General features: G+C 41.3%; 3 protein-coding genes and 2 pseudogenes across 5 annotated transcripts in view; 2 read left to right on the top strand and 3 right to left on the bottom strand.

Annotated features, from left to right (window-relative positions):
- The first annotated feature begins 13,706 nt into the window (after positions 1 to 13,706).
- On the top strand, positions 13,707 to 22,095 carry LOC149005058 (ubiquitin-conjugating enzyme E2 20-like; annotated as a pseudogene).
- A 205-nt stretch (positions 22,096 to 22,300) lies between these two features.
- On the bottom strand, positions 22,301 to 23,519 carry LOC149005057 (putative F-box protein At5g04010). The gene is made up of 3 exons (XM_089135786.1): positions 22,835 to 23,519; positions 22,646 to 22,710; positions 22,301 to 22,408 (listed from the first exon to the last, which is right to left on the bottom strand). Exons 1-3 carry the CDS (start codon positions 23,517 to 23,519, stop codon positions 22,301 to 22,303), a joined length of 858 nt encoding a protein of 285 aa, XP_088991912.1.
- A 14,920-nt stretch (positions 23,520 to 38,439) lies between these two features.
- On the bottom strand, positions 38,440 to 41,810 carry LOC149005056 (kinesin-like protein KIN-14F; annotated as a pseudogene).
- A 20,972-nt stretch (positions 41,811 to 62,782) lies between these two features.
- LOC149005055 (SNW/SKI-interacting protein A-like) lies at positions 62,783 to 66,727 on the top strand. Of its 3 annotated transcripts, XR_016175658.1 has the most exons (3): positions 62,783 to 62,888; positions 63,273 to 65,340; positions 65,750 to 66,727. XR_016175658.1 is itself a non-coding variant. In XM_089169283.1 (2 exons), the coding sequence occupies exon 2, from the start codon at positions 63,326 to 63,328 to the stop codon at positions 65,126 to 65,128; it is 1,803 nt and encodes a 600-aa protein (XP_089025409.1). In that variant the 5' UTR covers positions 62,783 to 62,888; positions 63,324 to 63,325; the 3' UTR covers positions 65,129 to 65,739. The 3 variants fall into 3 exon arrangements, 2 of the variants coding, with proteins under 2 accessions (XP_089025409.1, XP_089025408.1); XM_089169283.1 differs by lacking the exon at positions 65,750 to 66,727 and having other exon boundaries at positions 63,324 to 65,739; XM_089169282.1 differs by lacking the exon at positions 65,750 to 66,727 and having other exon boundaries at positions 63,273 to 65,739.
- Positions 66,728 to 67,837: 1,110 nt separating this feature from the next.
- LOC149005054 (mitotic phosphoprotein N' end (MPPN) family protein) overlaps positions 67,838 to 72,089 on the bottom strand; it is a 14,732-nt gene continuing 10,480 nt past the window's right edge. Inside the window, exon 4 of the mRNA XM_089168374.1 lies at positions 67,838 to 68,863. Coding sequence (XP_089024500.1) covers positions 68,558 to 68,863 — 306 coding nt within the window. The 3' untranslated portion in view covers positions 67,838 to 68,557. The remainder of the gene's footprint in view (positions 68,864 to 72,089) is intronic.

Raw genomic sequence — 72,089 nt, 5'->3', positions numbered from 1 at the left:
AAATTTATAGATTATGGATCATGGAAGGAAAACACAGTAATTAACTACTAATATGATCAATATAGAAGATCCAAAGAGATCAGAATTCAAATCAGAAGTTTAACAAAGATTAGATCATGGTTTGATCATGATTCCCTCAAAAGCTTGCAATGATCATAGTTAAGATCATTGTTCTAGCCTCAAATCCTTAGGATGATCATGAGAACATGTTCAGAGATGTTTGCAACAAAGAATGCAGCATCTCTTCTACTGTCTCAACTCAAAAAGGAAAGAAAAACAAAGATGGAGGAGAAGAAAAGAGAGTAGACATACCTTTTGATGCAAAAAGAAGAGTTTCGATGAAGATCCGTCAAGAAAACACCAAGGATGCAAGGGAGATGACTTGCAGAGGTCTTTGGTTCGTTCCAGAGAGTTTGGAGGCAGCAAATACGAAGTGGACTCGAGATTGGACTTAAATAGAGCAAGAACAACCTAATTGCCAAAGACAGCACTCATTGGTCGAGTGGATTGGTCGACTGGCCCAGTCGACCAATCAGTCGACCAATGCTGACAGCAAGTCCAAAACAGGGAATTGAAGGCCCAGATCAAATCCAATCCTAAAGGGGTTTTGCACACAAGTCAAGTGACTTACCTAATAGGTAGAAATGCCTTCAAACCAAGATAGAGAGCACTCCAAGTCCATCAACTAATCAGATCTTCATCAGGATTCAGTTTCCATAAATAGAACTTCATCATCAACTTTCATGGATTCAAAGCCAGACACCAAGTCCTCCACTGGGATGGCCCAAAGCTGACTTCTTACTTTACTTCGGGTCATCGGACCTACAAATAACAAGGTTTCCGGGTCAAGGTTAGGGCTGGGTTTTACATTCTCCCCCCTTAAAGAAATTTCGTCCCCGAAATTGAAAGCGTACCTGTGCTTCCAAAGAGGTAAGGAAACTTCTCCTTCATATCTTCTTCCTTCTCCCAAGAAGCTTCTTCAGGGGTATGGTTCTTCCACCGAATCTTCACCAAAGGAATGGTGCGATTCCGCAGCTGCTTGTCCTTCCTATCCAAGATTTCGGCCGGTTCTTCATCATAGGTCAAATCAGCACTAAGTCCTTCGGGTGCTTGCTGCAAAATGTGTTCCGGATTCTCTATGTATTTTCGGAGCATCGAAATATGAAACACATTGTGAACACCAGCAAGAGGCGGAGGTAATGCTAATCGATACGCAACAGGTCCAACCTTTTCCAAAATCTCGAAAGGTCCAATGTAACGAGGGCTAAGCTTTCCCTTAACATTGAATCTCATCACACCCTTCATTGGTGAAACCTTCGTAAAGACTTTCTCTCCAACTTGAAATTCCAAATCGGTCCTTCTCTTATCAAGCATAAGATTTCTGTCTTGATCGGCAGACTTAATCCTTTCTCTTATCATATCTACCATAGCACTCGTAGCTTCAATCATCTCGAGACCTAAGACTTTTCTTTCAACTGTCTCGATCCAAGACAAAGGTGTCCTACAAGTACTGCCATACAAAGCCTTGAATGGAGCCATGCCTATTGTTGCTTGATAACCGTTGTTATAGGCAAACTCAACCAAAGCTAGGTGTTCATCCCAATTACCACCCATATCCACCACACAAGATCCGAGCATGTCTTCCAATGTCTGAATTGTCCGCTCGGATTGTCCATCGGACTATGGATGATGAGCTGTACTCAAGTTCAATTGGGTTCCCAAGGCCTTCGCAAACTATTCCAAAACCTTGAGGTGAACCCAGGATCACGATCCGAAACAATACTCAATGGCACACCATGCAGATCGAACCACATTATCCACATAAAGCCTTGCTAGCTTATCCAGAGTATGAGTGATCTTCATAGGAATGAAATGGGCTGATTTGGTCAACCTATCAACAATCACCCACACAAAGTGTCATTGCCTTTACTTGTCCGAGGCAAGCTAGTCACAAAGTCCATGGAGATATCCTCCCACTTCCAACTAGGAATAGGAAGAGGCTGAAGTAATCCAGATGGAGGTTGTCGAACGGCTTTCACACGTTGGCAAGTCTCACACTTGGCAACAAAATCATCAACATCCGCCTTCAGACCAATCCACCAAAAATGTTCCTTCAAGTCCTTGTACATCTTGGTGCTTCCCGGGTGTATAGTAAAGACCGACCGGTGTGCTTCCTTCAATATTTCTTTCCTAACTTCTTCATTTCCAGGCACACACACGCCTTCCTCTAAACAACAAAGCACCATCCATGGATATACCAAAGTCGGGGTCCGACTCAGATTCGAAGAAATCTTCTCAACTTTGATCAAAAGCTCTTGATCGTAACTCGCAGAGCAACAATCTTATCTCTAAGACCAGATCTTGCCGTCATGGCGTAAAGAATAAAATCAGAATTCTCGGTGGACGATTTCCAAATCAAAACTCTCAATAGAAGACCACAATGGTAAACTCAAAGCATTCAAATCCAAAGTCTTCTTCTGGTTCTTCCTACTAAGAGCATCAAGCAACAACATTTGCTTTCCCAGGATGATACCGAATATCACAATCATAATCGGAGACTAGTTCCAACCATCTCCTTTGCCTCATGTTCAACTCCTTTTGGGTAAAGAAGTATTTCAAACTCTTATGATCCGTGAAAATGGCAATCTTCTCACCGTAAAGATAATGTCTCCAAATCTTCAAAGCAAAGACAACGGCGGCAAGTTCTAGATCGTGAGTGGGGTAATTCCGCTCATAATCCTTCAATTGCCGAGAAGCATAGGCTACGACCTTGCCATGTTGCATCAGTACACAACCCAAACCAATCTTTGACGCATCGGTATAAACCGTCATACCACCGGAACTATCGGGTATAGTCGAACCGGGGCACTTGTCAATCTATCTTTCAACTCTTGGAAATTCTTCTCACAAGCGTCGACCAAACAAACTTCTCTTCTTTCCTGGTCAACTTAGTCATAGGAGCAGCCAACCGAGAAAAATTCTCAATAAACCTTCGGTAGTAACCCGCCAATCCAAGAAAACTTCTTATTTCCGTTACTGACTTCGGTCTTTCCCAATCAGCCACAGCTTGGACCTTTTCGAGATCGACACGAATACCTTCGGCTGAAACTACATGACCAAGGAATACCACTCTCTTAAGCCGGAAATCACACTTGCTAAACTTAGCGAACAACTTCTTTTCTCGCAACCTTTGCAAAGTGAAACTTAGATGACTCGCATGCTCTTCTTCGCTCTTCGAATAGATCAAGATGTCATCAATGAAAACAATCACAAACTTATCAAGCACATCATGAAATACTCGGTTCATGAGGTCCATGAACACCGCAGAGCATTGGTCAATCCGAAGGGCATGACTCTAAACTCGTAGTGACCATACCGCGTTCGGAAAGCTGTCTTGAAGATATCACTAGACTTCACTTTCAATTGGTGATATCCGGACCTTAAGTCAATCTTTGAGAACACAATCGCACCCTTCAACCGATCGAAGAGATCATCAATTCGGGCAGCGGATATCTATTCTTGATAGTCAACTTATTCAACTCACGGTAGTCGATGCACAAGCGCATACTACCGTCTTTCTTCTTGACGAACAAGACCGGAGCTCCCCAAGGTGACACACTAGGCTGTACGAAACCTCTATCAATGAGCTCATTCAACTGATTTTGCAACTCTTTCAACTCAGTAGGAGCCATCCTGTACGGAGCTTTAGATACCGGAGCGGCACCAGGGACGAGATCAATAGAAAATTCGACATCCCTGTCCGGGAGGCACTCCCGATAGATCATCGGGGAAGACATCAACAAAGTCGCAGACAACTCGACTTCATCGACTCTTTTCTCCACTATACCCTTGCCTTCGGATGAAGCATCATCCACTAGGGCATAGACTTGCATCAAGCAGCAGACAAGACCTTCCTACAAACCCTTCTCTTTTCACCCTGAAATTCTAAGACCGGACTTCCACAAATATGGAACTGAATCTTCTTTGAGGAACAAAGGAACACAGCTTTGTGGGCTGTCAACCAATCAATTCCCAAAATAACATCGAAGTCCTTCATGTCAAGAATCACAAAATTGGCTTCCAAGTTCTTCTCACCAATCAACACAGGACATTTAGATAACCCCTTATCTAGTTTCACAACAGGACCAGTAGGTGTACTAATCAATAAACAACTAGACAACTTCTCCGGGATTAGGTTAGTCTTCTTGATGAATGCAGATGACATGAACGAATGAGATGCACCCGTATCAAATAAGACAAATGCAGAAATAGAAGCGACTAACAATGTACCCGTAATCACTTCATGGCTTGGATCCCGCTCAAGACCGGAAATACCGAAAACTCTACCAGAGGGAGGAGCAGGAGCACTCTTCACCACCGGGGCAGGCAAAGCCGGCAGTGCCGCTTCGGACAGCACGAGCAAAATGACCAGCTTGCTTGCAAGAGAAACAAACAGGATTGCTGGATCCAACAGTGGGTGGCTGCAACAGAGGGCTTCGAACAAAAGGCCTTGCACTTGCACTTGCACTTGCACTTGCTGGTGGTCGGTTTCCGCCATACCGTCTAAACCGGCCGGGCTGCTGAAAACCCTGTGTTCGACCTACACTCTTAGCCCGAAAGGTAGGAGTGGGGTAGGGTGTAGGTCTCACAAAACGACGGTCATTACGATCCACCAAACCAGAATTCCTTGATCGCCAAGGCTTTTGCACACGAGCACTTTCCTTCTCTCGTTTCTTCCAACTTCTTCGAGTTCTCGCACCACTTGAGCATAGCTCACTATAGGCCGGACCGTGAGGTAAGCTTTAATGGCAGGCGCAGTCCTTTGAAGAACTTCTTTGCTTTCGCGAGGTCATCCTTCGGAGAATCGGAGCAAAGAAATGAAGCTCCTCGAACTTTCGTTGGTACTCCAACACGGACAGAGTTCCTTGAGTCGAATCATGAACTCAGCTTCCTTCGCATCTTTCACCGCCTTGGGAAAGTAGTTCATACAAAAAGCCTCTTTGAATAACTCCCAAGTTACAACTCCCGCATGCAAACCTTCCAAAACAGCCGAGTGGAGATCCACCATGCATCGCCTTCTTGTTGCAACTTCTGTTCAGAAGAAACAAAATCTCTCGAGCTTCCGAGCATTGCAGATGTCGGAAAGCCTTCTCCAACTCACGAAGCCACTTGTTAGGAAACAAGGGGTCCTTGGTAACTCCAAAGGAAAGTGGGTACTTGCATCTTCGGAAAACTCTCCATCAAAGTAGTATGAGGAGTTCCAGCTAAACCTCCCGCATTCAGGATCATGCGGCAGGAGGATTCACATTAGCACCAGCCCGGGTCTCATTATGCAGAGTCATGAAACCCACCAACATCTCGGTTGAATTGAGCTGCTTGTCGCCGCATCATATTGCCCATAATATTGGCAATATCTCGAAAACTTCCAACATTCGGGGCACCAGGGATCTCATGAGTACCCTGATCAACATTTGGTATCTCACCACCTCCATGAGGTACTTCACCACCTCCCCGAGGTATTTCACCACCTCCATGACCACTGGATTCACCACGCCCACTTCTCGTAGTAACCATTCTCGCAAAACCGAGAACATCAAAATACCGAATTTCGAAGATTCAACATAAACCACAAGTCCAAATGATTTGAAAACTTAAATCATGCTCAAATATATCCATATAGTCATCAAACAATATTCCATAAGGCAAAAATCACACTTTCCAAAAATTCAACAGCAATTGAGGTCTCGTGACCATTGGTCGAGTGATTGGTCGATCGACCCAAGTCGACCAATGAGTCGACCAATGCGTGCATGTAATGCGAAAATTCGCATTATAAACCTCACTTTCACATTCCAACCTCATTCTAACTTCTTCCAAAGGTGAGAGAGCTCTAGGGAAAGTCTCCAAGAGTTCCCACAAGTGTTCTTGAGGTGATTTAGTGCTTCAACAACAACACCACAACACACCATCTTCACAAACAAGGTAAATCTCTCATTCTTTCTTCCATTTTCATCTTCTCATGCTTGCATTTCAATAAAACCATGCTTTACTTGTATCCAATGCTAGAAATCATGCTTAGGAATGCTTAGAAACATATTCCCTAAGTTTTAAATACAATGCCATGCATAGACAACAAGTTTTAACATAATGGTGCTCATCTCGCAAAGTTTTATACCGAAATCGATATCTTTAGAAAAATTCCGTTTTCTCTCAAACCGCTTGAAATTTTCGCACGAGATCAAATGCTACATGCTCAAGATGACATTGTAGATAGGTCCATACAATTTGATTTAACCAATTTCAACTTTTCAAAAATCCAATTTTGACCTAAATTGCAAAATCCCCAAATTTCCTTCTTGCTGAATTTTTCGCTTTAATCCAAGTTTTCGATCGATTTTCATCAAACAAACTTCATAGACATGAAATTCCAAGTATTGCGCACATGCTAGTATGTTCAAATCAAATTTCCCCCAAATTTGAAATTTTCCGAAAATTACGAAAATACCCTTTTGGCTCAAATCTTAAGATAGCACTAACTGGAATTGTCTCTTGTCTCTTTCACAGATACACTATGCAAAGGGGAGGGCGAGGACGAGGTAGAGGTCGTGGTCGCATTGTAGGTGCTCTTAGGGGCAGAGGTCAGGTTCCTTCAGAGCCTAGACAGGAGGTTAGGAGACCGGACATGTTTGACACACCTCGGGCCGAGTTCCCGTACGAGGCCTACTTCAGCTCATCGCAATATCGAGATGGGACGTCTACTTCACTTACGCCAGCTCGTAGCCTTTAGGATTCGGCAGAGGTTCGACACATTGCAGTGGACTCATCTCTTCACCGAGGATCTGCCGGTATACCCGGAACTAGTGAGGTTGTTCTTTAGCAACCTTACTTACACAGAGGAGGCTCGAGGCCAAGGACATCCACTTAGACTTGTCCTTAGGAGCAGGGTCTTCCGGACTCAGATTCGCTTCTCTACCCGGACACTGGCTGAGATCTTGCAGGTTCCTTACTATCCACAAGCAGTGTGTGTGGATACCGCAGGAGCAGATCCGGACAGCCATCCGATGTCGTACGAGCTACGCGAGATATGCTCTACGCTATGGGATAGCCGTCGATGCTTCACACCGTGGACCAGCGGACGGATGACGGATTCTCGCACGGATTATCGGTCGCATAGTCGGCCGAAACATTATGCCGAAAGCCGGACATCACCATTGGGTCACACGTGATGGAGGCCTTAGTCATCTACCGCATCTACATGGGCTTCGAGATCGATCTCTCCTACATCGTTCAGCAGGTCATGCCGGACTTAGTTCTCGCGGCCTAGCATGCGGAACCTTTGCTATGGGAGGCTACCGACTTTGATCTTCGGGCATTTCGGGGTGAGTTTCGAGGATACACCGGTGGACACCGGTTCACGTGGATACTCTATTGGGACTCGGACCATTAGTCGGATGAGACTACAGCAATCGAGAGATCTCCCGGTCCAGAGGGTGAGGATGATGATGAATCGGAGGATGAGGATCAGGGATCAGAGGATGGAGGAGAGGATATCGGTCCTGATAGTGATGATCAGGCCAGAGATGATGCAGATATGCACGAGGCTGAGCCTGTGCATCACGAGTTTCCTTCATCACACTTCGAGGCAGGTGGCCCTTCACATGCAGTTCCGGAGACTTCAGATCTTGGAGCACAGATGAGATCGATGACTTCCATGCTAGAGAGAATGGAGGTCAGACAGGAGCAGATGTACGAGAGGATGGAGTCACGACAGGATAGGATAGAGCATCAGGTGACTCAGCTAGCGGAGGAGTTCAGAGCATACAGAGATCAGAGAAGATCACCTAGATAGACTGTACCTTAGGATTTCCATTTATGCATTTCAGATGTAATCGTTGTAAAAAGAAACCTTTGAAATTAATGAAGTTCATTTTGTTTCACTTAATTATTGTATGTTATGCACTTTTCTTTTCCTTGCATTAGTGACATTTGTTCAAGTATAATTATGGTATGTTATTCGGAAATGTTCTGTTATGCCTCAAAGGTCAAGTTTCTAATTCAGTGTTCTATTATTCACTTCTAAGAGTAGAAGAGTCATTTCAGATCAATGACTCGAGAATGTTCAGTTGTTGTCTTTTGTGGTTAGGATCTCCTCGAACCTTGGGCTCGATACCAATCATCACGCCCTCCCGGCCCGGTACCCTATCTGGCATACCCGAGAGTGTGATCCACAGCCCGAAGATCAGGTATCGAGTGATCAACCTCCCACATAAACAATAACATAATCATGAACAATCATAACAAAAGTGCGGAAGATAAACCATAGATCCAATAAAGAAAGAATGAATCATAAATGAATCAGAATAATAGATATAATCGTAGTATCAAACAGATAAGTAAAGTGAGGCAAAAATCCCACTTTACAACCAGCGGAAAAGTAGCTCTAAAGAGAATAAACTAAATAAAATCTAATCCCAGTAGCTAGTACATTGGGTAACTAAATTGTTCTCCACTTTATAGACAACATCCTTATAAGTGTAAATCTCATAAATGGCACAAGGACGCTTCCACTCGATGGTCGGACTAAGCATCGTACGGAGCATAACCACTCGCGGGATCTTCAGAGTAATTGTGGTAACCGCAATCACCTTCCTGGAGATATGCCTCTTCGCCTTGCGCTTCTTCATAGGGACCGTCATAGTACTCGGTACTGCAGGATAATCTAACAAACATTGTACAATAAAGGAATGAGTTTCAAAGAAACTCGGTAAGGCGATTAAAATCCATAATAACATAAATGGCAGGATTCCGAACAAACATAAATGCAATATGATATGAGACAAGCAATGAATGAATGAATCTAACTCTATGTATGCTGGTCTCTATTGGCGAGACATGCTTTAAGTCATAGCACCGTACTTCTTTAGGAAAGTCCACTCACATCCTCAACCATTTAAGATATCTTGGATTCTCTCACGGATCATTTCACCGGTCTTGAGCAGCCGATTGGTAATGGGTCCTTCATCCCTCGAGACAAACCATGGCAGGGGGTTAAGTCAACACACTCTCTCACAACCATTTGGTATAAGTCTTGGCGCATGTCGGGGTAAAACCTAGCCAAATGCAAGTCTTCTACTTAGTTACATCAAGTCAGATCCGAGATACTTCCATTCCTCGTCCCCGACGATCCTTTCCGGTATCCTTCACACTAGAGTCCTCATAGTCCCTGACTACGGACTCATCAACCCTATTGATCATCCACATATGGTAAACGGGAAGCTCTCACGTCCTCTCACGGGTTGGTTACCGGTCTTAAGCGCCCGTGAGCCCAAGTCTAACCATATGCAACCCTACCAATAAATGGCCCCCACAATGTGATTCCTGTCCTCTCACGGGTTGGTTACCGGTCTTGAGCGCCCATGAATCCCCATTGCTACCACGGGTCGTTCGGTCTCAATACCCCTCCGATTAGGGTCTGACATAACAGGACATCCTATCCAAACACTACTAGACAATCCTAGATATGTCATCCAATAGTTTAGGAAGGTGTCCAGAGGGCATCTCCGGAAACATCCCATAATATTCCCGTAGTAGTCCAAGGACAGAAGTGTCAAAAGGACACCTCTCCTTTCCAAACCATACTTAAGCATACACATGCATCAATTCATATCATCACATATATGGTAACCTTATATATGGAAAGAAATCAATAATTGCAATCACCTTGTATATAATTGGTAAGTAAATCATACATGAGTCAATTCAATATGAATAAGTAATGCTACTGTAATCAAAGTTATGCAACAGTAGTATATCATTGTAAGAATCTAATTTAGGTATCATATCTATGATAATTAAATATAGAAACTAGATTCATGCTATCTATGTAATTAAGGAAATAACCATCCTTACCTTTTATAACTCGCAAAGGAATCCTAAGAAATCAAGTAAGATCTTGGCAAACTTGAGAAGAAGGTCCTAAACAAGTATATACAACATATTAGGAAAGATCCCTAACAGAAAAGATACCAAAACATCCAACACGGACCAATCGGAGTTGCTTTGTACTCATTGGTCGAGTGGATTGGTCGAGTGGTCCATCGACCAATCAATCGACCAATGCAGACAGTAGCCCAAAAAAAACAGAGTTTTAAGATATGAAATCCGAATTTGGTGGTTCAAAAGGGTACTAATCAAGGGGTAAACTACATCAGTAGTATTCTAACATATAGGGGACCTCAAAACACCAATCAAATCAAGATATCAAGATCCAAATTAGGAAACAAAAAGTTACCATAATTAGATCAACCATGGATCTTGATGAATTTGAAATAGAAAACAAAGACAAGAACAATAGGAGGATGGATCATTGCTTCAGGTAAAGGTATCATGAAAACATACTTAGATCTTCAAGGAACAAGGCTTAGAAGCATAAATCTAAATAAGGAAATAAAACCTACCATATATGTAACTACCATGCATCATGAAGAACACATAGTATGGTAGAAGAGAACAACTAGAAATTTATAGATTATGGATCATGGAAGGAAAACACAAGTAATTAACTACTAATATGATCAATATAGAAGATCCAAAGAGATCGGAATTCAAATCAGAAGTTTAACAAAGATTAGATCATGGTTTGATCATGATTCCCTCAAAAGCTTGCAATGATCATAGTTAAGATCATTGTTCTAGCCTCAAATCCTTAGGATGATCATGAGAACATGTTCGAGAGATGTTTGCAACAAAGAATGCAGCATCTCTTCTACTGTCTCAACTCAAAAAGGAAAGAAAAACAAAGATGGAGGAGAAGAAAAGAGAGTAGACATACCTTTTGATGCAAAAAGAAGAGTTTCGACGAAGATCCGTCAAGAAAACACCAAGGATGCAAGGGAGATGACTTGCGAGAGGTCTTTGGTTCGTTCCGAGAGAGTTTGGAGGCAGCAAATACGAAGTGGACTCGAGATTGGACTTAAATAGAGCAAGAACAACCTAATTGCCAAAGACAGCACTCATTGGTCGAGTGGATTGGTCGACTGGCCCGATCGACCAATCAGTCGACCAATCTGCGACAAAGAAGTCCAAAACAGGGAATTGAAGGCCCAGATCAAATCCAATCCTAAAGGGGTTTTGCACACAAGTCAAGTGACTTACCTAATAGGTAGAAATGCCTTCAAACCAAGATAGAGAGCACTCCAAGTCCATCAACTAATCAGATCTTCATCAGGATTCAGTTTCCATAAATAGAACTTCATCATCAACTTTCATGGATTCAAAGCCAGACACCAAGTCCTCCACTGGGATGGCCCAAAGCTGACTTCTTACTTTACTTCGGGTCATCGGACCTACAAATAACAAGGTTTCCGGGTCAAGGTTAGGGCTGGGTTTTACAAGGATGTCCCGTTATGTCAGACCCTAATCGGAGGGGTATTGAGACCGAACGACCCGTGGTAGCAATGGGGATTCATGGGCGCTCCAGACCGGTAACCAACCCGTGAGAGGACAGGAATCACATTGTGGGGGCCATTTATTGGTAGGGTTGCATATGGATAGACATGGGCTCACGGGCGCTCAAGACCGGTAACCAACCCGTGAGGGGACGTGAGAGCTTCCCGTTTACCATATGTGGATAACCAATAGTGTTGATGAGTCCGTAGTCAGGGACTATGAGGACTCTAGTGTGAAGGATACCGGAAAGGATCGTCAGGGACGAGGAATCGACGTATCTGGATCTGACTTGATGTAACTAAGTAGAAGACTTGCATTTGGCTAGGCTTAACCCTGACATGCGCCGGTACTTAGACCAATGGTGATGTGAGAGAGTGGTGACCTATACCCCCAGCCATGGAATGTCCCGAGGGATGCCGGACCCATTACCAACTGATGATGAGTGATTGAGACTTTCCTAAAGAAGTACAGTGCTATGACTTAAAGCATGTCTCCCAATAGAGACCAGCATATATAGAGTTAGATTCATACATTCATTGTTTGTCTCATACCATATTGCATCTATGTTTGTTTTGTAATCCTGCCATTTATGTTATTATGGATTTAACTGCCTTACTGAGTTTCTTTGAAACTCATTCCTTTATTGTACAATGTTTGTTAGACTATTCTACGTGTTCGAATATCATGACGGCTCGTATGAAGAAGCGCAAGGAGAAGAGGCATATCTCTAGGAAGGTGATTGCGGTTACGACAATTACACTGAAGATCCCGCGAGTGGTTATGCTCCGTACGATGCTTAGTCCGACCATAGAGTGGAAGCGCCCTTGTGCCATTTATGAGATCTATACTTATAGGGATATTGTCTATAAGATTGAGAACAATTTAGTTACCTTTTGTACCTGCTATTGGGATTAGATTCTATCCTGTTTATTCTCTTTTAGAACTACTTTTCCGCTGGTTGTAGAGTGGGATTTCGCCTCACTTTACTTATCTGATTTAGATACTCTGATTATATTTAGTACTCTGATTTATATATATGATTCATTCTTTCCTTATTTGGATCTATGGTTTATCTTTCGCACATCGATTATTATTGTTCATGATTATGTTATTGTTTACGTGGGAGGTTGATTACTCGATACTTGATCTTCGGGCTGTGGATCACACTCTCGGGTATGCCAGTTAGGGTACCGGCTGGGAGGATGTGACAGCTACCTCGGTTGTTATCCTCGTCGTTTGGAAAATCTTCCTTTGGAATCGCTTCGTGCAATGTTTGGGGCTTTTCTCCCACCTTCTCTTTTAGCTTTTGTTGATTTCCTTGAGATGGTCGGGAATGATTAGAAGGTCATGCTTGCTTCCCTCTGGTACTTTCTGATTTTCTTAAGAACCTGCTCCCGGGGCGATTATTTGACGCATGGTCATCCTAACCAATTCGTTCAAGGACGAGATTTCCTTTCGGAGATCAGTTTGTTCCTTTTGAAGCTCATCAACTTGATTCATTGTTGCAAATTGGTTAGATTGCTCCTGTTGTTCGGGGTTCTCCTCCCTTTGGTCGGGATTTCCCTTCTGATGAGGGATCTCACAGTTTTTGGTTGAAGATTTTGCTTATCGACTTCGTCCCCGACCTCCTTATCGCTCACGATCTTTGATCTTGCTCGCACCATGACTTTTTGATGCGTTTCCCATAGACGGCACCAATTTTTGATATGAAATCCTGCTCGTCCTTCCCTGTCACGTTCCTGCAAAACACGTGCTCGACCTTGGGGGGTCGAGGTACGTCTCCGACGAGCAAGTCAGTACCAATGATATGATCTCAACTACTCAATAGAGAATTTAAGTAATTGGTCACACAGAATATGAATATCTCCTCTCTTATGTTTACCTGAGGTGTTTATATAGTATAAGATGGTAGAGTTAGATTCGGAATACAACTCTAAGATGAGTTGTTCTGGGAAAGTAACTCTATGAAGAGTTCTTTGCCTAACTTATCTTTCCATGAAGTTGATAGATGATAGGAGTTTACCTTTGTCAGGTTCCCTAAATATGTTGATCGGATACTCTTGACGTTGTGGTCGATCCTACCATGAACCGTATGGTCGAACCATATTAAGTAACAAGCCTGGTCGGATCGTGCAATCCTGAACTTAAATCGGAATGTATAGAATGACCAATTTTATCATTAACAGCTCCCTTCCCTGCTCTCATCGCATTTGCTCATTCAATTCTCTCTCATCCCCAATTCCAAGAAGAAGAAGTAAGTACAATCTGGGCTTCTTCTTCTTCTCTTCCTGATCTCTGATTTCCATCAAGACAGGCTTCCTCTTCTCTATCTCTTTCTCTAAAGTTCCAAAATGGCAACCGTGAACAGGCGCTCGGAGACTCAGGCAACACCCTGTACCCTCTCCGACCATGCCGACCTCAAAGCAACCTGCCCCTGTAGCTAAGACCGTCGACACTCAGTCTGTTCTGAAAAGGTACGAGTTGCCTACATTGTGTTTGGTTTCTTTGATTTCTTACAAATCTCTTATCCTGCCCGTGGAGGGCTGGATCACAGTTAAATCTTGCCCCATTTTAATTTGATTTCTTGCAAATTTCTTATTCTGTTTTTGGTTGCATTTATTTTTCAATTATATCTGATGTGATATCTATTTCTTTTCCTATTTCATATCCAATCCGAGCAGACTACAGTCAGAATTGATGGCCCTAATGGTAAAAATCCATCTGATTGCCTTCTTCTTTTTCTGCATTCAAGAAGTTAACATTACTTCACCTTCAAATGTATCTAAGGGTTCTTGCCATTTTCTTTTATGAATTTTCAGATGAATGGAGATCCACTTATATCTGCTTTTCCTGAGGAAGACAACATGTTCTGCTGGAAGGGTACAATCTATGGAAGCAAATCTATGGAAGCAAAGATACTGTCTTTGACGGGACAGAGTACAAACTCTCTCTCTCTTTTCCAACTGATTACCCCTTCAAGTCTCCAAAGGTCAAATTTGAAACCGGCTACTTCCATCCAAATGTTGATGTTTATGGAAATATTTGCCTAGACATCCTTCGGTACATATGCCCAGTACATCTTGATAACTGTCTTATTTTTTTCCAATTTTAGATTGAAGATTTTGAGTTAATCAAAATTTAATGTTCCGAAATAACAGGATTGTTGGAATTTATTAATTTGATTAATAAATTAAATGCCCAAGGGCAATATTGGAAACTCACTATTAGGGCGGTTACAAAATAGGGTTATATATTTTGGTAACCACCGCATTAGTGAGCAAGTAACTGAGTGATTCATTCGCACGAGTGAATCTCTGAAAAACGGCGGCTCCATCTCTCTCTCCCTCTCTCATAGAATCGCAGGCTTAGAAATTTTTCTTTCCTAGTTTTTGATCTTCATTCCATTAATCCACGGCATTTGGGTTGTGGATATTATTCCCTTTCCCAGTGATTGTGGAATCTCGCTGGTAAATCTTTGGTGGTGGAACGAGAACGTGGATCTAGACTTCCGCTGCGAATACTTCAAGTAAGGGAAAGTGAATCCAGGTAAGGAATCTTTCCCCCATCAATTAATTGAATTGAATTACTTTTGAAGTATTACCAACATTGGCATCAGAGCCATTGGTTCCCACGTTTATTGTTCCTCCCCATTGTTTAATTTTATTGTATGGATCCAATGGGAGGATCAAGGGTTTAATACGAAACCCATGGGAGAATTGATAGGGTTTTTGGAAACCCTTAATTTTGATTCGGATCTGAGTGGGAGATCCTTGTGAATTTCCCTAATGAAGATTTGCATGAATTGATAATCCATAATGATAATTTTTGTTTAAAATTTATTGTTGGATTTTTTTCATGTTTTTTGGATGATTTTTTAAGTGAAAAAACGTGTTTTACCGTTTTTTTTGAAAAAATTCTGTTCAAGAAAAATTGAAAAATCGCCGTTTTTTGGTCACTGTGGACCAGACGGTCGTCCGTCTATTATCAGAGTAGTCACAGTCAGACGGAATTTCCGTCTGGGAGACGGTCATCCGTCTGGTCACAGAATGCTAGACGGAATTTCCGTCTGGGCAGACGGTCATCCGTCTGGGCATAAAGAGACGGAATTCTGCAGGCGACGGAATTCAGTGCTGGGCGGGCGGCAATCCGCCTGGGAGATGGATTTTTTTGGATATTGGTCTGTCCAGTTCAGAATATGTTTCTAACTTACTGGACACCAATGGCCCGACAATCTGTGTGATGTTTGGGCATTGAGGGCCTATTGGGGCCTAGTGGGAGCTTATGAGGTAGAAGTGTTCTGTGTGAACCACCTCATAGCTTGAACATGATTGCATGTTTTATTTTAATAAAACTATTTTTTATTTATGGGTCTATCAATCATGTTTCTTGCACAGAATGAAGCTAGTGTATAAGTCTATGTGGGTTTGCATGAGAATTTGATTGAATGTTTTTTTAGTATCTCTTTTGGTTTAAGTGCTTATCCCATAGGTTGACTATGCTAGTGTGATTTTTTGTTGCATGAGTTGTGTTTTATGCTAGATTTATTGAACTCATTCTTGTATGTAATATCTCTAGAAAAAATGGCTGCTACCAAGAGCATTGTTGCTGACCTCACTAAAGGAGATAAGTTGAATGAGAGGAATTATGACCTCTGGCACCGAAAGGTGCAATATCTCCTGGAAGAGCAGGATATGCTGGAGACCATAAACCAGACCATGAACCCACCTGAGGAAGGTACCACTACACAGCATCGCAGGGACCTTGATATATACAATGCTTGGAAGAGGAAAGACCGGGTAGCCAGGATTACAATCCTGAGCTCCATGAGGGATGACCTGATGCTTCGTTATGAGAAGCATAGGACTGCAAAGTCTTTGTGGGAGGGTGTGAAGTTCCAGTATGGAGGGACTTCCACCACAAGAGGCCACCAGCTCGGACTCACTTTTGACGGTTATAAGATGCGCCAGGGTCACACCATGAGGCAGCATATAACCATCATGTCTAACATGATTAGTGAGTTGAGCGCATGTGGGCGCCAGAAGACTGATGAGGAGTAGGTCTCCGCAGTCATCAGGTCATTGCCAAAGACTTGGGAGCATATGAAGATCTTCTTGACTCATGCTGATGAGGTCAAGACTTTCAATCAAGCTGCCAAGCACCTTGAGCTTGATGAGGATCGGATGTTGGCCGATACCCCTCAAACCGATGTGTTTTTCTGCTGAAGCTAGCACTAGTAAGAGTGCAGGCTTCAAGCGCAAGAGAGAGAAAGCTCAACCTCAGCGGTCCAAGCAAAGTAACCAGGGTGGGAACAAAAACAAGAGTGGGCCCAAGCGTTCAAGGGGGACTAGTGCTAGCAAGAAGAAATCAGCTTTGATTTGCTTTAGTGCCGAAAGCCTGGTCATTTTGGTCGTGATTGCACCGAGCAAGAGGTATGTACTTGTGTGTTATACCTCATCTTGTTATGTAACAAGTTCTACTATGCTTGCTGAACTAAATCCTTTGTGGATTGTTGCAGGCGCGACAGAACACATAACAAGGGAACGCTCGAGCTTCGTGGAATACCGTCGTATTCCAAGAGGTAGCAAAAGAATAACGATGGGGAACAGCTCAAGCGTGGAGGTTCATGGCATAGGCACATGCAAATTAGTTTTGCGAGGTGGCCGGATGCTGTTACTCCATGATGTGCTTGTATGCTCCAGGACATTCGGCAAAATCTTGTTTCGTTATTTATCTTTTAAGACATGGTTTTAGAGTTGTATTTGAAAACAATTCTTTGGTTTTGTATCTGGGTGATACAGTTTATGGTTATGGTTTTCTTGATAATGGTTTCATTGTATTGGATACAATTGATTATTCATTTAATTCTAGTAATGCTTTTGTTTGCCAAAATACTGTGTGTATTGATTCTAATTTGTGGCATGCTAGACTAGGACATATTGGCTTAGATAGGATGAACAGGTTGGCAAGAGAAGGTCTCTTAGGCCAAGGTTCACTATCCGATTTGCCAACTTTGTGAGTCATGTCTAGCAGGAAAAGCAACTAGAAAACCATTTAAAAAGGCTTTGAGAGCCTCTCTTCCTTTAGAACTTATCCATTCGGATGTGTGTGGACCCATGAATGTGCATACTAGAAAAGGACAGTCATATTTCATCACATTCATAGATGACTATACAAGGTATGGTCACATTTATCTAATTTCTCATAAGTCAGAAGCTCTGGAATGTTTTAAGAAATTCATGAGCTTGGTTGAGAATCAGTTAGATAAAAGGATTAAAACTCTTAGAACGGATAGAGGTAGAGAGTATCTCTCCGATATGTTCAAAGGGTTATGTGATGAAAAGGGGATATCTAGACAACTTACTATTCCAGGGACTCCACAGCAAAATGGGGTTGCTGAGAGGAGGAATAGAACCTTGCTAGACATGGTGAGATCCATGATGGCGCAGGGCAAATCTACCCATCTCTTATTGGGGAGATGCTTTGTGGCCTATATCCTCAACAGAGTTCCAAACAAATCGGTTCCTTCCACACCATATGAGTTGTGGACCGGAAGGAAGCAGATTTGAGTTACTTGCGCGCATGGGGATGTGCAGCATATGTTCACTCTACTTCTCACCAATATGGAAAGCTTGGACCCAGAGGAAGAAAGTGTATCTTTGTGAGATATTCTGAACCCTCAAAGGGCCATGTCTTCATTGGACTAGATGAGAGTGAGAGGAGAACGGAACTTGAGTCTAGGGATGCAACATTCTTGGAGAATGATTTTCCATCTCTTTCAGGAGTTAACAAAGAATCATCGGAATTCTTTGAGATACAAGATAGTGGTCTTGTCACTCCAGGGATTCAGATTCTGGATAATGAACTTGGGGTTCATCCAGAAGATCCTAGTGGGAGTGGGAGTGCAGATGTGATAGCTACCTTAGACGGTGAGCAATCTGACATGCACTTGCGCCATAGTGGGCGCGGGCTAGTTCCTCGTCGACGTTTCGACATAGAGGATGAAGCCTACATGGTAACTCCTGAAGAGATCGATTGTGAGATGATTTCAGTCGATGAGCATGAACCAAAGAGCGTGCAGGAAGCTCTTGCGGGGTCAAGCTCAAAGGAATGGTTAAAAGCAATAAAGGAAGAGTTGGAGTCGATGAAAGTTAATCATGTCTGGGACTTGGTTGACTTGCCGCCAGGCCGAAAGGCGATTGGGAACAAGTGGGTTCTCAAGATCAAAAGAAAGGCGGATGGATCTATTGAGAGATTCAAGGCTCGTTTAGTGGCTAAGGGCTACACCCAACGAGAGGGCGTTGATTATGAGGAAACTTTTTCCCCTGTGGTTAGGTTTGCCTCAATTCGCCTCATACTAGCCATTGTTGCTCAGTTGGACTTGGAGCTTTATCAGATGGATGTAAAAACTGCTTTTCTCAATGGAGAACTTGAGGAAGAGATCTATATGGATCAACCTCAAGGCTTTGAAGCACATGGACTTGAGCGCAAAGTGTGCAAGCTTAAGAAGTCCATATATGGCTTAAAGCAAGCATCTAGACAGTGGAATGTGCGCTTCCACCAAGCTATGATGGAAAATGGTTTTTCCATGCTTGAGGAAGACCACTGTGTTTACACCAAGAGATCTGATAATAATTATGTCATTCTGACACTGTACGTAGATGACATACTTATGGCTAGCAATAGCAAGGAGCTATTGGAAACCATTAAGAAATGGTTGTCCTCCGTATTTGATATGAAGGACATGGGTGAAGCAAGCTATGTGATTGGTGTCAAGATTGTCAGAAATAGGCAAAAGAGATTACTGGGTTTATCTCAAGAGACCTATATTGACAATGTCTTGACGAGATACCAGATGCACAACTGCAAACCAATTGATACTCCAGTGGAGAAGGGTTTGCATTTGAGCCTTGATATGGGTCCTAAGACTCCAAAGGAGAAAACCAAGATGGAAAGAGTTCCATATTCCAGTGCAGTGGGTAGCCTTATGTACGCTATGATGTGTACTAGGCCGGATATTTGTTATGCAGTGGGTTTGGTTAGTCGATACCAATCAAACCCAGGCATAGAGCACTGGAAAGCAGTCAAGAGGATATTGAGATATCTCAGAGGAACGAGTAACTACATGTTGTGTTACCAAGGATCGGATTTGCGGTTAGTTGGCTATAGTGATGCCGATGGGCTGGAGACATCGATGAGCGCAAATCAACCTCTGGATATGCTTTCTTGCTGAATGGCGGGGCCATTTCGTGGTGTAGCAAGAAGCAAGCTTGTATATCCTCTCGACCATGGAAGCAGAGTATGTGGCATGCTCAGCTGCGGTTCAAGAGGCTGTTTGGTTGAGGAGATTCCTTCGACATACTGGGATTGTGATGACATCCAAAGAGGCTGCCCTTGTCTACTGTGATAGTACGGCAGCTCTTAGCTATGTCAAGGACCCCAAGTATCATGGGAAGACCAAACATATACAGTTGAGATATCACTTTGTTAGAGACATTACATCAAGAAAGAAAGTTGTACTTAAGCACATATCTACTAGTTTGATGGTAGCTGACCCTCTTACCAAACCTATAGCCAAGGATGTTTTTATTTCTCATGTAAAATCCTTGAGCTTACGTAGATTGTGACTTATTTTTGTACTGAGACTTTCTTATTAATGAATAATATGAGTTCATTCCAGCATTTTTTTTATTCACTTTCTGTGTGATTGTGTTTCTTCTAGCATAAAACAACATATGTCAATAGGCAAGAGAATGGCTCACTCACACGAGCATTCGCCTCTGGCGCCTTGGAGGCGAGCAGAGATGAGACGGATTGTGAATGACTTTGTGTAGGTCAAGTCATAATCATGATGTCGCCTTGATTTGGAATCAAGATGAGTTTCTCTATTGTGAAGAGAATCGACATGAATGTTCCCACTATTCATGTTGCCTATAGGAGCCAGGTGCGAGTACTTTATGTGGCGCTAGGGTGGCGACAATAAAGAAACTCGGGTTAGGCGCAAGGGGTTGCGACTGGACTAAGACCTGTATGGTGTTGAGATGGACATACGTTCTATTGTATATAGAATGCTCCACCATAGCACATATATCATACTATGTGTGCTTAGCGATCATTGGAAATAAAAGGATGGATCCCTGCTCCTCTCATTGTGTGAGTCCTGGACCTTATGGTCCATTAGTGTTCTTAGTGACTTTCGACGACATCATGAAACGAAGGGTTGATGTGGCTACTTTGGGGTGTTACCTATGGTCATGATTGATTCGACCTAAAGGGGCACTACCGGGAAAGGAGTCAATCCTAAGTGTAGTGATGGTCTGGGGTGAAAGGAAAGGTTTGATTCAGCTGCACCCTAAAAAGTGTTTGTTGGCGCCAACTGTATGTGTTACAGTAGTGAACATTTTAAGGACAAGAAGGTGATCTCTCAGAGGGATCGAGATACCTTTAGTCTGGTGAGTTTAAATAAACCTAGGACACTGTGTTATACTAATGCTTATTTGATTTGTTTCTATGAGTGATGTGTCATTCTGGCCTTCTGGGAAGGTTTCTAGTTTGGGGCTCACGCGTGCAGGTATATCACCGGTCGCACAACCCATTTTGCCAGTATGACTTGTGGATATTAGTGTCTGGGACATAGGTGGTCTATGTATCTGGGATACATAGTGAAGAGATCAATATATATGTATATCGGGATATGCATGTGTGTCTCGGGACACAAGAGGTCTATGTATCTAGGATACATGGCAGAGAGATTGAATGTGTATATCTGGGATATACAAGTGTGTCTGGGACACATTGAAAGATTAACACTTGCCCTTGTGCAAGTGGGAGCTGTTGGAATTTATTAATTTGATTAATAAATTAAATGCCCAAGGGCAATATTGGAAACTCACTATTAGGGCGGTTACAAAATAGGTTTATATATTTTGGTAACCACCGCATTAGTGAGCAAGTAACTGAGTGATTCATTCGCACGAGCGAATCTCTGAAAAACGGCGGCTCCATCTCTCTCTCCCTCTCTCATAGAATCGCAGGCATAGAAATTTTTCTTTCCTAGTTTTTGATCTTCATTCCATTAATCCACGGCATTTGGGTTGTGGATATTATTCCCTTTCCCAGTGATTGTGGAATCTCGCCGGTAAATCTTTGGTGGTGGAACGAGAACGTGGATCTAGACTTCCGCTGCGAATACTTCAAGTAAGGGAAAGCGAATCCAGGTAAGGAATCTTTCCCCCATCAATTAATTGAATTGAATTACTTTTGAAGTATTACCAACATAAATGGTCATCAGCATATGATGTGAGAACCATATTACTGTCCATCCAGAGTCTTCTTGGAGGTAACTCATGCGTTTTTTATTTCTTTCCTTATTTACATTTTGAACTTTAGAAGAGGACTAAAAGTAAAACTTGAATTGATGTTGGGTTTGTTTTGTGGGTTCAGAACCCAACATAAGCTCACCTCTCAATGCTCAACCAGCAGCACTCTGGAGCAATCAAGAAGGTTTGCATCAACACAGAACATTGACAATGTTTAAGAAGGGGGCATAGGGGTTTTGGCTTTAATTTTTCTCACATGTTCTCTTAATATCTGGTCTGTTTTGCAGAGTACAGGAAAATGGTGCAGAAGTCATACACGGCTGCTACTTAGTCTCAATAGTAAGCAAGTTGGAGGCATTCCATTCTTAAAATGGGGAAGATGAAAGATGAATCTCTGTTAATAATAAGTCATTGTAGTCTTTCTGGAATTGGAATTAAATTGATTTTTCCAGCTCTGGATTCCCTCTCTCCCTCTCTGTGTTTCTCACTCTCTCTGTCTGTGCATATGCATACTATAGGGAGGATAACAGAACCATTTAGAGTAAACTAGAAAGTTCATGTTGGGAACATTTACATTTAGATACAGCCTGTGGGTGTTTCGCTACCTCTGAGAAATAAATTTGATCTGATAAGAAACATGATACCTACAACAGCACAGATATCAACAGCGCGTGTTACAGCTAAATTGGAATTCAGTACAAAACCCAGCCAACCCAGGAGAGTGTCTCTAGAAAGGAATTCTGACTTTTAACTTTCTTGACTTTCTTCGAATTCAATGTACAAAAGGAAAATTTCAGCTCCTTAGGAACACCGGGAGAGAGAGAGAGAGAGAGAGAGAGAGAGAGAGCGAAGATCAGCTAATTTAAAAGTGAGAGTAGAACCTGCTGCTCAGTGCTCAGGCAGCTTAAGAAAAAAACAGATGCAATGGGGAGGAAAACGTTGATTTCTACAAAATACAAAGACAAGTGAATTTTCTTAAATTATTACATACTAGGGTAAAAGAAAGTGCTGCAAGTATCTAAGACCATCTTCAATACTCAAAAATCTACAACTCCCCACATTTAAAATACCCATTCTCAGCTTCTCCACCCTCATATTCGTATCACTACTGAATTGTAGACCTAATTCTGCAACCAACCCACCTGCTCCGGCGTTCAGGCAGCACCTCGGCGGCGGAAGATCCTCCATGAACCACCACTGCTCGCCGTCGCTGCTGGAAACAAGTTTACCTTTACCTTTACAATCCATCATGGAGAACATTCCTCTCCATCCCTTCAGCACAACAACCGATTTCACCTTCATCTCTTTTGACAGTTCAAAAGGCACTATCTCAGTACCTTTAACATCAAGTTCAAATCGAAACACGCCGTGCTGGTAGTTACCAAGGTCTTTGCCAGAGTTTGCCAGAGATAAACTGCAAGAACTGCCATTAAAGATGTCGATGGTGAAGAAGAGGTCGTCCAGGGATATTCGAGGTGGGCAAGGATGAGGTCGCTTGGTTGATTGATGGGCTAGAGAGTATAGATGGGAATAAGAGATATTTGGATCAGCTAGAGTAAGAGAAGAGAGAGATGGAAAGAGAGTGAGGCAGATGGGTTTCCAGAGATGTTCTGAAGACATGGAAACAGACCATGATTTGCAGACACAAGAGGCAATGGCTAGTGTTTTGGGGTCTAGGTAGTGAGAGACGAGGTTAAGGACTTCCCATGGAGGAAGATGGTTACCAGAAATGGGAAATTTGCAATATTCGGACATTCTTTCTCTCTCTAATTCTTTGTTTACTCCCTGCGCTTGCTTGAGTGAGGAAGAGTACTTAAAGATCCCATTTGCCTTCTTTATGCATTAAGTTTTGGGTTTTTTATCTGATCACTGATCAACAAAATGACCGCTTGGCTATAGGTTGACAGGTATTCCCTATAGATGGAAAAATCTACTGGTGACACGATATCATAAGGTTTTATCAGAAGAAAACATTATGATCCAATCGGGGCAGCAAAGCAGAGGGATAAGACTTAAGAGAGCTGGGAGAATAGAGAGACTGTTAAGAGGGATGAAATGATTAAAACTTCGACATATTCTAACCATTGCTGAAGATAACAAGTTTTCATCAGCTGAGGGTGTAATCAACTTGCGAAATTGCTTCATGTAATGCACTAGAGTCTCATGTGAGAATTTCAGATTGTCGATTCAAAATTTCGGTTGAGATTTCGATTCGGCGGCCTTACTGTTTTGCATGACAGTCCTACACATTTAATGAGCAGTAAATGCACAAGACTGAAGTAAAGTCCCTGAACTTGAGCGATTTTGCTTCAGTCCAGCACATTTAATGCGCTGGACGTTTAAGCGGGCCGTCCAATCGCGCTAAATGAATCCTAGCCGTTGATTGTGGTAGCAAGGGTTGAGTGAGCAAACCGTTTGGGTTGCCCTCAACAAACCGAACCAAGCTTCTTGACCAGACGAACCGAGTTATACTAATTTCAAAATTGTTTGAAAAACACAAAACCAAATGGGGGCGTGCGTATCTGATTTCTCATCATCTTGTAACCTGATTTCAGAAGAACGCTTGGGAAGAAGAAGCTCTAAAGAAGGTCTACTACCTAATCTTCCAACTCAGTTTCTTGAATATAGTTGAAGGGAACCTTGATTTCGTCATCGTTGTCTTCTTCCATTTGATGGAGATGAAACAAAGAACGCCAACCTGGTGAAATCCCTGCTCGTGAAGAACCAGTGGAAGATGAATAATTCTCCTATCTGATTTCGTCTTCTACTCTTGTTTCAGAAAAAGAAACTCTGAATAAGGTATGTGTCGATTTGTCTTCTACCTTGATTTCCCAACTCGTTTTTGAACGTTTGTCCCCTCTCTCTTGTTCCATCGTCCTCATCTATTTCTGTTAGGGTTTTGATCATTTTTTTTATATTAGAGTCCTATCTAAGAAGAACGGTGACGAACGCTGGGCGTAGATTCAACCCACTCCTGAAGAAGAAGCTATTGGAATATCAGTGCAAGAAATCCTAGTTTCTTCTTCTTCCATTTTAGCTTCACAACCTGATGCATCCAAAATCTGCTCAGCCCTTAGATCTCCTCGTGATGACCTGCAAAACGAAAGCGTCAGATGTGGCCCGACCGCTGGGGTCGGGAGTCCACCTCCAAAGGCTAAGTCAGTTGATGAACTTAATCACAAACGGCTCTGCTAGAAGCACAGAGCTAAGGAATAAAGAACTGGGAAAGGTGATCTAGATCGTAAGCCTCTAATAGTTTACGTCTACCAGTATTTATCTGAATCTCCGTCCGAGTCTGAGTCTCAGTCTCCGTCCCTCACCTCGTATGGCAGTGAGGTTTATATAGAGTGTACCTTCGAATCTCCTTCGTTGGATGCACTTGAGCCTTCTTCGGGTAGTCGTTGGATCTTAACAATTAGATCCATTGAGCGATAGACTTCTACTAGTTTGGACTAGTAGAGGACTCCTGAGATAACCTTTAGGTTATGCGATGATTATCCCTTCGATAATGATTAGCCGCATCCGTCAATTTGAGTCTGCCATCATTAGGGTAATTAACCTAGTTCATAAGTTCAATTAGGGCGTGCTTGTAGCTGAATAAGTTTTCTTCCTCGGCAAGCCATCTTCTGGATCCGGTTCGCTCGGGAGCGAGTCGATTCCCTCTGTCTCGACCGGGGTCGAGGGTCGAACCTGGTATGAACCCGGTTCGATCATATTTTCTCCATATCACGAGCCCCCCAGACCAAGCGTTCGGTCGATCCCGAGGGCTTGGTTTTTAACTGGGTTCTTCGTCAGGCAATAGTCTCTGCGTGTTCCATTAAATGTCATATCACATTTAATGCGGTGGTCACTTTTCCTCGAGCGTTGTGAGGGTAAGGCCACGTGTCTCCTTGCAGTCGATCTGTCGTGGCTCACGTAATCCAAGTGACGGTTTCCAAACGCCTGTTTCGGATTCGTGAATTCAAACTTTCAAAACGTCTTCTAATCTCGATCGTTGATTTTGAATCAATCTCGATCGTTCAGATTCCCGAACACTCGTGCGGGTGCTTTTAAAAGCGGTTCGTTGTCTTCGTAGGTTTCATTCTTCCTGTTCGGAATTTGAACCTTTGTCGTCTGCTTCGCGCCTTCCTGCTCTCAAGCTTCTACTTCACTGAATCAGTAAGTTTACTGATCTTCTTCTTTTTGTAACTTACTGAAACAAGTAATGGCGGATAATAGGGTTTCTCTGGTATCCAGTTTTAGTAATAGTAGTGGTAATGCAGCTTTTGCTTCTCCTCCTTCCGAATAGTCGGATAGTGATAACAAAACCCTAACTGTCCTCTGGCACGAGTTTGCTGAAGTTTCTCAAAAAGGTTTAGAGAGAAAAACCGAAACTCCTTCTGTCCTTCCTGAGTCTGGATCTTCCAAGACTTCTAGGATAACTGCCGAGTCTTCTAGGCAGTCTCAAACTTCCAGGTCCGATGGCGGACCTGGCTCCCCTCCATTTACAAGGAGGAAACCCTTCTTTCAGCCATCCAAGATTTTGATTTTCCTTCCTCTTATCAGGTTAGGGCTCCCCATCCTGATGAGAGGGTTGATTCAACCCTTTCGGGTGAATTTTCTCTGTACATAGATGCACTGGAAAGCGGGGTTCGCTTTCCCTTTTTTAGTCCTTTGTTCTTAGCCGTTTTGAATCATTGGGACATTTGTCCCGGAATGCTCCTTCCCAATAGCTGGCGTCTCATCGTCGGCTTCTTGGGTTTGTGTTTTGAACTTGGCATTACGCCATCCCTTTCTCTCTTTGTGCATTTTCATGTTCTTTCTATCTCCCATCCTCCCGAATGGGTTTTTCTGTCCAAACGCAATAAGGCTGAACTTGATTGGAGGGGCAGCATCCTTGCCAAAGGAACTTGCCCTTCTAACCACAAAAGATGGCGCGAACGATACTTTTTCTGTCAAGCGCCTCCCTCAGATCTTAACTTCTCGACCATCTGGAGGCGGTGTACTTCTTCTTCTGAGAATAACCGAAGCCTACCCTTATCCAAAGAAGACGAGGCGGCCATCAGGAAGATCAAATCCATTCCATGGTATCAAGAGATACATGGACTTGAGGTGGAGTATAACTCCATTCTTCAGTACTGGGGCTTGGCTCATTGTGAGCTTCTAACCATCATCTTTTAATTTTACTGAAGTGATACGTCTTCAATTCTGACTTTTGCTCTTCTTTGCAGTGCCTCCAAGAATGAACCCCGAGAACCTGCGAGTGAAGGCTGCTAGGGCCGTTGGGACAACCGAGCAACGATCGCCTAGAGCCTTAACCATTGATAAAGAGGCTTCTGTTCCCTCTCCCAACCCCTCTTATAGGGGTATCAGGAATATCAAGCCCATGGCTGATGCTTTGGGTAAAGGGAAGAAGCCAATGGTGGAGAGGTCTAATGTCTCCTCCTCCGCCCGAACAAAAAGGAGGCATGATACAGTTGATGCTTCCTCCCATAAAAAATCCAAAAATTCTGCGGATTGTGAGGAGGTCTTCACCCCCCAGTGGACCCTGAAGTTGACTGACAGGGTGACTCAGGACCCTGAGAAAGCTGCAGAGTGGAGCTCCCTCAGTCTTGTTCCTTCTGATCGCCAGGAATTTGAAACCCTGGACGACTTTGCCCTTGTTAGTCAATCCACAAGGTACCGGTCTTCTTGCTTACTTATTTTTTCACAATTTCTTGTGACTTCTTCTGATAAACAGCCTTCTCAGGAATGTTGTGTTGAGCTTCTATCAACACATGGAAGCATTGAGCCGGGTTGGCCGCAATGGCTCCTTGCTGCAGACCTGTGAAGAGAATTTGGCCAAAGCCAATTCTGAGATAGACCGGCTGACTGCAGCTGCCGAGGAGCTGCAAAGAAAGCATGAGGAAGAAGTGGTCTCCCTCAAGGAGGCCCTTGATGCTTCGAAGGCTCGTGTTGTTGTTGCCGAGCGCGAGGCCAAGAAGCAAAAAGAAGGTGCCACGTTGTTCGGTGACAGGCTTGAATTTCAATGTGCGGAGAACGAGAGATATCTGAAGTGGGCGGTCCCTAGCAAGCCCGAGCACATCAAGCCAGAGCTTCGGAAAGATTGTGTTCGGAAGTATTTGAACAGCGTACCTTTCTCCGAACTGCTAGGTGCCTAAAACATCCAAGCTTATTGCTTGGGGCAGAATGATGTTTGGGAGCGAATTCTCGCATCAATCCCTTCCTTCAATATTGCTCCCTTTCATGAGGTGTGCCATAAAGAGGTCTTCGGGAAATTAGGCATGGATCTCCCAGACTGGGCTCGGGAAGAAGATGATCCTTTTCCAGCTGACCCACAATATGAGGCATATCTGGCTGACGAGCCGGCACTTTCAGAGGAAAAGTCACAAGCCGAGTCACAAGCTGCTGCTAAAGAGGACTCTGACAACGTTAATCTTGAGGAAGGCTCTTCTCAAGATCCTGAGAAAAGTCCTCCTGACCAAGGCTCCTCGGGCAACAATGAAGAAGAGGCTTAGGGAGTTATCTTTTTTTTTTTTTTTTTGTAAAGATTGACCTCCTTGCTAATGAATAGACACTTCTTTTTCATGTTGGCCTTACTATTTCCTCGTCTCCTGCTGAAATCTTGTCTTGAATAAAATATAAATGATAAAACTTATCACTTAACTTCACATTCCTCGACGAATAATAATCTTGTAGAGATATTATGAAGATACGTTTTGGAAAGATGCATTAATCTTCCCCACTCCTTCATTTACTGCAAAGTCCGCATGTTTCCCTTCTGAAGTCTAAACATTTCTTTGCTTTAGTATACCATTCACTGTTTCCAATGAATCGGTAATACATCCATTATCACAATGGCAGTGCAATGATTGGAGGTATCCCTGCATCGGGTGCTCGCCTCCACATGTTTCCATGTGGCCTCCCTACGACCGTTGATCTTGCTTGTTACGGATTTCGAAGCGTCATTTCAATCTGGGTCATTGGTTGTCTTTAGCTCTCAACCGTCGTCTTAATACCTGAGGCTATTTAAAGCCTTCGTGGGTACTCTCCATCTATCCTGCTATCTGCAAGTTAGATTTGCTAAAGCGACATTCCGTCCTCCTGCTTGCTTCCGTATTCCTTGTACTCCAACAATAACTCTATCAACTTCTGAACAAGTGAGTTTTTTGATTACTCATCTCTTTCCCCCTTTCCCCCTGAGTAAACTGCACAGTAGTAATACTTGGGGTTTAGTTAATCGGGTTTGGGTATTTGACAGAGAACTAGGGTTTTCCCTTGTTGCTGTTGTTGTTGGATATCTATACTGATACGGTTTTTCTGTTTATATAGTGGCTCCCAGGATCAACCCGAACTTTATCAGAGCGAAATCTTGTAAGAAAATCGTTCCGTCGGCGGTGGTTGGGGCCAGTGAGGTGGTTTCAGCTAGTGAATCCTCCAAGCGTAAGGTGACTGCTGTTGGTGAATCTTCAAGTCAGATTCCCACAGTTTCTATTGATGTCGTCCCTACACCTTTTCTGCCCGAAGTGATCGGTTGTCTTTCAGGAAGATCTTGATCACTCTATTATTGATGGCGCTGCTGACGCCCCTGCTGCAGAGACCGTTGGTGCACCCCCGAAGGAGACTCTTCGGGCATCTGAGGCAACTATGTTGGTGTCTGATGAAGGTGTGGTCCCAGCAGGTGCTGCTCCTATTTCCAATTCTAGTGCTTGTTTGGCATCCTCCTCCTCTCCTTTGGAGTTGGAGGATTTTGCCACCAGGAAGCGCCGTCGGGTGATAAGTGATGCAGCTCATCCTTCTCTTGGTGTAGCTCATCCTTCTCATCCTTCACCCGAATTAGTGTCAAACAAGTTTGACAGAGCATTGGAATGGTGTACTGCTGCTCGAATGACTTCTGAGAGCGTAGTTCTTTCCAAACTTCCAGATGAAGTCTTTATGAAGTCACTGGTGATGTAAGTCTTTCTTCATTATCTTTTGATTCTGAATATTACTCTTCTGCTCCTTTTTAACTCGGAAGTTGCTTGCAAGAGTCTTACTGGTAACTTCCACAACCAAGTGGAAGCAGCCTCTAGGCTCAATAGGTTGAGCAATGAAGTTTTCAGGCTTCGGGAAATCTCTGAAGCTAAAGATGCTGAGATTGCTTGCCTTAGGAAACTAGCTTGGGAGTTTGCAGGAGAAAAGAATTCGATGATCGATCGTCTTCGGTCAGACTTGGATGATGCCAGGGAGAAGATTCGGCACTTGGAGCGATCAGTTGGAAAGTCAGGAGCCAAAGGATCTGAAACGTTACCCCAAAGGCAAGTTGTCGTTCCTTTGCCCGAATCCCTTCCAACTGATGTTCGCAGAGCCTACGTCTTCAAGTATTTACACAGTAAGCCCTTTGTTGATATGCTGAATGCTTATAACTTGCAGGCGTACCGGGATGGTGAGAACGAAGTATGGGAATCAATATTAAGGAAGGATCCTCATTTTGATACAACTCCCTACAGTGCTGTTTGCCATCCTAAAGTATTTACCAAACTGGGCCTTCCTCCTCCTGATTGGACCAAAAATAAGATTGATCCTCCGCCTTCTGATCCATATATTATGCATTATCTGGAAGATTCTCCTATTTATTCTCCCTTGGAAGGATTCAATTATGATGAGCTTGCCTTGAATGCAAGTTTGGTCGAAGACCATACTTCTCCTGGACAAGCTGAACAAAGAGTATGAAATTGCGGAGGATTTTATACATACTGAAATGTTTTTTGTAATCCTCATTTCTCCTCTTCTTCTCCTTGAATCCATACCAATGATTGACTCATGTGTTTGTCTTAGCAAAGTTGTGCCGATCTTGTATGACTTCTTAATGATCATCGATGATGACTTTCTTTTGGACCGAAGATTGTATCCAGCTCTTGTAATCTTATGTTTGATGTTGAGTCCGGCCTCTTCTGGTCTCTTGAAGAAATAAGAAATTAACTTCATCTTGAACTTTGCTAGCCACTTGAATCGCTGTTGTACTAGGTCTTAGTTGTTTAGAACAATGCCTTTACTTAAAGATTTCCGGAGAAATACAATAAGCCTGAGAAGGAACTCACTCGGGTTTTAAACCGATGCCTTTACTTAAGGATTTCCGGAGAAATACAATAAGCCTGAGAAGGAACTCACTCGGGTTTTAAACCGATGCCTTTACTTAAGGATTTCCGGAGAAATACAATAAGTCTGAAAAGGAACTCACTTGGGTTTTAAACCGATGCCTTTACTTAAGGATTTCCGGAGAAATACAATAAGTCTGAGAAGGAACTCACTCGAGTTTTAAACCGATGCCTTTACTTAAGGATTTCCGGAGAAATACAATAAACCTGAGAAGGAACTCACTCGGGTTTTAAACCGATGCCTTTACTTAAGGATTTCTGGAGAAATACAATAAGCTTGAGAAGGAACTCACTCGGGTTTTAAACCGATGCCTTTACATAAGGATTTCCGGAGAAATACAATAAGTCTGAGAAGGAACTCACTCGGGTTTTAAACCGATGCCTTTACTTAAGGATTTCTGGAGAAATACAATAAGTCTGAGAAGGAACTCACTCGGGTTTTAAACCGATGCCTTTACTTAAGGATAATTCGAAAATTCAATAAGTCTTGAACAAACTTACTCGGGTTTCAAACCGACGCCTTGCAGAAGGAACTCACTCGGATTTTCATCCGATGCCTCGACTTAAGAGATTCTGAAAAAATTCCATTAGTGTTGAAGGACCCACACGGATTTTCATCCGATGCCTTATAGTTGGATCTTGTTCTTGAATGTGGTGTATGATGCTCCCCAATCAAAAGTTAATTTGTTGAAAGCCAAAAATTGCATTGATTGAGTTGAAAATGTTTACATCACGAACAAAATTGAAATCACCATCAAGGATAAAAAAAATTTGAGATGCCTGGCATTCCACGAACAATCCAACTCTTTCTGGGTGTTGATGTTCTTGAGCTTGTAAGCTCCTGAACCAACTGGTTTTACAACCATATAAGGTCCTTCCCAGGAAGGGTCCAATTTTCTTTGGTGACGCGGGTCGGAAGCTAAGGTGTTTCTCAACACCAAATCTTCAGCTAAATACCGACGATTCTTCACTCGAGTATTATAATGAGACGCTATCCTTCTTTGATAATGTTGAGTTCGTGCTATTGCCTTTGCCCGAATTTCGTCCAACAGATCAAGACTATCAAGCAGTCCTTGCTCGTTTGTTGTTTCCTCGAACTCTCGATCCCGTAATGTCCCCGCCATTATCTCCACCGGTGCCAATGCTTCGAACCCATATGCTAACCTAAATGGAGTTTCTCCTGTGGGTGTTCGAACCGTAGTTCTATAGGCCCACAGTACATTATGAAGTTCTTCGACCCAAGAAGCCTTGTCAGCTTCGAGTCTTCTCTTTATTCCTTCCAGTAGCGTTCGGTTAGTAACCTCTACTTGTCCATTGCTCTGGGGGTATGCCATTGAGGACATACGATGTCGATCATATATGTTCCGCAAAATTGCTCAAATTGTGGACACTCGAACTGAGTACCATGGTCAGTGACGATAGTCTTTGGAATCCCAAAGCGATATATGATTGACTCAAGCACAAATTTCTCCACTTTTTTCTCAATAATTGCTGCCAGTGCACTAGCTTCAACCCATTTCGTGAAGTAATCAATTGCTACTATCAGATATTCCCGTTCGCCTAACGCCTTGGTGAATTTGCCCATGATATCAATTCCCCACATCGCAAAGGGAATGCGATCTAGAATCGAAGTCATGGTTTCCGCCGGGCGCTTCGATACTGTAGCATGAATTTGACAGTTGCCACATCGATGAACATGCTCCATAGCAACCTCTTGGATCTTAGGCCAATATAACCCAAGTCTTAGAATTTTGTGGGCCACGGCTCGTCCACCCATGTGAGCCCCACAAATTCCTTCATGAACCTCAGCCAAAGCTGACTTTGCTCCTTCGGGGCCTATACATCTCATAAGGGGTCCAGAATAAGATCTTTTGTATAGTCTCCCATTTTGAATGACAAATCTCGCCGATCGTATCTTGATCAACCTTGCCTCTTTCGGATCCTCAGGTAATTTGTCATCTCTCAGATACTCAATTATTGGATCCATCCAGCAACGCTCTGCTTCAATATAAAAAATTTCTTTCTCATGATAACTTGGAAATGTTATCTCTTCAATATAGACCAAAGGGTCTAGATTTTTTTCTTTGGCATTGGCTAGTCGGGATAACTCATCTGCCACTGAATTTTCATTCCTCGAAATCTGAGATATCTTCAAATTCTGAAATTGGTTTTGAAATGCCTGCACTATCTCTTGATATTTCTGCAAGCGTGGTTCTTTAATACCATACCCCCCTGGACTTGGTTGACTACAAGTTGAGAGTCACTATAAATAGTAACATCCGCTATAGACAATGCTTTTGACAACCGAAGTCCAGCTATCAGAGCCTCATATTCTGCTTCGTTATTACTTGCTCCGAATGCAAACCTCAAAGCATACCGAATAATAAATTCTGCTGGACTTTTCAATAGAATTCTAGCTCCTGCTCCATCTTTATTACTCGAACCATCCACATATACCTCCCAAGTGGTTGGTATAATGGGATCCTCAATGGTGGACTCCACTGGTGTAGTAGTTTCTACTACAAAATCGGCTAACGCCTGAGCCTTGATTGCGGTTCTGAGCTTAAAGCTCACTTGGAACTCGCTGAGTTCAACCGACCAGGACACCATCCTTCCAGATAAATCAGGTTTATTAAGAACTTTACTGAGAGGAAAAAAAGTTGTAAATAACTCAATTGGATGAGCCTGAAAGTATGGCCTTAGCTTCCTGGCGGCCATCATGAGAGCCAGAGCCTGATTTTCAATTTGCGAATATCGTGTCTCCGCATCTAGCAATACGTGGCTCACATAGTAAATCGGCCACTGTTTTTTATCTTTCTCACGAACAAGTACTACACTGACCGCTGAAATGGACGTCGCTAGATATAGCTGTAATATTTCCCCCTTCTCTGGTCGGGACAAGATCGGCAGTTGTCTGAGTGCTTCTTTTAACTCCTCGAAAGCTTTCTGGCATTCTTCGGTCCATTTTGCCTCCTTGTTGCCCCTCAAATCTTTGAGTGCCTTGAAGAATGGCAAACACTTTTCTCCAGACTTGGAGATTAATCGATTCAAAGCGGCAACTCTCCCTGTTAAATACTGCACATCACGAACAGTTTCGGGAGCCTCCATATCAATCTGAGCCTGTATTTTGGCAGGATTAGCCTCAATACCTCTTTGTGCCACCATGAAGCCCAAAAATTTGCCCAAGGAAACTCCAAAGGCGCACTTTTCTGGATTCAGATTCATTTGATATTTTCGCAGTACTGAGAATACCTCAGTCAAATCTGCAATATGATTTGCTTTTGTAAAGCTCTTCACTAGCATGTCGTCAACATAAGCTTCAACATTCTTTCCTATCAGATCTTTAAAAATCTTGTTGACGGCCCTCTGATATGTAGCTCCTGCGTTCTTCAGGCCAAATGGCATGACTTTATAGTAGTAGCTTTCACGATCAGTCATGAAAGCCGTAAACTTCTCATCTTCCTTATTCATAAGGATCTGATTATACCCTGAGTAGGCATCCATGAAACTTAGAGTTTCATATCCTGCAGTCGCATCTATCAAGAGGTCAATCCGAGGCAACGGATAGCAATCTTTAGGGCAAGCTTTGTTGAGATCTGTGTAATCTGTACACATTCTCCACTTCCCATTCGCCTTTTTTACCATTACCACGTTAGCTAACCAAGTTGGGCATTCAATTGGTTCTTTGAAACCAGAATTCTTCAATTTCTCAACTTCGCCCCGAACGGCTTCATACTTTTCAATGGAGAAATTTCTCCTTTTCTGTATCACTGGTTTCACCTTCGGATCTATCTAGAGTTTATGCTTTGCGACAACCCGATCGATTCCTGACATGTCTTCAGCAGACCATGCAAATATGTCTTTATTCTGTTGAAGAAATAACTTCAACTCATCTTTGAATTCCTCCAGCTGCTCAGACCCGATATAAGTAATCTTCTTCTTATCCTCGGTACACAGCTGGATCTGCTCCAGCTTCTCCACTGGTTTGGGCCTTTGCATTTCTGCTTCTTCCCGATCGTCTCGAACTTCTATAGGTAGGGCAGTCACCTTCCTTGGGCCCTCCTTGTCCTTTAAATAGGCAACGTAACATTGCCGAGAGATCCTCTGGTCAGAGGAAACTTGACCAATTCCCATATCAGTCGGGAATTTTATCTTCAGATGTTTTGTCGAAACAATAGCACCTATCTTGGATAAAGATGGTCGCCCGAGGATAACATTGTAAGCTGGCAGCTCCCGAACCACCAAAAAATTGATTCGGACGGTTGTTTCCTTAGGAAAACTTCCAATAGATAAGTCCAACTGGACAGATCCTTCCGCCACAGCAGATGATCCTGCAAAACCATATAGATGCGTGGATGAAGGCTCCATCAAGTCCTCATCCACCTTCAGTTTTTGATACACTTCATAAGAAATTAGGTTAGCTGCAGACCCTGTATCAACCAAAACTCTATGCACTTCCCGACGTGCAATCTCTACCTTGATGACTATGGCGTCATCATGAGGTAAACAAACGCCTCTTTCATCCTCCTCGCCAAAGGTGATAGAATCTTCACCATTCAGCTTCTTTCGCTTCTGCGTCTCTCCAGTTCCGATAAATTTGGATTTTGTCTTCAAACTGCGGAGTGATTCGGGCTCTGGTCCTCCGAAAATGGTAAGGATAGGTGACCGAGTAAGCTTCAGTCACCTCCTTGCCCTTCTTAGACTTCGGAGCCTCCCTTGATCGTTCTGAACTAACCGAACGATCCTTTTTAGGAGCAGCCGCGCGTGGCTCACGTGGCTCCTCCCTCCTTCTGCTAACAAAATTGGACAAGTGTCCCTGAGATATTAATCTCTCAATATCTGCTTTCAGATGATGAAAGTCATTTGTATAATGACCATAGTCCTTGTGGAATTGGCAATACTTTTCTCTATCCTGCTGCTCCCCAGGTTTCAAAAGAATTTTAGGTGGCCACTTCAAAATATTTTTCCTTTTGATGATATTTAGAATATCAGCCCGAGGAACATTCAATGGAGTATATTCACTTTTACCGGGAGACCTCTGGCGCCAAGCCTGAGATTTTCCAACCCGATCACGGACATTTTTCTTTGGCTTCTGCTTCTGCTCAGGAGCCTTCTGTTCCTTATTGGAGACTTTGTTATCTCCTTGGCGCGCATCTAGTATCTCCATGACTTCGGCCTGCTTCTGGCATCTCTGTACCAACTCAAGCATAAGTTGCAGGCATATCCTGTAGTAATAACTCCAGGAGTTTCCGGTTAGTGAGTCCAGTGAATAGAGCAGTTTTGGCTACTTGCTCATCCAAATTTTCTATCTCCATCGTTACTTTGTTGAATCTTTTCAGAAACTCTCTGATTGATTCGCTCTTTCCTTGTCTAACGGCAAACAAGGTTTCTTCCGTTTTCTTGACTTGTATTCCACTCTGGAATCGCCCTATGAATTTGCGCGCCAATTCATCAAAGTTTACGATCCTTCCAGAGGGGAGGTTCGAAAACCACTTTTGTGCTGCTCCGATTAAAGATGAACCAAAAACCCTACATAAAATTTCGTCAGAATTACCTGAAACTGCCATGGTCTGCTTATAATAGCCAATGTGGGCCGTTGGATCTCCGGAGCCATCGAATGTAGAAAAGGTAGGCAAACGAAAGTTATGGGGAAACTGATATCCCGCAATTGGCTCGGCAAAGGGGGTCTTCCGAATGACTGAGTAAATATCCTCAGTCATCCTGCCTTTAGCCAACTGCCCTAACTTCTGATTGATGTTGGCCAATTCATGACCAATCTGGGTCTGGTGATCTTCATAGATATGATCACGACCTCGATTAACACGATCATCACGTGCTATTCGATCATCACGAACAGCCCGTCCTTCCCGAACATTCCGCTCGTCGCAAATTGCTTGATCATTGGGACCGGTTCTTCTGACAGTTGGTGAGTGAGTTCTCACCCCTGTGTCCAACCTTGTATTTGAATTGGTTGTACTTTCCTGCGGTCTGTCGAACCGATCATCCCACCTAGGTTGATCGTCAATTCTCCTATGTCCTCGGTCACCTTCACGAAAGTTCTGACCGATATTCCAATCTTCAACCAATCTTTGATCACGCGGTTGATCACGTGGTAACGCGCGCCTCCCTGGATCGCGATGGTCAGGCTCTTGCGGTAACACCACTTGTCTGGTAAGCATGCGGAGTGCTTGGCTCACCTCCAAGAGTTGAATCTTTACTTGATTCAATTGATCTTGGAATGTATCAGGAGGATTACGTCCTCCCTGACCACCATCTACTTCGATAGGATTTTGGCTTCCCTAGGGAACATCTGGATTATTCACTCCAGGGATCTGAACACCGGAATCGCGCTGTGCTGCTGCTGCTGCGGCTGCTGCCGATCTAGTCACCATGGCTTTACAAGTCTTTCCCACAGACGGCGCCAAATGATGTGTCCAAAATCTGCTCAGCCCTTAGATCTCCTCGTGATGACCTGCAAAACGAAAGCGTCAGATGTGGCCCGACCGCTGGGGTCGGGAGTCCACCTCCAAAGGCTAAGTCAGTTGATGAACTTAATCACAAACGGCTCTGCTAGAAGCACAGAGCTAAGGAATAAAGAACTGGGAAAGGTGATCTAGATTGTAAGCCTCTGATAGTTTACGTCTACCAGTATGTATCTGAATCTCCGTCCGAGTCTCAATCTCAGTCTCCATCCCTCACCTCGTATGGCAGTGAGGTTTATATGGAGTGTACCTTCGAATCTCCTTCGTTGGATGCACTTGAGCCTTCTTCGGGTAGTCGTTGGATCTTAACAGTTAGATCCGTTGAGCGATAGACTTCTACTAGTTTGGACTAGTAGAGGACTCCTGAGATAACCTTTAGGTTATGCGATGATTATCCCTTCGATAATGATTAGCCACAGCCGTCAATTTGAGTCTGTCATCATTAGGGTAATTAACCTAATTCATAAGTTGAATTAGGGCGTGCTTGTAGCTGAATAAGTTTTCTTCCTCAGCAAGCCATCTTCTGGATCCGGTTCGCTCGGGAGCGAGTCGATTCCCTCTGTCTCGACCGGGGTCGAGGGTCGAACCAAGTATGAACCCGGTTCGATCATATTTTCTCCATATCACAACCTAACTTTGGGTTCGTTTCTTTTGCGTTCAAGTTGCAAATTGTGCATGTGATTTCCCCTCTGTAAATTCTTCTATTTAAAAATTTTAATCCCATTGGTAGTTATACTTAGCAGCTGAGTAGAAATGATATTTCCATAGATTTTAGAGCCCTAGAGTTCAACGCTCAGTTCATGTTTCCTTTTTATTTTTATGCATAAAGTTATATGTAGGCACTCTAGTATATCGATCAATAAGATTTCCAACCATAGCCCCCCCCCCCCCAATAAAAATTGCAAGTTGTTTAAGATAGAACTTAGAAGGCTTGGATGAAGCAATGCAAGAGCAGCAGGCCAAGCAAAATTCCAGAGTTTCTCCACAATGGCGTGAGAGCAAAACAGATGAAAATGGGAAATGAAGTGGCAGAGCTCTTATTTAAATGCCATGGCCTTATTTAGTTTGCGTTTGCCATTAGTATTGTTCTGTGTAGACCTTAGAGTCAGGGAGAAATCTCTGAAAGAAATTCTCAAGCAACTGCACATTTTCACCATCCCAATGCCCCAATGATTTTTCATCTTCATATACAACTTCCTGCCTGTTAACCATGACCTTATCTACCCAATTGTCTGACCCAATTTTCCTATCATCCTCCTTATGGAAATTTTGTTCAGGTCTACTGGCTTGTGGCCATGGGGGTGAATTCACCAATAATTCTTGTAGATCAAGGCTTGGCCTTCTTTGCCTCATCAGAGAATTACTCCTTACCTATAAAATGAGAATATCAAATTTCCAACTCCACATTTATTCTGATCATAAATTCATTAGCAACTAATAGCAGAACAATCCATAGTCTCAAGTTGAAAACTATTCAGTGTACACTTTTTAAATAATATGTGAGGCTAGTTGATATGTACACTTTCCAATTAGATCTGTACTTGAAAAGCTTGTAGAAAGAGGGGGGGGGGTATGTGGTATATCTAGATCCATATCCTAGATTGCATTTTTGAAAGATATTATTACTTCCCAAAAGATAGAAATCAGAAGGTTAGGCAAATTGAATTACATTACTAAACATGTAATTCACCATTTACTCCAAATGCACTTTTGTAGCTACAAGCAGAGATTTTCTATGTTTCCTTTTGAAAGCAAATATCAAATGTCATTGCGTCAAAATGCGTGAAGGCAACCAAATCTTATATGTCATATATAAATATGACATTATAAGTAGAAAATTAATAATTCACCCAAAAAACTACAAAATTAATAATCCTATAACTAAGAGCACAAGACTTGACTACATCTAGATGTAAAGGTGAAATTACCTCTAAGTTTCCTACATCCTCCATTGGTTGTCAGTGGTTGTTGTGACTAGCTGGCATATCTCCACCTAGTAATCTACTAGAATGCAAAGGTGATGAACCACCAGCCTTCAATACATGCTTTTCAGGGCTGCAATGTGTGGGATGCTGGATATGCTCAGTTTCTCCCTCTTTCCTTGCTAAGGCTGCTTTAAGACTAGTAATCTGAAACAAGAATCAAGAATAGAATAAATTTCTTTTAGATGAAAAAATGAAGCAAAACTAGATGGAGCTCCTATAAATGTCAGGCAAAAAGTAACAGAAGAAAGAATGTATAAGAACCTGGTCTTTGAGTTCTTTGACATCTGCACCGTCTTTGTTTACTCGAGCGGCACCAAGCTCGACCGTAGAAACACATTCAGCAAACTTGAGTGTACTAATTGTCTCCCCAATAGCATCAGGTTCAGGGCTAATGTGAACAAACATTAGTGTCTTGGCTTGTCCTCCTATACATCAATAAAATCCAAAATGTGATTATTTAAAAGAAAATATAGCTTTAAAGTTCCAATGCACTAAGGAGAAAAGAGATTCTTATTTTTATACCTAGAGAATCCTGAAGCAGTTGTGTGAGTTTACTATTCCTGTAAGGAACATGTGAATTCTTTTGGGCAAGGGATGAGATCACATCGCCTAGGGCAGAAAGTGATTTGTTAATATGCTGAGCTTCCTTTAGTCTATCTCCTGTAACTTCGGGTTTGTTAACCCTTTCATACACCCACGGAAAATGGATCCAGTTGTCATGTCTTTGCCTTGAACATGAACAGTCAGGCAACTGCAAGAGAAATTAAAACAGAAATCAGCATCACTGGACATTTCAATCCAAATACCAGATGTAACAACTCATATTCATACCTATGAGATTGACTACCATGGTCATTGAGGGCTGTTGTACTCACTGTTCGATTTCTTTGCCCAAGGTTCATCAGTTCAAAAACATCAAATGTTAATGTAACAGGTACAAGACTTGCATCTGGTACACTAAGTCCCCTCTGAGAACTGTTACGAATTTCTAATGTGTTCAACAGTTAAGGAATTCATTCCTCTCGTTAGGAAGTAGGGGTGGGTGATGGGAGAAAAAAGCATCCAACTTGCTCAAGTATAGAAAGAAATTAACCAAATGTTGCAAAGGATATCTTTTGTTCAAACCATCAGTAACCAGGAGATCCCGTACTAGTTCATTGTAAATTTCATTCATCTGAACAGAAACCTCATAACAAAAGGTATCTTTATTCCTTTGTTGTGATAGAAGAAACAAATCATTCAATGCCCGGTAATTTATGTTGTTTGTGTTTTCTCTGTAAGCTCTTTTGGCCCAGTCTGGATATACAAACCAAAAGAACCAGCTTAAATTGCTTGCACATCATTGAACTGTTACAGCTAGTGAAATGAAAGAAAATGATGGAACCAAATAAGAGTGTCGCACAATAATTAATTGAGTCTTACCATAATGTATGTTTTTCCTGATCCTGTCTGGCCGTATGCATTTGCAAACATTATAACCATCAAAAACTGATCGAATTAGGGGCTGAGTGTCTGAGAAGACTTCCTCTGCAATGAAACAGAAAATGAGTAGGTGGTACATGAAATTCCATAAGTGGGAAAAAAAATCTGAAATAAATGGAAAACAAACATGATGGGGGGACCTTAGTGACCTTGAGTTGCAGTTGGACCAAAAACCTTGTTAAAAGTAAATAATCTCCGTGCTTCTTTTCCGTATTTTTTGAAGGGGTAACTATTGTAATATTTCCTTCTTCTATATGATCAACGCTGCTCAATCGGTTTTGTTGCCCGTGCAAGAAGGGTCTCACTCGGCAGTAGACCCTGATGCTTCCTAATATTATAGTGAAAAATAAACTGATAAATCTCTTTACAGGAAGTTCAATAAATTGTGATAATGAGCTACAAAGGCATGCTATTCTAACTTCATTCTAAATTCATTTTGATGAGTTTCAAACTGTCATTTCTAGTTGATAACTGACTCATTCTTTTGGTTGACATATATTTATTGTCAAGAATGGTTTGTGCTAAGAATGCATCAATTCGAGGCAAAAGTAAAGGTGCCTCTATTTCTAGAGCGCGTGATAAGTCCGCTCTTGAATCACTCCCTAGGTCTCCTCCAGCTAACAGACGAAGGGACAAGTGGTTTAGGGATAACAGAGCCCGTGCAAAGTATGAAAAATTGGAAGCTAGAAACATTGAGCGGGGTAAGAGTATTGATTATGATGCCTTCGCTCATTTTGACATCAAAACTTTGTTCTCGGATATGGGGTGGAGTGCCATTTTAATGGAGTGACATCAAAACTTTAGTTTCGAGGACGAAGACTGTGACTCTCCCCCCCCCCCCCCTTCATCCTCTTAAAAAACTGCCGACGACCCCCTCCTCACATGCACCCGCAATTGAAGAAGCACGCCATGATGAGTCTCAACGGATGGAAGTGGAAGGGGAGGAGAAGCAAGAGCATGGTGGTCCTCCACCGCAGTCATTTGAGTTCCAAGATTTTGACAACCACATCTCTCGCCTCCAACAGCACTTTGATGATCGCTTGGACTCTATCCAAGAGCAGTTTGATGATCGCTTGGATTCTATTCAAAGCGAGATGAGGAGCGGTATGGGATCGCTAGAGAGTCTCATACATCATGTCATGGACCACTTAAAGATCCCTCCTCCAGCACCACAGCCTTCCGATGATGATGTGGAGTCATGATTTGTAGTCCAAAGTATTTATGTTGTTTGTGTAATGGGCCAACGCTCATATGGCTTTTTGTATGGATGCTTTGTTTGATCATATATATTTTTGTAGCAAAGTTTTTTGTATGATTTTCTTGGAAATGTAATGATACATTTGAGTAATAGAAAGTCATATTTTATATCCATTAATTCTTATTGTTATTTGATCTTATATCCATCTTAAAATGTAGCCATCACATAGGGGTCATCTACTAGCCGTTAAATTCCATAATAAATTGAAACCATTTTGCTCCAATTTGTAATGAATTGTCCTCAATTACAAAATGTTGGCTGAAATTGACTATCGGAATTTGTTATTTGATATATGATGCTTTTGAATTACCACTTACCCTATGAATAGATGAGCAGTGGAGCGCAATAAGCAATAGTCAAGAAACATGATGCCTTTAGGGTTGAGTGGCTCTGGCAGAATGGAAGGAAAAAAAATTACCATAAAGACTCCCATGACTCTTGCGTCAAACTCTTCTCCTTTTAAATATATAGAATTTTAATGAAAAAATACAATAAAAATAGGGTCTAGCATTTAATTTTTTTGATATATGATGCTTTTGAATTACAACTCAATGTAAAAATTATGGAGTATCCGTTGGCCATATATTCCCTGGAGTAAAGCAGCACAAGGTAGAGGTACAAGATTTAAAAAAAAAAAAATTAAAAAGGGAAGAATGCTCAGATGGTGCGCCTTCTGATCAGACGGAGCAGTCTGTCTGAGCCGCTATGATTTACCGTAACTAGTGAATCGCAGTAGCTCAGACGGATTGGACCGTCTGAGCAGATGGCGCACCTTCTACTAAGAAGGCCTGCAAAAGGCGCGCCTTACATCTGATCAGACGGAGCAGTCCGTCTGAGCCACTGTGAACTGTGATTTACCTGTAACTAGTGAATCATAGTAGCTCAGACGGATTGGACCGTCTGAGAGCAAATGGCGCACCTTCTACTAAGAAGGCCTACAGAAGGCGCGCCATCTCTATTTAGGAGTCCTCCAGAAGGCGCGCCGCCGTCTGAGACGGAACACAAAACGGACTCTCAGACGGCGCACCCTATAATTGCTCCACAATCACAATGTCCGTCTGATAAGAAGGCGCGTCTGGGCATTCTTCCCTTTTTAAAAAAAAATTGATTTTGTACCTATACCCTGTGCTGCTTTACTCCAGGGAATATATGGCCAATGGATAATCCATAATTTTTACATTGAGTTGTAATTCAAAAGCATCATATATCAAAAAAACTAAACACTAGACCCTATTTTTTTCATTAAAATTCTATATATTTCAAAGGAGAAGAGTTTGACGTAGGAGTCATACGAGTCTTTATGGTAAGTTTTTATTTTTTCCTTCCATTCTGCCAGAGCCACTCAACCCTAAAGGCATCATGTTTCTTGACTATTGCTTATTGCGCTCCACTGCTCATCTATTCATAGGGTAAGTTGTAATTCATAAGCATCATATATCAAATAACAAATTCCGATAGTCAATTTCAGCCAACATTTTGTAATTGAGGACAATTCATTACAAAAAGGAGCAAAATGGTTTCAATTTACTATGGAATTTAACAGCTAGTAGATGACCCCTGTGTGATAGCTACATTTTAAGATGGATATAAGATCAAATACCAATAAGAATTAATGGATTCAAAATATGACTTTCTATTATTCAAATGTATCATTACATTTCCAAGAAAATCATACAAAAAACTTTGCCACAAAAATATATATGATCAAACAAAGCATCCATACAAAAAGCCATATGAGCGTCAGCCCCACTTGCTTCTCCAAGTTCAACCTGGCTTAGGGGATTCGGATTATAAAATTTATTGCAACAAAAACAATAGTAGATGATCCTAAACACTATAGGCCCCTCCCTAGCCTACAACCCAACCACCCTTTCCTTTCATCTAGCCCCTCTCCTGCTTCCCTTTCCCCATATAAATAGAGAATATATGCACTCACCTGACTTGAACATTGTGACAAATACATCGGCTCAGAATGTTGAAGTGATTCTATTCTAAAAAATATTTTTAGCCAAGGATAATTTGGGGTTTTAGAAAAATATTTAATGATAAAAGTTAAATTTAAGGGTGAATATCACTTACCTCCCCTCTTAGCTGGACAAATAGCACTTACACCCCCTCTTAGTTGGATAATATCACTTACCTCCCCTCTTACCTAGCAAGTATATCAAATACCTCCCCTCTGTTAACTTTATCGATTAAATTTAACTTTTGCCGTTAAATATTTTTCTAAAATCCCAAACTACCCTTGACTAAAATATTTTTTATTTTAAACCCTAAATTACCATAATCACCCTAAAAGTTAAAATACTAAATTACCCTCAATTAAAATAATTATTAAAAACCAAAACTAAAACCCAAATTATCTTTAATTATTAAAAGCCCAACATGCCCTTTTTTATTTATATTTTTATCAAACAATTAAAAAAACACGTACAACTCTCAAGTAAATTAAAAATGCAATTAAAAAAGAAAGGGTATCTTTATAAAATTAAACACGTACTACTATTTTGGGCTTTTTTAATTGTTTGATAATTTTTTTTTTTAAAAAGGGCATGTTGGGCTTTTAATAACTAAAGATAATTTGGATTTTAGTTTTGATTTTTCATAATTATTTTAATTGAGGTAATTTAGTATTTTAACTTTTAGGGGTGATTACGGCAATGATGGTTTAAAATAAAAACATATTTTAAGTCAAGGGAAGTTTGGGATTTTAGAAAAATATTTAACGGCAAAAGTTAAATTTAACCTAGAAAGTTAACAGAGGGGAGGTGTTTGATATATTTGCTAGGTAAGAGGGGAGGTAAGTGATATTATCCAACTAAGAGGGGGTGTAAGTGCTATTTGTCCAGCTAAGAGGGGAGGTAAGTGATATTTACCCTAAATTTAACCAAGAAAATTAACAAAGGGGAGGTGTTTGATATATTTGCTAGGTAAGAGGGGAGGTAAGTGATATTATCCAACTAAGAGGAGGTGTAAGTGCTATTTGTATAGTTAAGAGGGGAGGTAAGTAAACCCAATGAAAGAGCTCGTGGGTGAGAACGATCCACCAAAAACATCTAAAAAGGTCAATGGAAAAGAATTCTAAAAAAAACACCCTTTTAGGACCGCGGATCATAACGGAGAGGCTAGAATGAAAGGGGACTCAATTAAAAGGATAGAGAACAATAGATCATGCATAGAAAACAACCAAGGAGAAGGTCTAACACAATTTATAATAGAAAACTATAGTAAAAGTAGATCATGTTAACAAAACTAAATCAAATACATGGAGGGTCACCATATGGCTTCAAGGGAGAACATAGAGTGAATGGGGATTCACTCTAAGACAAGGAGATCAGAAGTTGGGTCATTATAGTAGTGTCATTCCTTCCTCATAATTCAAACAACAAAAGAGAACAGTAAAGAGAGTAGATTAGACAAGAAAGAGATAGAATACCAACCTTTTAAAAGAGTAATCAAAGAGAGACTTTGGTTGAATGCTTGGGGATCTTCCTTGGCTTAAGGAGGAGGCTTTAGGGTTCTTCCCACTTTCTCCAATAGTTTAGAGGCAAAACAATTAGGTTTAGACCGAGGTTACATTATATAAGGGATCCAAAATCCAAAATTTCCAAAAATAGCCAATTCTGTTTCCGGAGTTCCTTTGGTCGATGGGATCAACTAGGGGTGTCAATGGTGTGGTTTGGGGTGGTTTTCGTGCTAGGCTTAAGAGTTTCGGGCTAAAAAACACCTAGCCCAAACACAGCCCATTAGCAAATAACGGTTTCGAGCCAGTTTCGGTTTGGTGCGGTTTGGGTTCGGGCTAACTAACGGTTTGAGCTAACGGTTTAGACTCGAGTTGACTAACGGTTTATGGTGTGCAAGAAAAAGAACAAGAATAAACAATTGAACATCATACAACAAAAGCCAATATTCTATGGAAAGCAAAGTTGCTATGAGTCAATTTCAATTAAAAAAAACCCACCCATTTCTATAGAAATCAATAACTTAGATATTAAGTAGTAAAATGACTATTTGATCTTTGAATTCATGCTAAATTTTTTTAATTGTCAATGCCAACTACCTAGTGGTATTATAATGATTCAAATACTATTTAATGTAAAGTTACAAAATGGGTTATAATGGGTTGCGGTTCGGTTTTGGGTTGGTGCGGGCTCTGCGCCACCCTCAGCCCAAACACAACCCATTAAGGTTTGGTTCGGTCCGGTTTGGGCTATAATGGGCCGGTGCGGTTCAGTTTTAACGGTTCGGGCTACAAATTGACACCCCTAGGATCGACCAATGGGCCTCCCTTTGTCATTTTGCTGAATTTTGGATCTCCAAGGATCAAAACCAACACTTAAGCCTTCAACCAACTTAGGGAAATGTCTGACATAACTTCCTAGGACCTCCCAAAGATATCCACACTGAACTCAGGGTCCCACTTCAAGGTCAAACATCAATCAAATCACTTCTTCATCCAAAACAAACAGGGTGTCTAGGTTCGGGTTTGGGCTGGATTTCACAAGTACCATCAGCTATGATACTCCCCAACCTACCCAATTTACTCCTTGGGCGTTTGGAAGAGAAAACCCACCTAGGAAGGTTGGATTTGCTCAAGTAGTAAAAATGGGAAAAGACAGGAAGGGAAGGAGAAATTCCTAGTTCGAAACATAAACCTAAGAAGTCGACAATGTGACGTAAACTATTCGGGAGGAGCATACCAGGACACAAGTCCCAGTGATTCAAAATAGCAAGAAAACAAGTGAGAAAAGAAGGGAAACCTGACACCACTTTTCAAGGTGTTAGTGTAGATGGAGAACTCCTCAAGAGGGTTCAAATTAATCCTTTCATCATAATTGGGGTCTCGACGGAGGTATGTAAACGGAATAAAGAAATTATTGGAGATATTGTCACATCCTCCCAGCCGGTACCCTAACTGGCATACCCGAGAGTGTGATCCACAGCCCCGAAGATCAAGTATCGAGGAAATCATCCTCCCACATATACAATAACATAATCATAAACAGGAAATAATCAAGGTTAAATTTTATAAATAAGGTTCAAAACAAGAAGTGAATAAACAATATAATCGAGTGCCAGAAAATGATACCAGATATCCAAAGATATCAAAAGAAGTAGAGAGAGGCGGAAACTCACTCCACAAAATACAACGGAATGCAGTATGTAAGTCTAAAAGAAATAACAACTAAATCAAAGGAACTAAGAAAGACAACTAAACATAAGAGTTTTCTATCCTATAGATGACATCTTCAAAATAGTGGACTTCATCAATCCATTTGAGATGTTCCAATTCCACGTTGCCTTTAATCGTGGTACGCAACTTGATCAACTGAGGGATCATCAGAGTAATCTTGATTGTTGCCAACACCTTGCGTGTAGTACGCTTCATCGGCTTGCGCTTCAGTGTATGGTTCTTCATAGTAGTCAAGCACTAGAGAATAGTCTAACAAAACAATGTACAAAAAGGAATGAGTTTCGAAGAAACTCAGTAAGGTAGTTAATCCATAACAACATAAATAACATGTGGCAAAACATAGCAAAATGCAATGTAGTATGAAAAAGATAATGTATGTATGCATCTAAACTCTATGTATGCTAGTCTCTATTGACAGACATGTTTTAAGTCATAGCACCATACTTCTTTGGGTAGGTCATGCATACGGCTCCGTTTGGTAGTGGGTCCGGCATCCCTCTCAGACATGTTTTAAGTCATAGCACCATACTTCTTTGGGTAGGTCATGCATACGGCTCCGTTTGGTAGTGGGTCCGGCATCCCTCTCAGACATTCCATGGCTGGGGGTAAAGTCATCTCTCTCTCACATCACCATTTGGTCCAAGTACTGGCGCATGTCAGGGTAAAACCTAGCTCAATGCAAGTCATCTACTCAATTACATCAACTCAGGTTCAGATACTTCCATTCCTCTCCTCTCGGGATCCTTTCCGGTATCCTTTCCACTAGAGTCAGCGTATTTGACTCTCTCAAATACGGACTCATCAACCCTATTGGTTATCCACATATGGTAAACGGGAAGCTCTTATGTCCCCTCACGGATATAACTCACCAGTCTCGAGTGCCCATGAGCCCAAGTCTAACCATATGCAACCCTCCAATACATGGCCCCCACAATGTGATTCCCGTCCTCTCATGGGTTGGTTACCGGTCTTGAGCACCCGTGAATCCCCATTGCTGCCACGGGTCGTTCGGTCTCAATACCCTTCCGATTTGGGTCTGATATAACGGGGACATCCTAGCCAAACACTGCTAGACAGCCTTAGGCATGACAATCAATAATTAGGGAAAGTGTCGATGGACAACCTCGGAAACATCCCATACTATTTCCGATAATGTCCAAGGACAAAAGTGTCAAAAGGACACCTCACAATCCCAAATCATACCTAATCAGATTGTTGTTCCATTGGCCTAAAATGAAGGTGTTGTCATTGTTGGCAACTTAAGTCGGTTTTGATATGGTACAGCAACATACAAAAAGGTTCCGAGAGAAAGAATCCAATTCAAATAAAGAAAACTCAAGAATCCCGTTTTTTAGGGTCTCTGTCCAGTTTTGATCAACCTCTTCATCGGATGGTCATCCAGTGTCCGATTGAGCCGATTTTTGGAGGAGAGCTTCACGACTTCTTGATCTTCAAATCCAACGGTGGGATTGTTCATTGGGGATCTCTAAGTTAGTCCGATTGGTACGTCAAAACACTCCTTGTTTAAGTCAGATAGGAACTCTGAGTTTGACTCAAACTCTGAGTCCAGTTTTGATCAACCTCTTCATCGGATGGTCATCCAGTGTCCGATTGAGCTGATTTTTGGAGGAGAGCTTCATGACTTCTTGATCTTCAAATCCAACGGTGGGATTGTTCATTGGAGATCTCGAAGTTAGTCCGATTTGTACGTTAAAACACTCATTGTTTAAGTCAGATAGGAACTCTGAGTTTGATTCAAACTCTGAGTTAAATTAATCTATAAAAGAAGAGCAAAAGAGAAGGACGTTTTGAGGAGCTTGGGAATAGCGTGGAGGTCGAATCAGAAGACGTTGGTTGGCTATGGAGATCTGAAGCTTGGGAATAAGAAGTCTTTTGTTTTGCTGAACAAGAAAGAAAGTGAAAGAGAAGAAAAAAAGAAGCAGCAGAAGAAAAGAAGGGAACATGGTTGTATGGTTTTTTTTTAAAGAGAGAAAACTGAAAAAGATTGAAAAGAAAAAAAAAGGGAGTTGGAGAAAAAGAGAAACAAGTATTGTTACCATGCATCTTACACAAGTTGAGGTAACCCGTATTCACAAGTGATTGTCTATTATTTTCTAGGTTATGTTTAGTGATGAAGAATCTAGCTCATGAGTGTAATATGGGGAACTTGAATTATTGGTTTACATTGTGACCTAGCAAGTTGGAGCTTGTCTAGGGGTTGGGGTTGGTGCCCTTGTCCGAATTGCATTTTAGACTATAACGAGGATTGGTGTTCCTGGACTGTTGTAGATCAAAATAATGTGACCTTGCAAGTTGGAGCTTGTCTAGGGGGTTGGGGTTGGTGCCCTGTCTGAATTGCATTTTAGACTATAGTAGGGATTAGTGTTCCTGGACTGTTGTAGCAGTCAAAATATCTAAGAGTGTATTGAATAATATACGAAACCCTAGGTAGGGTATTATTCCGTGGATGTAGGCAATTTGGCCGAACCACGTAAACTCTGGTGCATTGCGTTTTTGTTTATTTTTCTTTGTTGCACATATTGGAGTGCCTTGATTGCGAGTGGTGGTACACTGTCTGGTAGACCCAGCCACATTGTGGTGAATTTTTGAAAACACTGATTCACCCCCCCTCTCAGTGTCAATCTGGGAATAACAATTGGTATCAGAGCCAAGTTCCCGTGAAGAGAAGTGTAACCACTTCGGGATTTGATCAGAGAGTTTGTAAAAATGGCCACAAGTGAAGGCAGCTTCAAAGACTTTGGGAACCATTTCAAAAGGAGAAGTCTTTTGACTAAGAACGAATGCTACTCCTCTGAAGAAGAATCAGATGAAGACAATGACTTAACTAAGAACGAATGCTACTCCTCTGATGATGATAATGAAGACACTGAAGGTGAAATTGATTATGTTGGTGAATTGTACTCTGCCTTGCTTGATCTCAAAAAGGAAAGAAAGAAAAATAGAGAAATGAAGAATCAACTTGAAAATTCTGAGACAACAATCAAGGAGTTGACTGTCACAATTAGTGAATTGGAGCATGTTATAAATGACTCATCATCTTGCCTCTCTCTCAAGTGTATAGAGTGTGAAGAACTTGAGAAAGAAGTTGGAAGGTTAAGATCAGAACTTGAAGGAGAACAAAAGAGGAGTTATTTAGAAGCTACCACATCATCCACTCCAGTTACATTGAACTTTAAGGACAAGACAGTTGAAAATCAAGTGACAGGGACTACTCACTTTACTTCTACTTGGGGAAAAGATAAGGTACTAGATGAGATCTTGAGTGTTCAGAGGTCACCTCATATTAAAACTGGTCTTGGATACTCAAAGGGGGAATGTTCAAATGTAAATAAGACCAATGGAAATAGAAATACAACAAATCCAATGAGTCTTGATGAGGAGCACCAAAAGAATCCATATATTGGGAAGACCAAGCCAAAGATGAGTAAAGAAGGCACATCTGGAGCTTATCATAAAACATTTAATGGTCAAGGCTTTAATGGGTATTGTTATGGATGCAATAATTTTGGACATAAAGTGGCAAACTGTAGAAGACAAAACAAGGTTGTGGCATTCAAAAACATAAACAGATTTGCTCCATTGGATAAGGTTAAAATAGTATGCTTCAGGTGTTTCAAGTTGGGACATATTGCAAGGTATTATTGGACTGCTCTTCCTTCACAGAAGGAGATAAACCTTCCCCAAAAGCTAGCTCAAAGACATACACAAACAATTCAAAGAAAATCGAGGGAACCTATTGATGTATCAGATAAAGCAGTTTGGGTTGAGAAAGGACAAAAAGGGAAAATGATAAATTCCTTGGTAGTTCAAACAGCTTTCAAGGCTCATAGTAGCGAGACACCTTGGATTCTTGATAGTGGGTGTTCCACACATATGACAGGTGACAAGAATAGGTTTTCAAGCCTTGATGTAGTGAAAGGTGGTTCAGTGAGATTTGGCAACAATGATGGGGTCAAGATTGAAGGTAGAGGCTCAGTTAAGCTGGATGAAGGAAAGTTAAAATCCAATAATGTTCTATATGTGAGTGGGCTCAAACACAATCTTCTTAGTGTGAGCCAAATCTGTGATGGTGGATATGAAGTTCTTTTCACTAAAGAAGGTTGTGAAATCAAGAAGCCAAAAAATGGCAAAGCAGTGGCTTTAGGAACCAGAACAACCGGAAACTTATATGTCTTATCAAACACTAGTGAAGACAGGTGCATGGTGAGTCAAGAGGATGAAAGCTTGTTATGGCATAGGAGATTGGGGCATATAAATCTCAAGAATCTTGCCAAGCTCAGTAAAAGGGAAGTTGTGAGAGATCTTCCAAAGATTAAAAGGCTTTCAAATCATGTATGTGGTCCATGTCAAAAAGGTGAAGTGAGTTTGGAGTTTGTTCTCACAGAAAATCAAGTGGCTGATATCTTCACAAAACCACTGTCCAAACATAGTTTTGAGATTAAGAGTAAAGCTTGGAGTTGTGGCTCCAAGGGGGAGTAAGTGAGAAAATACATAGAACATCATTTCTCCATAGGGTAGGAAGGTGCGGTGGGCACTCCTATGGAAGAATCTATGTAGGGGGAGCTCTATGGTAGGGGGAGCACAAAGCATCCTTTGTACTTGTTGTCAAAGGGGGAGAGAAAAGAGAAAAGGAGGTTGAGTTGCCAACAATTCCAAAGGGGGAGATTGTTGTTCCATTGGCCTAAAATGAAGGTGTTGTCATTGTTGGCAACTTAAGTCGGTTTTGATATGGTACAGCAACATACAAAAAGGTTCCGAGAGAAAGAATCCAATTCAAATATAGAAAACTCAAGAATCCCGTTTTTGAGGGTCTCTGTCCAGTTTTGATCAACCTCTTCATCGGATGGTCATCCAGTGTCCGATTGAGCCGATTTTTGGAGGAGAGCTTCACGACTTCTTGATCTTCAAATCCAACGGTGGGATTGTTCATTGGGGATCTATAAGTTAGTCCGATTGGTACGTCAAAACACTCCTTGTTTAAGTCAGATAGGAACTCTGAGTTTGACTCAAACTCTGAGTCCAGTTTTGATCAACCTCTTCATCGGATGGTCATCCAGTGTCCGATTGAGCTTATTTTTGGAGGAGAGCTTCACGACTTCTTGATCTTCAAATCCAACGGTGGGATTGTTCATTGGAGATCTCGAAGTTAGTCCGATTTGTACGTTAAAACACTCATTGTTTAAGTCAGATAGGAACTCTGAGTTTGATTCAAACTCTGAGTTAAATTAATCTATAAAAGAAGAGCAAAAGAGAAGGACGTTTTGAGGAGCTTGGGAATAGAGTGGAGGTCGAATCAGAAGATGTTGGTTGGCTATGGAGATCTGAAGCTTGGGAATAAGAAGTCTTTTGTTTTGCTGAACAAGAAAGAAAGTGAAAGAGAAGAAAAAAAGAAGCAGCAGAAGAAAAGAAGGGAACATGGTTGTATGGTTTTTTTTTAAAGAGAGAAAACTGAAAAAGATTGAAAAGAAAAAAAAAGGGAGTTGGAGAAAAAGAGAAACAAGTATTGTTACCATGCATCTTACACAAGTTGAGGTAACCCGTATTCACAAGTGATTGTCTATTATTTTCTAGGTTATGTTTAGTGATGAAGAATCTAGCTCATGAGTGTAATATGGGGAACTTGAATTATTGGTTTACATTGTGACCTAGCAAGTTGGAGCTTGTCTAGGGGGTTGGGGTTGGTGCCCTTGTCTGAATTGCATTTTAGACTATAACAGGGATTGGTGTTCCTGGACTGTTGTAGCGCATCAAAATAATGTGACCTTGCAAGTTGGAGCTTGTCTAGGGGGTTGGGGTTGGTGCCCTGTCTGAATTGCATTTTAGACTATAGTAGGGATTGGTGTTCCTGGACTGTTGTAGCAGTCAAAATATCTAAGAGTGTATTGAATAATATACGAAACCCTAGGTAGGGTATTATTCCGTGGATGTAGGCAATTTGGCCGAACCACGTAAACTCTGGTGCATTGCGTTTTTGTTTATTTTTCTTTGTTACACATATTGGAGTGCCTTGATTGCAGAGTGGTGGTACACTGTCTGGTAGACCCAGCCACATTGTGGTGAATTTATGAAAACACTGATTCACCCCCCCCCCTCTCAGTGTCAATCTGGGAATAACAAGATACAATCCCAGATCAGTCATGACATACATAGTCAACACATCATCATATAAACGAGAGTATACAATCATGATCTAATCATTAGACAATATAGTAATAAGCAATTCTTATAAGCTTGAATAATGAAAAAGAAAACATAAGTGAAGTACTACTGTACTTACAGTAGTATATCAGAAGTAGTATATCAGAAGTATAAAGTATAAGAACAGTAGTTAAACTCAGAGTTCCATAAAGTATAAACTCAAGAGTATGCAATCTATGTAATTACAGAATAACAGTCCTTACCTTCTAACTTGTAAAGGAACTTAGGGAAATCAAGCAAGACCTTGACTAAACCTGAGAAGAAAGTCCTAAACAAGTGTATACAACATGTTAGGAAAGATACATAGAAGGAAAGATCACAAATCAATCAAAACAGACCAAGAATGAGGTTGTTGTACTCATTGGTCGACTGATTGGTCTATCGCCTGATCGACCAATGAGTCGACCAACAGAGACAGTAGCCTTCAAGAATCAGAATTTTTAGATTAAGAAACCAAATTTGGTGGTTCAAAAGGGTACAAAATAAGAGGGAAACTATAATGGTAGTATCCTAGTATATAGAGGACATCAAACCACCAACCAAATCAAGTTTCCAAGTTACAACTTAGGAACCAAAAGGTTAACCTAATTAGGCTAAATCATGGATCATGAAGAAAACACAGTATGATCAAGGGTAAATAAGTAGAGGATGATAGGATACAATTCTTGTAAGGAAAACACATTGATTGGCTATTAACAGGGTCAATTAACATATATCCAAGAATTAGAGTTTCACCCTTTTTGGCTCCCATGAAAAAGGTTGGGATCACAGGAGGGAGGGAATTAATGATTTGCCAATAACAACAAGAAAAACTAAAGAATATTAAATTTAGATCAACCTAAATATTACCCATGAGGTTTCCCTCACATGGGAGGTTACCGAAAGGTTTCTAGAATGATCATACAAGGGTTAGGGTTTTAAGAAATAATTGGCTAGGGTTTCAAGAATCTAACTTGTTAAGGTTGAGATCATGACGGTGATCATAGATCTCAAGGAATCGAATGAGATCATGGAATAGATGGTTGCAAGAATGCAGCATCTCCTTCCTGATCTTAATCCAGAACAGATCAAAAGAAAAGAAAATCAGAGATAGAAAAGAAAAGAGATTATAAACATACCTTTGATGCAGGAGGATGAAGATCACTTGAGTTCTTGCGAGATATCAACCAAGGATGCAAGGGAATTGATTAGAAAGGGGTTCTAACTCATTCCAAAGGCTTAGGAGGCAGATGAGGCAGAGTATTCCCGAGATTAAACTTATAGAGTAGTCACGACCTAATTTTCAAAAACAGAATCAATTGGTCGATTGATTGGTCGACTAATCCAGTCGACCAATGAGTCGACCAATCAGAACAGCAACTTCAAAACAGGGAATTGAAGGCTCAGATCAAGTCCAAACATCAAGGGGTTTTGCACACACCTAAAGTGACATACCTAGTAGGTAGAAATGCATTCCAACCAATACAGAGAGCACTCCAAGTCCATCAACTAATCCGATCTTCATCAGGGTGCAGTTTCCATAAATGGAACACTGACATCAACACTCATGGATTTCACTCCAACCACCAAGTCTTCTACTGGAATGGCCCAAAGCTAACTTCTTGCCTTATTTCGGGTTGTTGGACCTACAAACAACAGGGTTTCCGGGTCAAGGTTAGGGCTGGGTTTCACAGATATTGTCACATCCACCCAGCCGGTACCCCATTTGGAATACCCGGGATGTGATCCACAGTCCAAGGATCAATGATCTGAGGTCCATGCCTCCCACATACACGGTAACAAAATCATGAACAGTAATAATCAATGGTAAAAACAATTAATACTAAACAATATGTATAAGATAGGATTAAATATATATCAGAGTGCGGAAGATAGATAACATCAGAATGTGGTCAAAACCATATTAGTGAGAGAAGGTGTGGTAGCCACCCTCTCAGAGTAGCGGAAAGTAAAAGTAGTTAAGTACATGTCCAGGTATCACCAGAAGAATCCAAATACATGTTAATTACAGGCCCGTATACTCCATAAACACACCGGGGAAATGGGGCACTACGCTAGGGTTTCTTCTATACTAATAGTAATCTCCTCAACAGTACGAATGAAGTAAACCCAACGCTGCCGCTCCCGCACAACTATGGGGCTAACCCTGGTGCGGATGGTAATCCTCCTCGGCTCCAATATACGGATCCTCGCCGACGCCAATACCCGGAGGGTAGTATGTGGAATCATAGTCCGCCTCAAGGGAGGTGCCATCGTAGTCCTCGGTACCTATAAGATAATCTAAAAACATTTGCATAAAAGGAATGAGTTCGAAGAACTCAGCAAGGAAGTTATTCCATAATTAGAAATCATACACATTCAGAACATATTATAATGCAATGCGATATGAAACATATGATGCAAATATGAGTCTAACTCTATGAATGCTAGTCTCTAGGGTAGACATGCTTTAAGTCATAGCACCGTATTTCTCTGGGTCGTCAGTCATTCTCCCATTTCCATATCTTGGGAATGCCCGGGGAAGATCGGTAAAGTCATCAAAAAACCGTGGTAAGGGGATCGGTCACTGCTCTCTCACATCACCATTTGGTCAAGTACTGGCGCATGTTACAGTAAAGCCTAGCCCAATGCAAGTCATCTACTCAGTCGGTCAAGTCAGATTCAGATACGTCCATTCCTCGCCCCCGGCGATCCTTTCCGGTATCCTTCACACTAGAGTCAGCGAAATCCCGGATTTCGGACTCATCAACCCTATTGGTCATCCACATATAATAAACGGGAAGCTCTCACATCCTCTCATGGATTGGTTACCGGTCTTGAGTGCCTGTGAGCCCAAGTCTATCCATATGCAACTCTACCAATAAATGGCCCTTTTCAGGTATCTGTAGCATGGTTTATGTCCCCTACCGGATTGGTTACCGGCCTAGAGCGCCCATCTAACCATACACTACCAAGGGTTGTTCGGTCTCAATGCCCTTCCGATTCGGGTCTGACACGATAAGGATAAACCTAGCCACCCAACTAGACAGTCCTATGTATGTCATCCAATAACCCGGGAGAGTTTCGATAGGCACCATCGGAGAACATCCCATACTATTCCCTCCGATGCCCAAGGATAGAAGTGTCAGTAGGACACCCCCCAATCCCAAGTCATACGTAAGCAATCACATATTCAATCTCATCATTTATCATGCATCCAATGCATATCCATAATAGTAATCAAATCATGATATTGAAACGAATCATTATAAACATAAGCAAATCAAAATGATAAAGTAACACAACAAGAGTATAAAGATTTAAATGCTACTGTTCTAACACATATGTAACAGTCTTATAATGATTGAAAGAAATCAAGAGATTTCATTCTTTAAATAAAACACAATTCAATATTTGATGACTTATATGTTTATGGAGATAACCATCCTTACCTTGGATGAATTGATGATGAATTGAGAATACCAAGAATAGTCCAATAGAATTGTTAAGGCCCTAAACAAACATCAATAATAAGTTAGAAAAGAAGTCGGGAAGATCGGATGTTAATTGGATCAAAATTGGCCAAGGTTGCTGTCTGCCAACATTTTGGTCAATGGTATCGACCAAAAAGATCAACCAAAATTTCCTTCGAGACAGAAATGTGGATTTTGGGGGTTTTCATCCGAAATGAGTTTTCCGGTGTTCGGATCAATCTGAAACTTGGAGGCATACTTAACAATAGTAGTAGGACACTATAAATCAAGAAATTTACCCAATCCAATGGTCTAAACAAAAAGCCCCAATTTGAGCTATCAAGTTAAAGTGATAAACATCATGACATGAGTTGGAATTGATTGCATTGATGAGGAATGGCATGTAATAGTTAGAGAAAATAATAGAAATTCGATTGGAATCATATGACAATGTTAAACATGAACATAATACATCCTATAACTCAGTTTGGTACCAAATGGCATGATGTTAATAGATAAATCATAGAATACATATGCTAGGCATGAGATAGAAGCATAGCATCAATGAATAGTTAAGGAAATCATGGATTGAACATGAGTAGACACTTGGAGAGGTGGTTGCAAGGTTGCAGCACCATTCCCAATGTCTCATCAGCAAGGTGGCAATAGAAAAGAGTAGAAAATTGTAGGGTAGAGAGTGGAATGATGATTCATACCTTAGTGTGGAAGATGAAGACAAGAATCAATGATAAACAAAGAGTTTTTGATGAGGTGCCCTTCACATTTGCCAAGGAGCTGCTTTGGGAAGCTCTCCCCACGTTTTCAGGTGAGAAAATGATTGCAATAGGGCTCAAGGCTCGAGGTTATAATAAATAGAAAATGAATATTCCATGGAATCATTAACTTGGCAGACTGGGATATTTTGGTCGATGGTATCGACCAAAAGGATCGACCAAAATATTTCCAGCAGAAGACTAAGGTTTAGAACAGCAACTTCAAGTAGGGATTTGAAAGGCTACACAAGGTCAATTTGAGTGAGGTTTTCTTCTACAATTCAATCAAGAAGTCTAGTTTCGGGGAATACCTTCGGATTGTGCACAGGAGGTCATTTGGTACATCAACTATATTAATCTTCTTCGATGCGCAGACTTTCCTTAAACACTGACAATGCATTTAAGCAAGGGGTATCATTGTCAATGTCCATGGGCTCAGTCTCCGAATCATGATCATCAATCAGAATGGTCCATAAATCTCTTCTTCCACCGCTTCGGGTCTTCGGACCTGAATACAACAGTGGATCCGGGTCAGGGTCAAGGTTAGAATAGGGCTTGGATATTACAGATATCATCCACTTCAGCAGGACAAATATGAGAAATAAAGAAGCTTAGGTCATGCGAAGGCGTCTTGGATGGTCGGGAGCTTCCAACGACAGCTTTTGAAGGAGCTTTATGCTTTTGGGAAGCAGGGGGTGAAGAAGTTACTCCACCCTCCCTTTCGTTCCTTGTCTACTCTCGATGGGAATACTGAGCTAAAGGACCAAACCAATGGTCAGTAAACCTAACATTTCTATTCCCAGAGAGTTTAATGGAAGCTAAGGGGCTAGATTGGTTAGCAGAGTCGTCTCCCTCGACCATTCGGTCAATGGATTCATCATCAGAGGTCCTACCGCTACCCATCATCAAAAGAAAAATAAGAAAATTCCTAAGGGAAAGGCTTGGAAAGGGTCTAGAGGCAAAACCCAAAAAATTAGCAGAAACTACGAACCCAACTAAAGGGAAGCAGAGAATGGAAGAAAGAAGAGAAAAAGGGAGTAAGCAGGAGGCAAAAGGGACTCACTTTTTAAAGACTTGGGCAAGTTGAAGATGGTTCTAGGAGACTTGGAGGTAGAAGATTGCTTAGAGTTCGTTGGGATCTTCAAGTACGAAGGATTTGCAAATTGGCAAAGTAAAAATGGAATGGGAATACACAGGGGTTTAAATAGACCCAGAGCCAAATTTGAACAAACGAGATCAATACGAAATCAATGTCTGAATATGAGCGACGATTTGAGATCAAGCATTCAATGAACGAGATTAATCCATAATCAATGGTCGAAAGTAAGTGACAATTCGAGAAAAGGAGTGCCATGATGGTGCTTGTTCCCCATGAACACGTGGCAAGAAATGCGCCTTTCACGTTGAACAATTGTGGCTCGAGAGAACGTAACATTTCTAAAAATTAATGCAACGTTTGGAGGATGTTCGGGAGACCTAGGATCGTTTAGACTTCCATCTGCTACACCCATGGTTCTTGATCGAGAAAGGCATACCAAACGATCGGTCTCTTGATCCTGATCATTTGGTCTTGGGGGCTTGTGAAAAGTAAAAAATAATAGCCAACTGGGTTGGACCACGATCGGTTCAATCACCCAGGTCGAGACCAGTCAAGAAGTAAACCCAGAGGTACCGTGAGCACGAAGGAACTCAACGGTTATAAGAAGAAATGCAACCCTGCCAAGTTCGGGATAAGCGATCGTGTTAAATATGGAAACTGCAACCAACTCAGATTGAGGGAGAAAAACCCTACGATTGGACAACTACAAATGGGACTTGTGAATTAATCCAACAGTTGGCAATGAAAGGTAAAACCTATATAAATCAAAACATAACACAAAGAAAAGGTAACTGAATCGTTTCCCTCCATTCCATTTTTCAGTTAAGCTCTATAACTCATCCCAGCTCTGGGGTGGTGCTCTTATTGATTTAAACATTGGAGGTGGCTTCTCGACCGTAGAGTCGGTCCACCTCTTGACGCTTGTTTTGTAGGAATCCAATAGCCTTTGACGGTTGAACAATTTTCAAATGCATCAAACCCTAACGTGAAGGGAGATGACATACTTTGAGTGTGGAAAGATGGGTGGAAAGTAGGGCTGCAAATGGGCCGGGCGGGGCCAGGCTTTTGCAATCCCAAGCCCAGCCCTATATGGTATAATTTGAGCCCATTCCCGCCCTCGCCCTACTTCAGGGCCAATGATTATTGTCCCTGGCCCTAAGCCCTACAGGGCTAAGTCAAGCCCATTTCCGCCCTAATTGGCCCTAATTGGGCCGGGTCGGGATGGGTTGGCCCTGATTAGCCGTGATTGGCCCTGATTGGCCCTGTCCCTGGCCTTAATTGGCCCTGTCCCTGACCCGATTGGCCCCGATTGGCCCCGTCCCCCGGCCCCGATTGTCCACGACCCGATTGGCCGTCCCTGGCCCTAATTGGCCCTGTCCCTGGCCCTGATTGGCCCTGACCCTGATTGGCCCTGTCCCTGTCCTTGATTGGCTCAGGCCCTAATTGGCCTTGTCCGTAGCTTTAATTGGCCATATGTTTGGTCGTAAATATCAAATGTAAGACAGGTAGTAATTAAATACTTAAATTCCAAACTCAGTTCTGGAAAATAAAATAGTAAAGATGTCAACAAATAATCCAAAACTTATATTCAATATGTATTTAACTATTTATACCCATTTAGATTTTAGAGAAATCCAAATTTCTAGGGTTTTTTAATTTGCTATTCGATGAAAATTATGGTTATTATATGTAAGCTCGAAGGGAAAAAGAAAAAGATTTATCTCAATTCTCAATTAATTTGTAGCTTCTAAGACAATGGTCAAACTTCATTCCAAATTTCCAATTTGTCTTTCCCCCAAGTTTCTAAGGGCCTGTTTGGTTACATGAATCCAGAGATTTCAAATCTCTGGATTCATGAATTTGAGAATTATACCTGTTTGGTTGTAAAAATCTCTAGATTCATGAAATCTAGAGATTCACCTTTTTACACTAAAAACGTGAATTTGTAGATTTATGGGTAAGGGGTGAAATCCAAAGATTTCAAAAAAGCTATACATTTGCACATTCACAAAAATCTCGTTGATCAAATAGTTTTTTAGGATAAATCCACATATTTCATTCCACAACCAAACATCTAATTTTATAAATTATAACTCCATAGATTTGAAATCTATAGATTTGAAATCCCTAGATATTTGAAATTTCCAGACTCATGTAACCAAACAGGCCCTAAGACAATGGTCAAACTTCATTCCAAATTTCCAACTCTCTCTCTCTCTCTCTCTCTCTCTCTCTCTCTCTCTCTCTCTCTCTCTCTCTCATTCTATTTTTTCCTTTGGTTTTTCTCCAGCAGCAAAGAGTTAAAATTATTCATGAAATAGAATAAGTAGAGAGAAGAATTGTTGACAAACTCTTTTTGTAAACTTAGAAACATCAGAGATTCAAAATTCAAAAGGAATCTGATAAATGAAAATTTTATCTTCAAAGTCAAGAACTTAAGCTGTAGGTAGGTATGTTTTCATTCACAACTATTCAATAAATTGATATCTTTATTCAATACAAAAAAAATCATATTCAAAACCTTGTTAACAAGTAAATCGACGATAATTTAGTATTCAACAAAAAAAAAAATTCCATAGTTAAAGAAAATGATGTTTTAGTTACAAACATAGCTATATGTTTTTAATAAATTTTTTTGAAATATCACGAAGAGATTTGTTAGATATTCATGATGAGAAGTTAGGGTATAGATTTGTTAGATATTAATTCTTTATGTAATAGTTTTTATTATTTATAATATATTATCTCACCTTAGTCAAAAAACAAAATCAATATTTGATTGAACTAAAAATGACTTTGTTGGAAAAATAAAAATTACCTTAGAAATAATATAAAAAGTGAATTTATAGTCTAATATGATCAAAGTGACTAAATGTCAAAATCAAGACTCATATTAATGTTAGTATGAAGATCAAGGTAAAAATCTAGTATTGTAGTTCATGATAATCGTCAAATTAATATTAAGATTAGAGCCAAAATTAGGGTCAGGATCAGGGCCAAAATCAAATAGATGCTTATTACATTGGAATGAGGTTATAATTTATTTTTATTAATTTTCTTCAAAACATGATCATGTTTCTAAAATTTGACACATGTCAAGTATCCACCTATATGTATTAAAATTAATTCCTCTCCATGTGGGTGGAGGGTCCAGAATCTTTAGACTCAAATGAGGGTCGGGTTCAAGGTCAGGGCTAATATCAGGGCCAAGATCAGGGCTAGGATCAGGGCCAAGATCAGGGCCAGAATCAGGGCCAAGATCGGGGCCAGAATCAGGCCAAGATCAGGGCCAGAATCAGGGCCAAGATCAGGGCCAAAATCAGGGCCTGGGTCAGGGCCAAGATCAGGGCTAGGATCAGGGCCAAGATCAGGGCCAAGATCGGGGCCAAAATCGGGGCCAGGGTCGGGGCCAAGATCGGGGCTAGGATCGGGGCCAAGATCGGGGCCAAGATCGGGGCCAAAATCGGGGCCAAGATCGGGGCCCGGTCGGCCAAAAATCAGGGACGGGCCGGACCGGGATGAGCTGGGCGGGCCAGAGAGTAATCCCAGGTCCGCCCTTGGCCCTAGTTCAGGGCCAGAATATTTTGGCCCTAACCCGCCTTTAGGGCCAAAATCTTTAGCCCAAGCCCTATTCGGGCTCAGGGCGGGCTTAGGGCGGGTCAGGGCCGCCAGGGCCAAACTTGCACCCCTAGTGGAAAGCCCCTTGCGTGAAGAGGATCTGAATTTCTATAGAATTATCCTAATTCTTTTCCACCCAAAAGAAGTTATCCGAATTTGGGGACCCGATTTTACGTATCCAAAAAAAATGAACAGCAACCCGATTCAATCAGAATCGGACTCGGATGTCAGATCCTGATTTCGCGAAATCAATTAATTTGAGATGACCTCGAATACCCATTCCGAATCGGAAAGATCGGACGGTCCACGTATATAAAAACGAGGTCGACAGGTTCAGGGTCTTCTTAGCTTGGTCGTCGGGTCGTCGCTAGATCGCCGCCAGAGTCCGATAGGCAAATCAGTTGATTTTCACCAAAGAGGAAAGTTGAGCTCAGAGCGATATTCAGGTTCGTCGATTTTGTGTTTGTTCGTTCTTCGTTTTTCTCTGTAGGTAAGATGAAATCTGCTCTTGGCTGTTAGGTTAGTCTAACTCTTGACGAGATCATCATCTAGGTTTTTGATTTCTGTACTAAATTCTTACCTAAAAAGTGTTCATGTGTTCGTGTCTGTTTAATTATATTGTTTGGTTTTTTTTTTAGGGTTATCGTGTTTAAATTCCTATTTCTCGTAAAGCCCATGCTTTTGTTTTTTTGGCCCTTTCGACTTCAAGATTTCTTATCATTGCTTCTGTAATGGGTTTTCGGTCGCTGAATCCTGATCCTTGTTGGGGATCTACTTTTAGGGTTTCAGTCTATGTCTTCGTCGTTTCCCTAATGGATTTTTCTTTTCAGGTTTCGGAGTCTTGGTAGTTGATCGAGTCTGTTTTTCTCTTACTGGTGTAGTCATGGCGGCTTTGAAGGACCTGCTACCTCCTGCGAAGTCATCGACGGGAACGTTCTATGACCATTCGAGTGATCCTTGGTTCAAGCAACGGTTCAGTTCCAGCGAGGCCGAGCGTTCGGCTGCTGCGAAAGTCAATCCTGTTCCACCATACTTGAAGCGTCAGGGCTTTGTACCCCGGAAGCCTGAGGATTTTGGAGATGGTGGTGCATTTCCTGAAATTCACGTTGCCCAATATCCTCTTGGGATGGGCAGGAAAGATGCAAAGCCTGGTTCGAAAACTCTCGCACTTACAGTAGACTCTCAGGGTAGTGTTGCCTTTGATGCAATTGTGAAACAAAACGAGAATGCTTCGAAGATTGTGTACTCTCAGCATAAAGACCTAATCCCGAAGATTTTGAGTGCGGAAAGAGAGGAAGAGGACTCAGAGGAAATGGAGAAGGAGATTCAGGAAACAGCAGAACGCACAAAAGCTGCACTCGAGAAAATTGTCAATGTGAGACTTAGTGCAGCGCAGCCAAAGAATGTTCCACAACAATCCTCTGATTCCAAGTTCATCAAGTACAAGCCATCTCAGCAGTCAGCAGCTTTTAACTCGGGGGCGAAGGAGAGGATTATACGAATGGTTGAGATGCCAGTGGACCCACTTGAGCCACCAAAGTTCAAGCATAAGCGTGTTCCAAAGGCTTCTGGTTCACCTCCTGTGCCGGTTATGCATTCTCCCCCACGCCCTGTAACAGTGAAAGACCAACAAGATTGGAAAATACCTCCTTGTATCTCAAACTGGAAGAATCCAAAAGGGTATACGATCCCACTTGACAAGCGTCTGGCAGCGGATGGAAGAGGTCTACAAGAGGTTCAAATCAATGACAATTTTGCCAAGCTTTCAGAATCGTTGTATGTTGCTGAACAGAAGGCTAGAGAAGCTGTTGCGATGAGATCAAAGGTTCAGAAAGAAATGCTGTTGAAAGAGAAGGAAAGGAAGGAGCAAGAACTGCGTGCATTGGCTCAGAAAGCTCGTTCCGAGAGGACTGGTGGTACAGCTCCTGCTGCTGTTCCCATCCCTGTTGACAAGGACATGATGGACAGTGAAATGAGGGGTGATGGTGAACGGATGAAAGAAAGAGATAGGGAGCCCCCGAGGGAGACAAAGGAGGAGAGAGAGGAGCGGTTGCAACGAGAAAAGATACGTGAAGAACGTCGTAGGGAGAGAGAGCGGGAGAGAAGGTTGGAGGCAAAAGATGCTGCAATGGGGAAGAAAAGTAAGATTACTAGGGACAGAGATAGGGATATCAGTGAGAAGGTTGCACTTGGTATGGCGAATACTGGAGCTGCACGTGGTGAGGTTATGTATGACCAGAGGTTGTTCAACCAGGAGAAAGGAATGGATTCTGGATTTGCTACAGATGATCAGTACAACATATATGATAAAGGCCTCTTTACGGCTCAATCTACTCTCTCCAGCTTATACAAACCCAAGAAAGATGGTGATGCTGACATGTATGGTGGTGCTGATGAGCAACTGGAGAAGATTATGAAGACAGACCGTTTCAAAGCTGACAAAGGATTTACTGGTGCCCCTGAGAAAGCAGCTCCAAGAACAGGGCCAGTTGATTTTGAGAAGGCTGCTGAGGAGCAAGATCCATTTGGATTGGATATGTTCTTAACAGAAGTGAAGAAGGGTAAGAAGGCAATGGATAAAGTTGGCAGTGGAGGGACTATGAGTGCAAGTGCTGGATCTTCAATGCGGGATGGTTATGATAGAGGGTCTGGCAGAACTCGAATTGGATTTGAAAGGGGACACTAGAAATTTCAATGTGTAACATTGTAGGAGGACGAGCATACTTTTGTTATCAGACTCTTGTTTATTTAAATGCAGGGAAGCAAGAGAATCTTAGCAGTTGTTCAACGGTATGAATCTTCTATTCTTTGGTGAAGGCAAACCAAAGTTGATAAAACTGTGAACAAGTTGCAAAATCATATTTGAGTAGATCTTCCTGTGCATCTTCACAATAAGTGGTTTGTGATTCTTGTGCATTTTTTTCTCTCTTATGATTGCTGTTGGTAACCGTGTTTCTTGAATTTGGATTAACTGTAATTGCCTTGTTCAATAGCACAAATATGTGGTACTTCAAGTTACTGATAAATTAGTGATTTGAGTGCTCCGTGCTTACATTTGATCATTCTTTCTTACTAATCCAACAGAAGAAAAGGATAAACAATGCTTCATCCTCTTTTTCTTTGGTGGCATCCTCCCATGGTCCTGGAAACTTCTCTGGCGGCTTCCATTTGATATTTGATCATATGTAGAAGTGCATCAAGCCTTTTTTCTGTTGGTCTTCTAATTTCTGGTTTTTGTTTGAATGTCAATGGTTTTTTAGTACCTCTCTTATCATTTTTGTGTTTCATTGCTGGTCACTGGAATCAGGGAGGCCAGGAGCCCAGCCTCCAGGGAGTGATAGGGAGACATCCTGCATCTAGGTTGTGCCGTGGACATTTCGATGCTTGCATGCTCTAAGCTTCAGGGTGTGTGTGGCCCAGTACACCTGTGGGATGAGGCTGGACTTGGAGATGAACTCAATCCCAGTGTGACTCAGTGGATCCTGATTTACAACCTTCTGCTCTTTGTATCTTGATCCCTGTACACATTTCTGCTTTGATTTTGCTTCAGCAGTCATTTTAGATGGCCTCCATTAGTAGATCTCAGAAAAGCCAAATTGGGAGTGTGATTTACAATATTTTGAAGGTGGACAGGTGCAGCATTTTCAGTTTGGTATAGGAGTTTTGGCAGCTTCCAAGCTAATCAGATTCGACCCAGAGTCCCCCAAAGGTTTCGTCAGTTGGCAGGAGAAAGGCTTCTCTGCAAATATTTTGCCTTCAGGAACGAAGCCATGGCAATTTTACCTGTAGTGTTCCTAATCAGTACCTTGATATCTCCTTCGCCAAATTGCTCCATCCATGATGCAGATTATAGCAAGACTACCTCACTTGTTGTCTTTCACTTATGATGCATCGGTATTTATTTTTGTGGTATTCAGGCTGATGCTTAGGGCTCGAACTGGGAGGAAGCAAGAGAATCTCAAAGATTGGTTTTCCATTGCAGGATATTAGGTGCTAGGAATTTTTGGACGGCTTTGTCCACTCCTCAAACTTCCTAAAAAGACCGATATTCCTGAAAAGTGGATCCATTCTCGCCTTCCATAAATACCTTAAATGGGTGGAAATGAAAATTGCCAGAGTTTAAATTATCAGTATTGTGTATAGTCTCTTTTAGGTGATTTTAATAGATGTATAATCACATATCGAGTATTGTGAAACAGGTATTTTAATGCATTCCAGTAGTACAGATAAGTATCTTCTACCAAAAATTTTAAAAAAATGAAGAGGTATGTCAATGTGCCTGTGTTGAGTATGTTGTTGGATATATTGTTGGATACTTTAAGGGCCTGTTTGGTTACATGAATCCAGAAATTTATACCCGTTTAGTTTGATTGTGAGAATCTCTGGATTCATGAAATCTAGAGATTCATCTTTCTATGCTAAAAATGTGAATTTGTAGATTTATAGGTATGGGGTGAAATTCAGAGATTTCATTGTCACTATAAAAACTATACATTTGTGTATTCACAAAAGTCACATCGACCAAATTTTTCTTTAGGATGAATCCATAAATTTTATTTCACAACCAAACAGTTAATTTTATGCATTATGATTCTGTAGATTTGAAATCTCCATACTCATGTAACCAAACAGGTCCAAAACAGCAGTAGATGTAAGCAACATTTCCGTTAGAATTTCTCTCTCCAATTCCTTATTCCGTTAGTGCGCCAACACAATTTAGTGAATCTAATAGAATCCAGTACACGACTTCTGACCTCACAATAATATTATTGTGCACTGCACACACGACCAAAAACATTTTCACCTTAAAAGGTATAAAATGTTATTTTTTGGGTGATTTTTATTTGGACTTTCTAAGGTTTGATCATATTTTTTGGTGATTTTTATTTGAACTTCCTAGGTTCGATGTAAGTTGATGACATTATGCATTGCATTTGACTCTTGTTGAATCCATAGATAAATCCAATTTATAATAAAATGTTATTTTTATACAAATGCTTTTTTGTCTTTTCAATTTTCATTTTCAACTTATCTGAATTCAAAAAATAAAAAGATATGAAATGCCAAACACCAGCAGTTTCATATTGAAATAACCTCCTTCTACATGATTATATTATATATATATATATATATGGTCAAAAAAATAATGTCCTCAAATTTTATTTATTTTTAATATCACAAGTGAAGCATTCCAAATGACTTACATCAAACCTCAAAGTTGGGTAGGAATTTTTGCCCTTGGCTCAAAACAATATTTGATTCTACTAGATCTTATGTTTTTTTGGTAATATTGACTCAACTAGACCCAAGAGCCAAAAAGGACATCATAAATCCTCTTTTTGTTGGTAAAACACATCATAAATCCAGGGTTTTGGATATTTTTTGCGTCTGAAAAATAATAAAACCATGATATTTTTAAGTCACGGTTTTCAAATTTCTAGAATTGCAATCAGTAAGACCTTGTTTCCCCTTTCAAAATCTTATACAGTTTTGTAATGTTCTCCAATAAAATCCTATAAAATATTTTACGACAAAACAGAGCATCAATAAACACTCCTTCCACCAGAGTTTATGGGGGGAGAAAAACATTTCCAATCAAAATTTAATATAGAAGTCCCATCCACTGCTCTTAAACCATCATCTCTACCATTAGAAGCAAACAATTGTCACAAACAGCAAAAAACCAACACCTTTATCAAGCGAATGTGCCCATTGATGAACCAATACATATTTATAATCCACTGCCTGATCGGGCACACTGCTCCTGACGTACAACTCAAATTACTCAATTTTGAATCCTTAAAACAACATATACAACTCAAATTACTCAATTTCGAATCCTTAAAACAGCAAGATATAAAACACAAATCTATAATCTGGAGAATCTACAACTTACGTAAAGTCAAGATGATGATAATGACATGGCATAACAAAAAAAATTTATCCCCACCTTAACAGGAAAACAATCTCATTGGAAACTAAATATGGTTTTCAAAACCTGCCACTAGGGGAGGGGAAAACATTTCCTTTATCATGCAAAGGGATGAGATGAAATGCGTGCAGAGAACCACGATTTATAAGACTATAAAGCTGAAACGATGGCAACCACCCAACCTCATATGCCAAACATCAAATCCATGACTTTAGACATGACAGATTTGGCAGGAGCAGCAATGGTACCACCTGAACGTTGAATACTAGAGTTACCCTTATTCTGCACAGAATAGGGACGAGGAGAGACCCGAGGTATCAGCTCAGAGTTTCTACCGGCTGGAGTAGACAGAATCATGAAACCCTGGTTGTTAGACCTTTCATTCAGGGCCTGGCGTTGGATTGGATCCAAGGTCTTCACACCAACAATCAGCAGTCCATTGATTTGCATCCCATTCTTGCTGAGAGCCTTCAGAGCATCAGAACGATTCTGCATGAACGAAGAAGTCATCAATTTATTCAGAGAATTGGGAGCGTGTCTAATATACTTTCCAAGTGCAGCAGTTTCATGCATTGGATGAGGGTTATTAGTGGAAACATGAAAATGGAGAAGGGGAGAAGGTGAGGATTTGACATTTTAGAAGGGTTCACACAGTGTTCTAAGTCTAGGCAGGACTGCTAACATGCAGTTTGGGAAAAAATGCTATTCAAACTAGCATCCCATATTTTCCATTGTAAACACAAGTCCTTACCCAGTAAGCATACAAAAAATAAAATACAATGCTTGATGCAAGTTCAGTACCTTTAACCTGACCATGCACAGCAGCTAAATGTACAACCACTGTATGCACCATTTATCCATACTAACAACCAGCCTAATTATCGATCCAACATATCATGAATTAATCATTTTATCCTCTGTTAATAATACTATTTTTTTGAAAGCTGTGGAAAAAATCAACATTGCAATACAATTTCCATGCATGGACACGCTTAGCTTACTCATCAGTCCAGAGCGGACAGTTGGGCTACACCTACCCCAAACACAAAATGCTGATTTCCCTGAATAATACCCCTACTAACGATAGAAACCCACAATGAGTTGATGACAATCTCTTGTAGACTATTTGAAGTACTACCTTACCTTACTCCACTCTTTGCCATCTAGCTAGCAAGCCAACGGGACATGTGGGAAAAGCAAGGTTTTTATCGGCAATACAAGGAACCAGAGGACTTTATTCTCTTGGAAATGAGATTGCTTCAGCAATCAACAGTTCAATCAATCAATGCTAAACCCTGCCCAGGATAAGCCACACAAAATAGCCAAACAAGATGGACTCTAACCTTGAAGCACTGGAATCGGGACTCAATTGAAAGCAAGATCCTTCATCTATGCAAAGTGTGAAGAAGCAGTGAATATTGCACAAAAAAAAGAGAGAGAAAGAAAAAAAAAGAAAGAAACAGGATAGCACTATCTGCAAAGAGCCAAAATTGCCATTGGATCTCAAGTTCACAACTCACTTGAGTATAAGAAACCCCTAATAATGGTAAATATTCCTTCATTTACATTCCAACTGCTATGAGTACTATTATCATTATATATGATCATAAAACAGTTCACTTGCATCCACCACAAAAAACCATGTGCCCTGTCATCAGGATTTCTGTAGACCCTCATAAACCCTTATCAAACCACCAGTCACTCATGTAGTTGATGCGTCAAACGGCAACTCACTTCATCATTTAGAATAGAACAAGGTTTTATATTTCAGTATCCTTAACTCCACTAGTATTTGCTGCCGGTCCCAAGCTCGGGTAAAGGAGGAGGGTTGGTGCGTCAGGTCGATAGTCGGCACCGGAAAAATCTAGCCAAACCCTTTTCAACCTTATAAGATAAAGAATATGCTAGGACGTCCCTCAACAAAACAAGCGACGTGCTACACTATGGCCCGGGTGTACTGATAAGTGGGCAAGGGTTAGCTAGGGCGTCCCCTATTAGCAACGTGTCGCATTGGCGTCCAGATGCGGTGATAAGTAGGCAAGGGTTCTCACGCCGTGGATGAGTGCGGGTAAAGAAGCTAGTCTAAAAACGTAAGATTAGATTGACATCTAAGAACATAGGATCTTTAACAGGTAACAGCTCATAATTGATAGATGTTATAAGGAAAATAATGATTAATTTAGGTTGCATTCAAGAGATTAGATGGAAGGGTAAAAAAGCTAAAAAGTTAAATGACTTAAAACTTTGGTATACTGGGGATAAAACTAAAAAAAATGGAGTAGGTATAATAGTGGATAAAGATTTTAAGAATGATGTGGTGAATGTTAAAAGAGTGGATGATAGGATTATGGCTTTCAAGCTTATAATGGAGAAAGAGATGTTAAAATATAATTTGTGCATATGCACCTCAAGTAGGATTGGATGAAAGTAAAGTTAGAATTTTGGGAAAATATGGATGGATTAATGCAACGAATTCATCAAGGAGAAAAGATTATCATAGGAGGTGACCTAAATGGACATCTTAGAAAATATCAAAGAGGCTATGAGAGTGTACATGGAGGATATAATTTTGGAGAAAGGAATGAGGAAGGGATCTCAATTTTAGATTTTGTTGTTGCTTTTGATTTATATATTGTAAATACTTACTTCAAAAAGATAAATGAGCATTTAATTATCTTCAAAAGTGGACATCATAGAAGCCAAACAAATTTCTTCCTAACTAGAAGGATTGATAGATTGTTGTGCAAAGATTGCAAGGTGATACCAGGGGAAAGCTTAACTGCACAACATAGACTTGTGGTCTTGGATATGTGCGTAGTCTGAAAAACTCATAAAAGGTGCAAGGTTAACTATCTTAGGAAAAGATGGTGGATCTTGAAGGAAAAGTGTTTGAAATCCTTTGCTAATGAATTAGTCAACAAGGAAAATGAGATTTTGAGGGGGACACTAATACGATGTGGAATGAGATGGTTATGTGTATCAAGAAGGTTGTTAAAGATGTCCTAGGTGAATCAAAAGGGAAGCTCCATTCTTATAGAGAGACTTGGTGGTAGGATAGTGAGATTCAAGCTGCCATTAGGAATAATAAAGCTAGTTTTAAGACATGGCAAAGAACCAAGAATGTTAAAGATCTTCAAAGGTATAGGTTGGCTAGAAATGAAGCTAAGAAAATTACAGCAAAAGCAAAGAGAGGAAGCATGAAGAGTTATACAATAAGTTGGGCACAAAGAAAGGGGGGGAAATCTACATATAAGATAGGCAAAATAAGGGAAACGAAGAGTAGAGATCTTGACCATATTAGATGTATTAAAAATGGAGATGGTAAAATACTAGTATATGATGAAGACATTAAGAAAAAATGGGAAAATCTATTTCTTTAGTCTACTAAACGAACATACTTCAAGTGATTTAAACGATTACACCGTTCACCAAGGTACTAATTTTCAAACATTTATACGGAGAATTTCGATGCCCGAAGTAAAAGAAGCGCTAAGGAGGATGAAACAAGGCAAGACACAAGGTCTTGATAAAATCCCAATAAAAGCATGGCAGAGCTTAGGAACCCATGGGCTAGTTTGATTGACTAAGTATTTAATAAGATTATAAGTACTGGGAAAATGCCAGATGAATGGAGGAGAAGCATCGTGGCAATTTACAAAAATAAAGGCGAAATTCAAAGTTGTAATAAGTAATAACTATAGGGGCATAAAACTCA

This window comes from Hakea prostrata, chromosome 9, assembly GCF_041222555.1.
Source record: "Hakea prostrata isolate BN-2017 chromosome 9, UWA_Hpros_2, whole genome shotgun sequence".
Taxonomy (NCBI): domain Eukaryota; kingdom Viridiplantae; phylum Streptophyta; class Magnoliopsida; order Proteales; family Proteaceae; genus Hakea; species Hakea prostrata.
The sequence above is the reverse complement of the archived record's forward strand: the minus strand, read 5'-3'. Positions and strand labels throughout refer to the sequence as shown.

Bases quoted from the DNA above. Each gene is read 5' to 3' on its own strand.
- LOC149005057 (XM_089135786.1), bottom strand. From the start codon at position 23,519: ATGTCCGAATATTGCAAATTTCCCATTTCTGGTAACCATCTTCCTCCA. The intron at 22,711-22,834 runs GTATTTTAAATG...TGTATTTTGTAG, and splicing joins GGTGGAGAAGCTGAGAATGG to AAATCAACGTTTTCCTCCCC. The intron at 22,409-22,645 runs GTTCTACTCTCA...GTGCTGTTGTAG, and splicing joins GCCTGAGCACTGAGCAGCAG to GTATCATGTTTCTTATCAGA.
- LOC149005055 (XM_089169283.1), top strand. From the start codon at position 63,326: ATGGCGGCTTTGAAGGACCTGCTACCTCCTGCGAAGTCATCGACGGGA.